The 71,234-nt window shown below is 48.2% G+C and overlaps 1 protein-coding gene and 1 long non-coding RNA gene across 4 annotated transcripts; one reads left to right on the forward strand and one right to left on the reverse strand.

Moving 5' to 3' along the window:
* Positions 1-19,866: 19,866 nt before the first annotated feature.
* On the reverse strand, positions 19,867-30,893 carry ISL1 (ISL LIM homeobox 1). Its single transcript, XM_045839918.1, has 6 exons — positions 30,610-30,893; positions 29,565-29,754; positions 26,611-26,870; positions 24,427-24,713; positions 23,016-23,183; positions 19,867-21,129 (listed from the first exon to the last, which is right to left on the reverse strand). The coding sequence occupies exons 1-6, from the start codon at positions 30,635-30,637 to the stop codon at positions 21,013-21,015; spliced, it is 1,050 nt and encodes a 349-aa protein (XP_045695874.1). The 5' UTR covers positions 30,638-30,893; the 3' UTR covers positions 19,867-21,012.
* A 375-nt stretch (positions 30,894-31,268) lies between these two features.
* Positions 31,269-51,565, forward strand: LOC123819536. 3 transcript variants are annotated; one of them, XR_006785822.1, is made up of 5 exons: positions 31,269-31,354; positions 47,483-47,669; positions 48,189-48,384; positions 50,472-50,759; positions 51,332-51,565. It is a non-coding gene; the product is annotated as an uncharacterized LOC123819536 (long non-coding RNA). The 3 variants fall into 3 exon arrangements; XR_006785821.1 differs by lacking the exon at positions 31,269-31,354 and adding an exon at positions 41,072-41,486 and having other exon boundaries at positions 48,177-48,384; XR_006785820.1 differs by lacking the exon at positions 31,269-31,354 and adding an exon at positions 41,074-41,486.
* Positions 51,566-71,234: the final 19,669 nt, after the last annotated feature.

Genomic DNA, 71,234 nt, shown 5'->3' on the forward strand with positions numbered 1-71,234 from the left:
CCCTGCTGTGGTTCAAGGTGAAGGTCTGCTCTGTGCTCCGCAGACCCGGACTTCTCCTCAGCCCCAGCAGGAAGCCCTGCCCCTGTCCCTCCCTTTGTCCGTTCAATTCCTTCCTCCTTTCACCTGGAATGTGTCCCCTTATCTTCATCCAGATCACACCTGTTCCATAACCAAGCTCAAAATCCCCCACCCGTGAAAGACTAATCCCCTGGACTGAAGAGATTCCACCTTCCCGTGAACTCAGTTTCCCCTCTTGCACGGGCTTACAGTTGTTTATACATAATGCTTCGGGTGTCTTACTCAACAATAAGCTGCTTTAGGTCAAAGGGCCTCTTTTTCACATCTTTGTAACCTCACACAATTTGGACATTGTTAAGAGGTCAGTCAACATACGCTAACTCAGCGAAGCAACAGACACACAGTCCCCCGCAAGCCCTTTCCTGAAAAACTAGGGAACACCCCTGTTCCACCTCCAGTGTGCAAAGAAGCACCGCTCCCAAAAAGGTGGCCGGGGGAGTGGCTCAAGATCAGTGATTACCAGAATTTCTCCATAATCAGCTAAATCAGCTACAAAAGCTTACCTACTTTCTAAATCAAAATGTCACGCTCACCGTTTTGACAAATGAAAGAAATTGGTTTGGACAAAAGAAATGTCCCCAAGTACCATCTGACACGGATGACTGTGTCCAAAAAGTGTTGACTACCCTAAGAGGCCAAGGTTTATAACAATGTAAATCAATACGCCTTCACGTAGAAACGGGCTTCAGTTTTCTGACGCTCCTGAACAAAAGGGCCATGTTTTTACAAAGACCTCCGCTCCAGGCTCCGGAAGGACAGACACCACCGCGCAAATTTCGACCGGGAGGTTCATCATTACAAATTAATGCAAGGCTTTCCTCGAGCGTCTGCTGCGACGGGCAGTTTATCTCATTCTCTCGCTCAGGCTTCGTGAGTTAGGACCATCCCCATGGTCCTCTGAGGGCAGTGACACCTGGAGAGGTTAGGCGGCCACCCAGGATCACTCACCTGGAGGAAACAGGGTTCCAGCCCCCTGTGCCTCATTCTTCTACAGACCTGTGCCTTCCTAGAGCTCTGCTGGCTGCGGAGAGGGAAACCACAAACGCCGGGGCCAGGGGCGGGAGACAGAAGGGACAGCGGGTTAGAGGACGAGAGACAAGACCAGCGCGCGGAGGGCTCCGCTGTCCGGCAGACCCGGGTTCGCATCGTAGTGCTTTCCCAGCACCGCACCTCTCCGTCTTCTGCTTCTTTTCTGGGACCCTCTGGACCACTGGAGCTGCTGGAACATGAGGCATCTGAGGACCCTGGCTCAACAAGTGAAATACAGTGGTAAAAGGCTGGTGCGGCTCAGTGGATTGAGCGCCGGCCTGTGAACGGAAAAAGGTTGCCAGTTCGATTCCTGGTCAGGGCACATGCCTGGGTTGCAGGCCCGGTTGGGTGCGTGTAAGAGGCAACTGATTGATGCATCTCTCACACATGGATGTTTTTCTCCCTCTCTTTCTCCCTCCCTTCCTCTCTCTCTAAAAATAAATACATAGAATATATTTTAAAAGAAAGGTATTGGTAAAAACAGCCAGCGAGGACAACTTTGGTCTTGTCAGGAACCAGGAGTCCTTGTAGATTTCTCGTGACTGAGCCATCAGCTAATTCCATGAAATGAGCTGACTAATTTTTTTTCCTTCACAGATTTTGCTGAATCACTGTCATCTTTTAGGGAATGTTCTTACCAAATATTTTAAGGCTTCATATATAGAAAAGAGAGTGTAATATTCAAAATGCTGCAGACTGCACTGGCCGGGTAGCTCAGTTGGATGCAGAAAGGTTGCAGATTTGATCCCCACTCAGGGCATACCCAAGATCGACCGATGAATGCATAAACAAGTAGAACAGCACATCGATGCTTCTCTCTCCCCCTCTCTTCCTTCCTGTCTCTCCCTCAAATCAATCCATGTATTTTTTTAAATGCTGCAGACCTTCAACCCCAAACCCCTGCACTGAGCCGCTCTCAGCAACCTCCCCTCCCACGATCTGTCCCATAGGGAGAAGGCTCCGCCCTGCTCACAAGTCCTGCCCGAGGGGAGGCAGCCGGGGAGGCTGGGTCCGCTCCACCTGCTGGGATTGGCCTCTCCGGCAGCCCTCCTGCAGCCACGCTGCTTCACGTGAGGATAATGGCCGTCATTATTTCTGCCGAGAGCAATCCTTCCTCCCAGCCCAGCCCTGGCAGACAGTGATGGCCCAAGAGGGCACTGGGACTGGCTGCTCCTCTGTCTCTCCCCCCTTGATTTGACTGGTTTTATCTGAAACCAACCAGTAAATGTCTACCTCTTAGGATGTCTAAGCTAGAAACCAGTTCTTTTCTAGAGTTCATCTATTTCATCCATTCAGAAGGCGCAGGAGGAATTTTTTGGAGTGGGCTGCATTCATGGCTAACTTCTGAGGACCCGTACTCTCCCGCCTTCAGACTAGTGTGGAGTTAAGTAATGGAGACGACAGTCGGAGGTGCGCAGTGACACTGAACTCAGGTGATAAATTGCCTGTTTGTTGACCAGTTACAGCCACAGATACTATTCATAGAAAAATGTTGATAAGGCCTACACTCTTTTGAGAAACAGAAATGATTCACCAACATAAACAATTTTTAATTTGCATGTTTCTGCACACACTATTTCGCCCTCAACAAAAATGTTTTGCTAGCACCTTCCTGGAAATGAATTGAAGAAGAAAGTAATAAAATGGTCTATAATTTACAAATAACTTGATAAATATTTGAATAGATTGATTCAGATACCTATCCTAATGAGCATACATATTTTTTCCCAGCGAACAGTGAGGTTCTCTATCTCCTCAACGGCTAAAAGTCTCTTGCTCTTTGGGGAAATCGTTCACATACTAAATTATGGAGGTGTTTTTATCCCCCCTTTATTCACAGAAAGCTAGGATTGAAGAGTCTAACTTTTTAATGGAGTACAACATTTTCGTAAAACTTAAGATCATTTATGGTTTTCTAAAAGACATGTTCAGATGTTTGCACTTATAATCATATAGCCACTTTTCACACAAATACAGAAAACACAAGACATAAATACAGTATTAAAAGTATAATCTTGCTATGAAGCCAGCACTAAAAAAAAGATTTTTATTGTTAAAATCTTCCTGAAAGCACTCTGCATTTATGAGCTTAAATGGCAGGGAAGTCTGTTTTATCTATCCCTGAAATGATTCTGTCAGTCTCTTTAACTATCTAAGAATTTTTTACAGCTAGAATTAAAAACCCAAACCTATCATTAGTGTTCTTATAAATCCTTGAAAGAAAAACCGTTCACCGGAGAAAAGAAACAGAAAATTTCTTCTGAAGCAGAGGATGTCCTACCACCGGAAGCAACGTGTAAATCACGCACCTTACACATTGTTCAAAACTCTTATTTCCTCTCTCAGAAGGACGCAGAGGGAAAATCATAACCCAGTATGCAAGGCAAGCGTGGCCACCTTCCCAACACGAGGACTTACACTTTCTTCCTGCCTCCTGCACCGCTCAGCAGCGGTTGCTGAGTAACATCCTCATAATCCCGAGTTATTAAGAAAATTAGGGGTCAGCTTTCCTTTACAGGAGAACTCAACCTATCGGAGTCAGGCCTGCGCGGGTCGTGGCATTCCAGATGTGAGCCTGGTGGTCGGTGTGCAGGGCACCCCACGGAGACAATGCGCGCAGGAAGGAAGAAGACAAATTACCCGGAGCTATTACTGTCATTAGTTCCATCAGCCCGCGGAGCCCTCCCACGGCATTTGCACCGCGGTGTCTGCAGCGGACCTGGGCCTTATCCCGTCGCGCAGGGGGTCGTCTTCTGCCGCCATAGTCACAAAGCTTGACATTTCAGGCTTAAAAAAAAAAAAAAAAGAAGCCTGGGCCCTCACCCTCCACGCAGGCGTCTGTTTCTCAGCTCTACGACCGCGGGCTGCAATGAAGGGGCCCGCCCCGGGAGGCTGGCGATTTGCTCGCACCCCCAGAGGGGCCGCTGTCCGTTCCCAGAGCCGTGTCAGCCCCGGCCCTGCGCCCGCGCTCTGCAGTGCACCCGGAGCTCCTTCGGGGGGCGCTCCCTTAACTCCTGGAACGTTGTGCCTGAGTGAACAGTGCAGAATCTATGCCACATGAATGTGATGAAATCATCAGACGTGCACCATAAGGTTAGATGGGATATGGCATTTGGACCGTACGATGACAACCAATAGGAAAGGCTTAAGGGGCCCATGGATGCAACAGAGCCACGTTCCTGAGATGTCTTTGATTTTGAAAGTGCACGTGGGTAATACGATGGGATATCAAGCACACACAAAAAGAATATGTTCTGTACACACTATAATCATAACTATGTAAGCGTCTGTGCTGTGGGAAGTAACATGCAAAAAAGCACAGGGTTTTGCTAGGGTGGTATGGTTCTTAAAAACGGCCCTTTAATTACCTGCTAAATGCCCTTTAATGTTGCATTTTTCTGCTCAGTTTAAGGAAACCAGGAAAGTGTGTATTAACCTGCATTCTTGTGGAGGGAACAGTAACGACCTAAAGGAAAACAAACTCAAAGACATGAAGCATCCCCCACCCCACCTAAAACCAAGAAACACATCAAGACTCAGCCTCCATCTCAGCAGGGAACAAAGAAAAAGATGCCAAGATCGAAGGAAATTCATTCAAAATAATAATCTTTCCATCACACTCTTCTTAATAACAACAGTCCTACACACAGGGTTTATTACACCGCAGGCATGCATCGGACTAGTCGGAGAAGACTTTCCTCAACACACGGAGACGGATGGGTTCAGGGAAGCTAGGTAGCGTGCCCAGGATCAAACAGCAAGTGTTCTTATCCGAGATGTCCTTAACCACTAAGTTACAGCACTCTCCCTTTCTCCCCTTCTCTCTCTCATCATCATTTTATAAGTGTGTTCCAGTAGTGGTTACTCTGAAACAGCCCTCTCTTCTGTTCCTCCCCTGACCCTTAGCCCGTTATAAAGCGGGCAGTTCCCACCTAAGGCCGGCAGGTCTGATACAGACTCATACTTTAATTTGCACACAGGAAGTAAGTAAATGAGTGCCTACTCTGCACTGTGCTGGTGCTGGGGTTGCAAAGCTGAGGGACACAGACACTGGGGGGGGCGCAGATGCGCAGGGGACATGCACGCACCCACACACACACTGCGGTGTGTGATGAGAGCACAGGGCCTCAGCACATGACCTCGGCTTCTGCACGAGCCGGCGTCTGAGCTGAAAAATGGAAGGATGAGCCGGGATTAGTCAGATGAATGGTGCACAGTTAGGGAATAATCTCTATAGAGCGACAAGGGGGTAACAAAATACAAGGGAGACAAAGACGAAACATCGTGCCTCTCAAGAACTGAGAGTGACCCGCAGAGCTGGAAGGCAACAACCAGCACAAACACATCGCTCTACCTGGAACGGTGTCACTTTGAGAGGACCTGGAAACCTTGTTTTCCAAGGAAAAATTATTCGCGGTGTCAAAAGGCAACCGTGGGTTTTCTCTGATCGCACGTAAACAATAAAAACTGCTTCGTGAAAAACGTCTATATTAAGTGTTGCTACGCAAATTGCCGATGCAGTTAATGTAAATACAATTGTGCCTGTATTCACAAATTCTGTGAGACATTAGGCAAGTTGTCTTGCCTCATGGAGTCCTCTCCCCTTCTGCAGAATGGGATGCTTGTAGGTGAGAATGAGGAACGGTATAAGACAGTCACCTGGGCTGGTGGCCGGCGCAGAGATGGCAGCCATGGTACACTAGCCACCGAAGAGTTTAGAAAGGCCCACACCCGTAACTCTCATTTCAGGGACAAGAAAAAGGAAGAACAGTTTTCTCCTCTGCCTCACACTTGGTTCCGAATACTGATTCGCTGTTCAAATATATGATTATTTTACTAATGACTAAGTTCAACTGTGTTGACGATTCAAAAGCCTTCTTGTCTCTCACCCACCTCCTACGCGTTCATTCATCCCCGCGGACAGGGATGTGTGCTGCGGGTCGGTGCCCACAGGTCAGGGCGGAAGGCCTGGCCCGCTCTGGGTCGGGCCTCTCTGGGCGGTTGGGACATTCCTAAACGTAAGAGAGGCTGGCACAGAAGTGCATTCACCGCCAGCCGCCCGTCTGGTTTATGAGTGACTCGGTATAGAGTTGATTAGCTCAAAACCAAAAGGTCAGGGGACACTTCAGAGTGCCTGACTGTCAAGAAGTTATCTGGGCAAGTTTTTTTCTAAGATAGTGAATCAAATTATGCCTTATAAAATCCAGACCTTTATTTAACTTTACAACTCTTCACAACATGTTGCTGGTGTACTCTTGTTAAGCACAAGTGAGTGATTCGGGCTACCATTCTCAGATAGCAGGTGGTAGAGAGAAAATGATTCTCATTAACTTTCAAGTGTAAAAATAAATTTATCATCATTCAATTTGAAGAAAAATGTTTTTCCCCTCTCTAGAAGAAAACTAATTTTCTAAAAACAAATATAGTTTGGATTGCTGTGGCATTTTTTTTTGCATAAAGAAAAACAATAGAGATTTTGTCTTTGAAAAAATACTGCTAATATCAAGTGATATCAAATCAACTTAGTTATGAGGCAAATTGTTTCCATTATTGATATGCATTATTGATACTTTGTCCATGATATGCATTTTAGAAAGTACATGGGGTGAACACAAGTGATATTTCATTTTAAAAAAGTATCAAAGATTAGATTCGAAAAGATTTTATATGCCAATTCTGGATTCCACAAGAATAGAATAACGAAAACTTCACGGTTACGGAACTGTCTTCTTTGTATCACTTTGCTTTGTACACTTCAACATAATCCCAGAATTAGAGCTGGGGGGAAAAGAAGGAATCCCTACCATTCTGGGGGGATAGCATCAACACATCGCCATGACTAAACGTTTTTACAGCTAGGTGTTTCAGCGACGCGCGCGGAACTCTACCACTCGGTGCGCACCCACTTTCCCGTACTAGACCCCGTGCCTTTGCCCGGCAGATGAGTGCTTCCTTTCCGCGTCCTTCGCTTCAGCCCTCAACATCCCATAAGCCCCCTCTTCTTCTATTCATCCCTACCTCCCTACCAAAGATTTTGTTTCTCCTCTCCTGTACACTCCAAAGTATCAGGCGAGGACAAGTAATCTTTTTGAACTGCAAATACCTAATACAGTGTATTTGCATGTGTTACTAGATTCAATCTTTTTTAAAATAATTTTTTTATTGATTGACTGGGGGGAGAAACATTGATGTGTTGTTCCACTTATTCATGCATTCATTGCTTGCTCCTTGTATGTGCCCTGGCTGGGGATCAAACCCACAACCTTGGCGTATGGGGATGACACTCTGACCAACTGAGCCACCTGGCCAAGGCCACTGGATTCAGTGTTTATTTCTCCCCCAAAGGGCTCTGTTTATAGGCATACCTATAGTTGTATGTGCCTTACCATTTTGCACAAGCAAAGTAAAATGAAGAGAAATCATGAATTCTTGGTAGGAATTCATTTCGGGAGGGACACTTGGGCAGCTGTCACCGCTGATCCGCTCTGGCCGTGGCCACCTCTGACACCCCAGTGCTCTCAGACAGCAAAGCATCAGCAGAGGATGCGCCATAACACAAAACACATGAGGACTTCGCCTCTGCTACCGGAATGTCTAAGGCTCACCTAATTTTATTTTCTTCATGTGGTTTGCAAACCTGTTGCTTTTTTCTCCCAAAGTCTTTTCAGCTGACTTTTTAATAGTACGGTAACATATAGCCCAAGAAATACTGCCTTCTGGTGAAACATCACTTATTTGAACCTAGTGTCAACAAAACTAAACAAATTGCTAACCTCTCAAACAGAGTTTTACAATATGCCAACAGGCTTTTTCCTTTGAGACTTTTGCCTGGATTCTTATAATTACTAGGTAATTACCTCTCCAATACTCACTTTCTTTTGACAACTTCGTTCTAGCCTCCGGGATTTTCACATCTAATTGGGCTGTCTGCTAGATCGCGGGTTCTTAAGTCTTTCTGAATTCAGCAAAGCCAGACAGCCAAAGGGAGTTTAGGCAGTTCTGACCTCCAGAGCCTATCTGAAAGGAATAACAGAGGTACAGGCCCTGCTCCTTCATCTGTCGACCCTCCACAAACCTGCTCCCTGGACCCGGGGAATACTTTGGTTATCAGAGTAAAGCTCAAGGGAATCACGGCACTCAATAAATGTCCAATAACAATGGTAAAGAGTTAGATGAACTATATTTAAAATATTTCCCCCTAATTCCCCTCCTAAATCTGGCTTCCATCTTTGCCTCTTTATGGTATCCAATGATCTCAGTTCAGCCAAGTTCAAAGGCATTTTCTCTGTCCTTATCTCCCTTGATCTTTCTGATGTATGGGGCGCAGCTTTTCATACCTGCCCCTTTGAAGACTTCTGGCTTCAGTGTCTGAGACACATCTATTGTCTTTTCGCTTTCTTCAGCACCACCTTGATCTCTTCCCCCGATTCCTCACATTTACATCTTTCTTCTTTCCTTACACCTTTCCCGTCACTTTCCTCCCAATGTATCTTTGGTAAATCATTGTATTCCTGTGTTTTCCTGCCTTTTTTATTCTACAGAGATTCTTTTGTTTCTACTAACTTATGTAAGTGCATATGGACACTTCTCTGCTACCATTGATCTATTCTTCCCACAGTTCTAGATACATCGAGGGCACATCAAAACGCAGCCCTACCGTTCCAGGACGGCACTGACGCAGTGCCCTGACATCTCATTGTCACTCCCCGGTGCTCCGCGTCCCTTCCAAAGTCACTTCCGCGGAGAAGCCATGCGTGATGGCTTTATCTCACATTCTCCGTCCCCTCCATCTGCTTGGCTTTTCCTCACAGCATCCGTCAGTACCTTCTTGCAGAGCGCGTTTATGTCTATGTCATTGGAAGGTACCCCAAAAGGGAAGCTTCGTGGGGGCAAGAAGGCTTTGTTCTGCTCACGGCTGTAGAGCCGGCACGCAGACGCGTGCATGGCACGGAGTGTGCACACCGGGTGAGTAGTTGGTGGCTTAACAATGAGCGAGTGAGTGAGTGAGCGAGCGGAGAAATGCACGAATCATTCAGAATCTGTTATCCAGAGTCCGAACCACCGAGTCATCCCAACTTCTTCCATTCTCAGTGCTCTAGGCCAGCGATTCTCACCCGCTGCGCCGCAAGAATTCTAAAACGTGCCCCACCTGACAGCTTAGTCAGGGGCCCCGGCATGGCTCCCCCAGACTGTCAGATAAACACTGGCCGTGCAGTGTGAACGCCCTGTCTTGAACCGTAAATAGGGAGACCGTAGAGTAGAGTTGCATCCTATTGGTCACATCACATGATAAAGCTGAGTCTGATTGGCTCATTCTTGGTACCAGAAATTCTTTTATACAAGAATATGCACCTGATTTTTTAAAAAGTCCCTTTGGAGCAAAAAGAGTAGTTAATTAGTATTATATATTTTTTGTAAATCAACCAGAATTATACTTATTTTTTGTCAGGTCACCAAAATATATACGTTTTGGTGTGCGACTGAAATTTTAGTGATTAGTGTGCTGCGTGTGCCATGAGATGGGAAAGGTTGAAAATCGCTGCTGTAGTCTTCATCCTCTTGTATGTATTAGGCTAAGGCTAGGCTGATATAATAAGCACAGTAATAATAAAAAATCATTTCTCACTCATAGTTTGAGCGGAATGTTTCCGGTCAGCCAGCAGGCAGCTCCACCCCCAGCTTCCCTTAGGACTCCGGTCCTTCCCCTTGGGTGGCCGTCCCTTGTCCACGGGACACCTGCCCAGTTGCAGCTGGCCCTCCCTGCATTCCAGCCAGCGGGAAGGGGAAAGAGAACACGGCAAAAGCACATGCCTAGCCCTGCGCTAACGCACGTTATTTCTGCGTCGATTCCACTGGTAAGCATGTGCTCGTGGGGCCACCCCACGGGTGAGGGAAACTGAGAAACGCAATCCATCCGTCCGCCCATGAGCAAGAAGAAAACAAATTTTCAGGGCCGAGTGCCCGTCCCCTCACACCAGTCAGTTTCTCGGACGTCTCTAGACCAGGTCCTTCCTTCCTCTGCTTCCCAATCATGAAAAGGGCCGGCCCGGCCCGAACCGCCGCGATCCCTGACTGGTTATTTTCTCCCAGTCTTCAGTCTTTCATCTCGCAAGCTGATCTCATTCCGAAAGCCAAGCAATTTTTCCAAATTATAACTGTCACTTTTAATTCCTTCTCTCAAAATGCTGTGGCTAGCAATTCTCACCTCTGTCAATTATGAATTATTTGTTTCGGATTTCAGTGCCCATCACCCTCCCCTGCTGCATAAGGACAAGGGATGGAGAGGTCTCTGAGAGACGAAGGAGCCCCCACCTCCCACCTGCACCAGCCGGCAGTCGTGTGTCTGTCCCGCCCAGAGGTTTTGGGAAGGGAGCCTTACATTTCTAGTCATGTAACGACACAGTTTGTTTGTCCTTCAAGGCCATGGATAAGAGTGATTTTCAGGTCAGTGTTTGATGATGAAAGGAGAAGTCACATCATAAAACTGTGGCCTGGACTTAACTCAGACGCAGACCTGTGTCTCTAGGGCAGCGGTTTTCAGCCAGTGAGCCGCAAGAATGTTTAAAACACGCATGACCTGGCCATCGAGTCAGGGGCACGGACCTCTTTTCCTTCAGACGGTCAGATCAGTGGCGACAACAGCCACCACAACAATAGCCACCCAGTGTGCATGGATCAAAATCATACCTCCTTTTTGGTCAAATTGGCAAAAAAAAAGTATTTTTGGTGTGCTGCAATATTTTAGTGATTAGTTTGTGTGTGCCATGAGATTTAAAAGGTTAGAAGTTGCTTCTCTAGAGCATTAATATAAGCAGTTGAATTCCCTGAAGGAACAGTTTCTCTATAATCCTTTTGGAAAAACCCACTTTTAAGCCATGTGCTCTGGGGACCCTTGAGGGAGTGCCCACGAAACCTTTCTGGGGGGCGTCTAGGAGGTCAAAGCTCTTTCCCCGATGATGCTAAGACATTATTTCTCTTTTTACTTTCATTCCCTCGCAAGTGGGTGAGGAGTTTTCCAGAATCTACATGCCGTGTGATACTGGCACAGATTGCATTAAGGAAGCACATGTGAGCATTAGGATCTTTTATTCTCAGTCATGTAACGACACAGTTTGTCTGTCCTTCAAGGCCATGGATAAGAGTGATTTTCAGGTCAGAAGACCGATATTTCAAATATTTGCAAAAAAACTATGCCACTTTTCTCACTACATACTTTTTTGTAGTCTACTGTTATTCTTCATTAAAAAGTCAGTTATGTTAACAGGTAGTTATGTTATTATACATGACCAAGACATATTTCAAAGTCCTCACTTGTAATTTATCCAACGGTGAACACTGATAGAGGTTAACACATAAACACAAGCTTGTTGAGATGCTCAATGTTTTCCCAAAGCATCAAGGGGTGCTGAGATGAAGCCTCAGAGTCCCTGCGTTGGGGAGCTGACGCGGGTTGTGGGGGTGCACTGCACGCGCCCCCTTCACCACTCAGCACCCCTCAGTTCCTGGAAGGGAGGAAGGGGAGCAGACATCAGTGAAAATGTCTGGCCTGGTTGGCGTAGCTCCGTGGATTGAGCGCGGGCTGCGAACCAAAACATAGCGGGTTCGATTCCCAGTCAGGGCACATGCCTGGGTTGCAGGCCATGACCCCCAGCAACCGCACATTGATGTTTCTCTCTCTCTTTCTATCTCCCTCCCTTCCCGCTCTAAAAGTAAATAAATAAATAAATAAAATCTAAAAAAAAAGGAAAGAAAATGCCTGTAGCATAGTTCCTTGCCCCCGATCCACCGGAGTCCTCCCTGAGAGCTTCAAGGACAAAGTTTTGCGTCTTTGACGTTCGCTGTCACACACATGAAGGGAAGACAAGGGCACTGAGAACGGCGCTGAGAAGCAGGTACAGAGGTCGTTAGGAAAACGGGCTTCGCGCTCTCATACATAACTGATGACTGCAAAGTGCTTTCGGGAGGCAGAAGGGAGATGTCGGGGCAGACACAACCGCCGCGCAGCTCTTCCTCCAGGAGAGGCCGCCTCGCCTCTTGATATTCCCAATAAAAGAGATTTAAAGAGGTCTTCGTCTGGATGTGATTCGAGAAGGTTTGAACTTCCATGGCCAAAATAGCATTCATGACGAGCGGCACCCGTCCCCTGTGCGCCGGGCCCATCCCTCCGTGCTGCACCAGAATGTGTGCATTTGTAATGTGTGTGTGGGGGGGGTGGCCGAGTCTGTTCCACCCCAGGGCTTCGCGCCCCAGAGAACTCGGGGTGGTGGCTGAAGGCGGCCACCCCACACACACACATTACAAATGCACACACACACACATTACAAATGCACACGTCCATCTACACGGCTGATTTCATAGAGCCCATCACCACCACACGGTGGAAACAAACAAACAAAGCCCCGCTCAAACACCAGTAAATAATTCAGTAGAAACAACCTCCTATGTGGCAAGCAGGGAGTTTATACCAGCTTTGGCCCTGCAGCTCACTGGTAGGTAAGCTATCCTATTTGCCTGTAGGAATAGTTCTGAGCTATCAGTTAACTAACAAAGGGTTACTCCCAAAATTCTAAAAGGTAGGGGGGAGTCATTTCAGGCTCTTTCTTTCTTTCTTTCTTTCTTTCTTTCTTTCTTTCTTTCCTTCTTTCCTTCTTTCTTTTTCTTTTTTCTTTTTTTCTTTTTTTTTGGTCTATAATGTATTTGCTTTTAAAGTCAATTCTAATCCCACCACTTCATACTCTCATTTTCACCCATGGGACGGATGAACATACTCTCCGGGCCTATACATGATTGAAATTATTTCTTAGGTCATTTTTGGCTCTGCAATACTTGCTATAAAGATATTGCTGGATGAAATACCTCCCAGCCCTGTTTCGCTCATGACACATGAGGACATTTTCCGTTAACATTAATGAGACTTATGAAACCATTGATGGGATAATAGAACTAAAAGGTGAGTTTTTATTGGTGATATATAATCCTTCATGCAAGGGTTCAACTTCTGGTGAATAGGTGGAAATCTGGCCACGCATGAAATGCAAGAGCGACTAATGTCTTTGAAGTTGTAAAGACTTCAAGGATACACCATAGCCTTCAAATATGAAATGCACTTTGATGCAAAAACACTTGTAAGCAGTAATCTCTAAAATATTTCTGTATATTACTAAAGAAAGTAAATGAATGATCCCAGAATTTACTAAGCATTTTCATCTCCAGAAACTGATACTCCATATTTTCCACATTTAATCTTTTTAAGACATCAGCATTCATTGTTAGTGAAAGCACATGACTGTATTTTATAAACAGAGTCACTCGTTTTATTTTATGAATTAAACCTTAAATCTTATTTAGGTTGCTGAGCTATTTTTATTTCAAATTTTTCTTCTTGAGAATGGATCTCCCTGTGACAAAAAGTCCTGGATTACGGATATAAAATTTTAATAATGATCACTTATATAGTCTCTAAGTTTAAAATGAGATTTTCACTATTTTCCCCTTTATTGCTTAAAATACACTGTTTCAAAGTATGCACGCTCTTTTCAGAAATCCCTTTTTCCTCTCCTTCTTCCTAGTTCCCCCCATAAGTCAGATGTACCTTTTCCTTTGCCAAACCTCTTCTTAAGGTAAACCTCCTGCATCTAGTTTTAAAAAATTAATAGTTGTCCTGATAAGCAATTAATGAAATTTTTAAGATGAGACATGTTTTTACCTAGGTATAGGCAATTTTTTTTTAATGAGGGAAAAGAAAACTTATTTAAAACTAATTGAGAATGTGATTTAAATAACCATAACTGCAGACTAGAACACACACAATTTACCAATCATTTCTTCACTGTCCATCAAATGACTGTTTGATATCTCAGAATTGTGAGAAAGTAGATGTAAGAGGCTGGAGAAATATTCACTTAGAAGCTATTGGGAAAAAATAAATCTCCACAGTCCTTAAAAGTTGATTCCCACCGTATTTTACTTTATCATATTCAGAGGTCGGCCTGGCACTATCTCCCTATACCTGCTGGCTTAGCAAGTTTCAAACAACACTTTGTATTTCTGACAGGTCAAAATAAACAGCAACTCTAACCCATGAGAAAGAAGAAAAGCCAGTGCCCCCATCACAGTGAAGGGTACTTTTCTGGAGAAAGAAATGGTGTGTTTTCTTTTTTCCATCTCCCTTGAGAAGCCCTCCCATCTCATGAATCTTGGGTTTGGGCTGGGTTTTGCCCCTTTCCATCCCACGGACGGCACCCAGTCCCGAGGCGGGGCCCTGGCAGGGGAAAGGCAGGACGGAGGGATGGTTGGACAGCGGCGGGTGTCTCCGAGGCTGGGAGACGGTGGTGTTGGTTTCGCCACCACGTGAAGCGCACAACCAATTGCCCTCACCTCCGCGTTCGGTTAGCTTCCAAGACGCAGTGTGACCCACTCCGCGCCCATGACACGCACACACGCACTCATCTGGCGTTTGCAAACCAGAAAACTGAAAAACAAGAAACTAGGAACTCGCCCTCTTTTTCCAAAGAACAAAACATTTCCATGGGGAAGGACCAAAATTACAATTAACTTCATTTCAGTCAGTTGATTTGAAAGGCGAGCCACGAAATCCTGGATGATAAATCCTCAAGCTGGGCTATTTGTCTTTGCAAAAGGGGCATTGCAAGTTCTCTTCCAACGGTCCATTTGCCCCCCCAGAGGGGTGACAGCGCCCGCCCCTGCGGTGGGAGCCCACAGGATAGCCTGGGGGCGGTGGAGGGGGGGCGGGGAGAGGGGTGTCCACCTTCAGGCCGGAGATGGGGCCAGGAAAACACTGGGTCCTGGGCTTGCGGGGAAAGGGCGCTGCGCCGCTCAGGGACACCCTGTCCAAGATGGTGACGCATCTTTCTCGGTACATTGTAGGGGGTGGGGAGGGGAGAAAAAAAAGCTTATTACTGCACTAAATGTTTTTATTGATCGCCCTTGAGTCAGAGCCCACTGACCCCGCAAACCATTAGTGGCCATCGTGAACAACTGTCATTTCCAGGCAGCAGGAGGAGATGCGGCATTAGTCCAGGACACCTCGCCCTGAGCTGTCCCCATAGGCCCTCCACCTCCTGCACCTCCGGGTTGGAGTAAAGAGTGGGGCAGCCGCAGGGTTTCGGCAGGGTCCCCGCAGGCCCTGACCGGCCGGATGGGGAGGGAGCAGAGTCGCCGTGCGCCCCCCCTCACAACCCCCTACTCCCGCTCTGGCGGGAGCCCAAACCGGCGCTGGCGCACCCGCCACCCCCACCCCGTGTCCGTGGCCGCAGCGGGGAGGGCCGGGAACACACAGGACTGTTTTGCAGCATTTCCCATTAAACAATAAAGCGAGCTGTAAAGCCTCAGGTGCTGTGTTTGTTGTGCCGTCTGGGCCGCGCCTGGGCCGGGGAGCGCCTCTTCGGCTGATTCCGGGGAAAGATAAGGAGCCGCCGAGCCACCGGCTCTGTCTAGACTCGCGACCTCACAAGTCAAGCGCCTTGTTTGGATTAGCCCTCCAGATCGGCCAGCCCGATCGGCTCCTGGAAGAGAAGGGCCCAGCAGCACCCTTTTTCCTCCCCCGGACCGCGGCCGCCCCTCCTCCAAGGAACCGAGGGCGGACCCCCGGGAGGGTCGCGGGGCTGGCGAGACCAGGGTCGGGTCCCCCATTCTGAGCACCCACTCCCCCAAACCTGAGCACATTCTGGCCCTCCACGCCCGCTGGACGCAGGCAACGCAGCAGGAGGGACCACTAGGCCGACCGGCGGAAAAGAAGGTGCGCACTTAACCAGATCCTCGAATCACATCTCCCTGCAGCAATGAACAGGCACTTTGGGTCGGTACACTGGCTGGAGCGTCCCAGGCGGGGCGAGGGCTTGGCCGGACCTCTCGGGGCTGTCTGATGGGGCAGGGCAAAGCGCCTTCTCTCCCCACCTGGCGAAAAGCAACCTGACCCCACACCTTCCCCTCAAATCTAGGCGTCCCCTTTGAGGGGGGGGAAGGCGGTTTCCTGTTGAGAACGCTTTGGGTATCATTGCCTAGCAGTTTTGCAGGGGGGCGAGCAAGTAGAAAAGATTTGCAACATAAATTTTCAAAAAAAACAAACAAACATAAAAAGAATCAAATAGTCTGAAGTGCCGCTCGGGGAGGGGGGAGAGAACACGGCTTGTCCAAGCCACAGACACCGGCTTCTCGGAGCCCGCAGCTCCCGCGCCCTAAAAATGAAGGGGTGTGATAGCAGTCCCAAGGCTCCCAGCGAACACGCAGCGGCCTTCCCTCCCGCCCCTCCCCCACCCCGCGCCCTGTGAACCGACTTCTCTGTCTACACTTCAGAGTCCCCGGGAGGTGTGGAGAGATCCTCCATCACGACTTGGGACATTGTAAGCTGTGAAGTTTATGTTTGTGGCGCCTGGGCTCAAACAGCCATTCAGTGGCTTGCTCCCTTATCAAGAAAACAACAATCGGAATAGATCAGTAAACAGAATTGGCTGCCAGCCCTGAAGCAACTACTTGCGTTTCAGTTTAAAAACACCGACTCACACTGTACAAGTTAATTGTTTTTATTTTAAATAGTGAATGAGAATTCAAGATTTGGGGTCATTTTTCAAAAGGAACACTTTTTAAATAAAGGCACAGAAATATCCCTTCCCCTCCCCCTCCCCTAGCACCCCCAAAGAAAATTTGACTTGCCTTGCTGAGATGTAATCTTTAACTGTTGATTAGCAAAGAGGAAGTAAATCGTCCTTAAGGAATAGAACTCAAGCATAATTCAGATTAGAATTATCCTTTAAAAAAGTTGGCTGCACTGAACTTGACAAATAGGAAAACAAGTATTTCTCCTTAGTTAACTTACATTAGGGGTGAGATTACAAACCCTAACTAGCTGGGTTCCATCCGAATGCGGCTCTAATGGTGGTTTGGACCCAGATTTAACTTTCTTTCCCTCTTTTTCCTCAAGAAAAAGGAAGAGCCTAAGTGAATCCACATGGGACTTATGAGATTGTTCAATGAGAAAGACCTTATGGCTTAAAAACCACGGTGCCAGGGAAACGCAAAGTACTTCTAGGTCCCTTAACATCACACTGCCTCTCTGGCTGGAAGTCAGAAGGCTGAGAGAGACCAGAGAAAAGGCCAATTCGATCGCTTCAACAATCCGGGTGTGGGGGGGGGGGCACAGCAGCAGCACCGTCCACTATGGAATTCCACACAAGTTGGGAGCTGGTAAGTGGGTACTCACACGAACTGACTGTCCCAGAAGCAGAAATATTATTTCAATAAAGGCAAAATATCGTCAAAGGTATGACTCCAACCAACGTAGAGAGGGCCATATTTAATGGTAAGAAAGGTGGGGCAGGTCCGTGCGAAGAAGAGGAACACGGTGGACTGAAACAGGAGGTCACCGCTCTGCAACAATAGGGGGAAACCCCGTCCTCGGTAGGAGGATAGATACCCCCGGTGCAGATTCTGATTTAGGGGAGCATCCTGGATGTTTCCCACTGCACTACATTTTCGCTTGCAGAAGCTGGAGGAAATGAGTCATCATGTCCAGAAGGAAGAATTCAGAGTAACAAGGGGAGGGAGGATCAAAGGTAATGGCAAACGGGAGGAGTTTCATCGGAAGACACAGCTCAGAACTCTTGTCTCCAGAGGTGTGCAGGGAGAAAGGGGTGTGCACAGGAGATGGTTTGCAAACAAGAAGACATTTCAGCGACACACTGGAGAGCACATGCTGAGGAGTCTAGAAGGGAACACACCTTTCCTATGAATAATACAAGCACTAGAACGCCATCGGCCCATCAATCCACTCTCAGCCATCAGGCAACAAATATCTTGAACCTGGCAAGGGAAACCAAATCATTCATCACTCCCCTCCCAAATTACTGTACTTAAATTCAAGCTGTGGACTTCGGAACAGGCTGACATCTATATATGGAAAATATCACCTCCTCCCCCCACCCCCAGCTCTAATCTTGGAAATAAATGTCAGGATGATAAAGCATCACCAAGATGTGTGCCTCACCTAAGTCCCCCCATTGCACTCAAGCCCTAATTATTTTCCCCCTTTTTTCCATCTCCAGGTCCTAAGTAGTCCAATGGGTCCCCCAAGCTCCATGGCTGGGGAAGGGGCTTCCAAGGCCAGGGCTCCACGATCAGCAGCCGTGCAACACTCGTGACCACCCCTCCTTACTACACCCCACAGCCCTCCCAGGTGTGATGGCGAGGAATCCTGGACGGAAGAGGCAGACCAGTAGAGATTGTGGACGGGACGCTGGAAGAGTCAAGTCCAGTGCACGCACGGAAGAGGAGGGAGAGAAAAGAAAAGGCAAAGACGGGGAAAGGGCGCCCGGAGAAGATCTGGGCGAGATAAGACACAACTCCTGTTTTTCTCCGCAGAACACAAACCATTATTACCGCGAGCCAAATTATTACCCCTCTGTCAAGAATTAGACACAACAATCAAAGTAATCAACGAGCATGTCTAATGCACGGCAACATTTTCAATGCAAAGTTTGTTTTCTCTCTGACACCACGTGAGAGCCTGTAATTAGCCCGTTCCGTAGACCTCCGCCGAACAAAAGCCTAATTGAGCCTGGTTCCCCCGATTTGCGCAGCTTGGGGAAGGGGGACAGCCCTGGGGAGCTGGGAGCCCGGGGCTGCCCTCGGCCCAGCTCCCTGGCAGGGGTCCGACAGGCCTTTGCCACAGACAAGGGATTAGGGTACCTTAGCTTTCGTATTTGTTACGAGTTCTCGGATACTTAAAACGGCATTACACGCGCCCTACATATGAATCCAGTTTCTAAAGAGTCAAAGCATTATGCGTGGGGGGAGGGGCGGACGGCGGACAAGGTGGAGGCCCAAACCCCAACTCCACACCCACAAACGGAGAAGCGCGGAGAAGCCTGACTTGGGGCTGGGCGATGTCCTTCCGCCCGGGTGCCGGCTGGCACACACGGGGACTATTGCAAAACGCCAGGGGAGAAACGTGCTAGAGGACCAGTCCACGTGGCCTGCAGACAGCGCCCCTGGGCCCCCATCCCTAAGAGGCGGGTCCCCCATGGAGCCCCCACTGCTCGCCCAGACGCAGCCAGTCACCCCTCCAAGGCTTTCGGAATTGTCACCGGGTGGGAGAAGACAGGGGTGGGGGTCCGAGGGCGCTAGGGAGGGGTAGGCAAGGAGACACAGGGGCTGACTGATCTGGGAACGGCTGAGAGAACCCTTTTTCCCTAGGCCTGTTCCTCCTGCACCAATAAAGCAGCATTTCTCCATCCGCCGGCAGCCGCCCCGGCAGATAGTGGTCATACCTCACTGGCTAGGCAGAACGCCTCTCTTTGAGCGCGAGCTTATACTTGAAATATGGGTCCTTTCCACAGTCCTAAGCGGGAGACTTGGGTATAAAGAAAGCACTTGCTCTAAGAAAATAAAATAGTGACTCCGAATCAAAACGCTTTTGAAGCAGGACCGTCTTCCTACTTGGGGTGGGGTGGGTGGGGGTAGGGTGAGAAGACAGACGGGAGGCGGGGAAGGCGGGGAACAGCCCGGTGCACAGCACCTTACTGTCCAAACCCAACAACAGTATTGCAGCCGAGAGCTGGTCCCGCCACTGCAGTGCAGACTTGCAGCTCAACCTTTACTATCTGCAGGGGAACATCACAGACTGGCACTTCCCCCGCCCGTGCGTGTGCAGCACTGCATTTCAGACACTTTCACGGCTTCCTTGTAAACATATAAAAGAGGGACCCTGGATCATTGCGTTTATTTATTTATCTATGCCAAACATTTATTAGTGAAATAGTCCTGAAGATATAATCCTACATATGGCGCTTTGATTTCACATATTTAAGAAAAAAAATGACAAAACACATAGAATTAGACATATAATTCAAAGACCACGGTACAACCTTTATCTTTTTTTTTTACTTCAGCAAACAAAAAAAAATAATGTCAAATGACATGAAAAGTGGCAAGTCTTCCGACAATAAATAATAAATTACTTTATAACTTTTGCAATGCAAGAGCAAACAAAAAAAAAAGTTTCCTTTTTTTTTTCCTCTTTATTTCCAGAGAGAGAAAACAGTCATTTGAACCGATAACTATACACATCTTTGGGGGGAAAGTTCTTGGACAGACACGAGTCAAACACAATCCCGAGACGCTTGTGGCAAAATAGAGGTAACCTCGTTGCAATGCTTTATGCGTTGGTTTTTAAATCTGAATTCAAAAACCTTTAAAGTCGCTTCAGACTTCTTGATAGAGGACGGATCTCAAAAAAAAAAAAAATGGGGGAGGGGCAAAAGGAAAAAAGAAACCAGCTACAGGACATGCTCAGAGACCCAGGCTTTCAATTAACCCCTTGTTCAAGTCAACGGAAAACATGGAGAACACCGACGTCGCGGCCCCACCTTCCTGAAAGGGCGCTTTCAGCCAGGGGGCCGGCTTCTCCTCCTGCTCCTCCGCTGCAGCTCCCGGTGGGCAAGCCAACGACCAGTACGGAAACAGCACCGTTCGGAATCGGGTGGTCTGCAAAATCCCTATTTCTGCTTTTCTCTAGGTGTGCAGTGAAATGAAAATGCTTTTTTTTTTGAGATCCTTGAATATAAAATCCTCTACGTTTCAAAAACGTCTTTTTTTTGTTTTTGTTTTTTCCTCCTTCAGTACTCCTAAGGTCATTGGATAGCGTTATGTTGGGTTCGGGTGTTTGTTGGTTGTTGTAATTCTAGTAAAATCCCATGATTGTCTTCACAGTGTTGCTACCATATTACCTTGTCATTCAAACAGACTTCGTGCACTTCCTGGAGCATTCACTTCTCAACTCAGCTCTCGCGGACTGGGTCGTTAAATACTTTTCTTTCCAGAGTTCAACATTATACGTTCCCACCGTCTCCAACGGGGAAAACAAGACAAACGCGTCTGCGTGAACGCCCCTCACGCCTCGATGGGGCTGGCCACCATGCTGTTCGGCGTGTCCGGGAGCTGCGAGGACATGGAGGCCACTTCGCTGCCCGTGGAGTTGGAGCCCGGCCCTCCTTCGGAGAAGTTGACCTGCGGGGAAGGTGGAGAAGTGAAAAAACGCGGCTTTGCTCGTGTTTGTGCAAGGATTACCAAGGCCTACGCGTGTGTGTGCATACAAGCATCTGAGTGTGTAGGTGGACAGACAGGCAGATGGAGACGTCCGGGTGTGTGATTCAATTTTCAGAAAGCCCACAACCGCAAGGAAGGGAGTTGGAGAAGAAATCCTCTCGCGTTCCCATCTTCCAAGAGCTCTGTTTTAACTGACACTGAATTCCCAATACTACGGCCGCCTTCAATGATTGAAGGACTAACGTGTCTCCCTCTGCAAAACGGCATGGCGACTGCACCACGCATGCTCGGAAGGAAATCGCCCCGCCGGCTGCGAGCTGCCCTGGAGGGAGCGGAGAGCTCTCGGTCTCCCGCCCCAAACCCTCCCTTCTCCGGTGGGAAAATTCGGGACCGTGTGGTGGGGGATTCGGAGGAGGCTCCGAAGAACAGGGACGAACTCCTCGGAGGGACCACAGCGTGGGTTGTCTTCCCTGTGGGTCCTGCTGCCCGTCGGCCGGCCTCTCTCTGTCCTTCTCTCTCTTTAAATCAGGCTCTTCCTTCCGAGAGGAGACCCGTATATTATAACATCATCGCATGATAAATTACCTGGCTGCTTTGGAGCCCAGAAAGCATTGTGTCGCTGTTGCAAAGCTCCTTCCCCGCCCAGCCCCTCACCCGCTGCCCGCCAGGGCTCCCACTTCTCCTGCAGGCGCCTGTCCCCAAAGTTTCAGGAGCTGCCCTGCACCCTCTCCTACCTGCCTTCTGGGATCCGGGTCTCCCTGAAACAGCTCTGAGATTCACCTGACTAAAGGAAGTTAGTTTTCCTAAGTCCAGAGTCTACCTTCCAATCTGCCCTACTGAACTTTCCCATGGGGAGGTCGAGGGACTTCTCCACTGCTCCTGGGCTGGGTCACTTGCAGACAGAAGCCGGGGCCAAGGCCTGTACCCGCTGCCTCGGGCCCCCTCGCCCCGCCCCGGCGTTGCCGCAGAGCAGAAAAGGCCCTCCAGGAAAATGTGGGGGTGAAAAAGCTAACCTCATATACTGAATCATCTTATTTCGCCGGACTCTTGAGCCTTTTGGAGGCGAAAGGGGAGCCCATGTGCTCTTTCCTGGGTGTGCAAAGCACATTAGTGCCACACGGGATTTCACACCGCATCTCTCCCATCGGCAGAACTCACGCTCCCCTTGCTGCGCACACACCCCACGGTACGTAACGGAGCATGCAATTGGGACTCCTACACTCGAGCACGGTGAAGCAGTCCCACATTTTCGACTCGAAAGGCCCCAGGAAGGGGGGTAGTAGCAACAAGCATCCACCTTATCTTTGAATCCCTGAACTCTCCCCTGATATGTCTGAACACTGCACCCGACACATGCCTGCTGCCGACTGGTAGTGACACGGATCATACATGTCCACATTATGACAATCACCTTGATTTAGGCCCTTAAATATACCCTTCTCCAGGGGCTGAGGAGGGAGGAAATTTACTAATTGCTGATTAAAATGTCAAGGTGATCTCTAAAGCCCCTTCTCGCTCCAAGAGGCAGGATTTTGCAAACCTGCCGCCTTCCCACGCATGTCTAGTTAGCTAGGCACCTCGAAACTAATCCATCAAAGCGGGGCTGACAAAAAATTCAGCCTACATGGTCAAATGATGAACTCTCATAAAAAAAAAAAAAGACTCAAGGAGGATTGTTTTTCTTGTGAGCTTTCCTCCTTCTCTTTACTTCATCTCTGCCCAACCCTGGGGCCTGGGAGGCACCTGCCCCGCCCCCACCCCCCATCTTTCATTGTGTAGCAGCTAAACCAGAATCTCCTTCCTTTCTGTGGGAGATTCAGCCCCTCACCCTGGGAACGGACACTTACCAGTTGCTGAAAAGCAGGCTGATCTATGTCACTCTGCAAGGCGAAGTCACTCAGTACTTTCCAAGGTGGCTGGTAACTCTGCACCTCCACCGGGTTTGCCTGCAAGCCGCCGTCGTGCCTCTCTGGGCTGGCAGCCACCATGGGAGTTCCTGTCATCCCCTGGATATTCTGTGAATAGGCACCCCCCCCCCATCCCAACATGTTAATGAGCAAACTCCCTCCCTCCATTGTCTGCACGGGTTAAACAAATATACCCAGGTATTATCTTATCTATATTGTGGCTTTTATTGACTCAGTAATCTGCTGCGCGTATGGATATGAGCAGGAGTTGGGTTTTGTTTTCCTGCGTTTTGTTTTTCTGCTTCTGTGGACTGGACTACTAGGTCTGCTTGGATCCCACGTTAACCCCAAATCTGCTCTAACTCCTTGCCGTTCTTCTCACGGTTTGCCCTAGCCCTCCGCCAGCGGCCCGGGCCACCAGGAAGGCTGAGGCCGGACAGGCCTCCTTCCGGCCTCCAGACGCGGTGGCCTCCTGGCCAGTTTCAGTTCGATTTTCTCCAGGCGGCTCTCCCTGCAGGGCCCACCCCCACCCTCGAGCCTTTGGGTCTGGCTGCTATTGTGCTTTTAAGCACTAACCAACCTAGAAAGTGCCCTGGCTCAGGCTTGGCCGGCCTGCCAAGTTTAATGACAGCAGGTTTTATGGCATTTAAAAATAGGGCCAAAGCAGTAAAAGAAAGAAAAAAAAAAAGGAACTCTTTAGGTTAATGTAACCAGAAGGCCTGTGGGGTGGGTGCTGGAGCAGACAAGGGATGACCGTGCATAGTAGTGCCAGGGGCCTGACATCTCCGGAGGCCTGGGCTTGACCTTGAGCAGAGGGTGCCCTGTTTTTGTGGGTCACCTTGGGGGGGGGGACACTCACAGGCCTCAAGGTGCTGCATAAGACCTAGCCAGGCACGGGGGTCAGGGATGGGAGGTGGGCAGGCAGGGGACCCCCCCAGGGTGACCCATACCCTGAAACTCTGGATTTCACAGGAAGCCAAGGAGTGGTCCGCCCTGTCTGAGTGTCCAAACCAGAGCCTGGCCTTGCGGCCGGCCGCCTGCCCGACAGTGGTTGCTGTGGAGGGTGGAAATGCATTTGAAGGGCATGGACCCTTCCATGCAAGCTGGGGGTGTGGGCACCCACTCCAGCTCTCAAGAGGGCAGTACCCCCTTTTACCAGCAGGCCGGCCCAGCACTGACTCTCCCTGAGATTTGGGTGGGGTTTGGGGGGCTGCCTGTCAGGGCTCCTGTTCCGAGTGGGAGGGAGACCTGGACGCCGTGCACCAGCCAGCCCACCTAGGCAGCCAGCATACACCTGGCGCGCCTCCTCGGCCTCCCTTGGTCCCCTGCCCGGCGGCGGCGGGGCACTCACGGTTTTGTCATTGGGCTGCTGCTGCTGGAGCTGCTTCATCATGATGCTCCGCTTCTTGTCCTTGCACCGCTTGTTCTGGAACCAGACCCGGATCACGCGGGGGCTGAGGCCCGTCATCTCCACCAGCTGCTCCTTCATGAGCGCGTCGGGCCGGGGGTTGGCGGCGTAGCAGGTCCGCAGCGTGTGCAGCTGCTTCTCGTTGAGCACCGTCCGCACGCGGGTGGTCTTCTCGGGCTGCTTGTGCACGTGGGGCCGCAGGGCCGGCTGCCGGGCGGAGATGGGCTCGGCTGCGGGGCAAGGGGCGCCGTGAGCGCAGGCCGGGGTGCTGGCCCACCCGCCGCTCCCGGACAATGGCCAATGGCTGGTACTTTGCAGCCTCGACAAAGCAGGGGCGGCAGTGGCAAAAATCTTGCTCTCTAATCTCAGAGGTCAAAGCTGAGTAATCCGCACCGGAACGCAGATTCCGTCCGCTCTGTCAACACAGCGGTAGCCGAGGGGCGCAGGTCTCAGGGCCTGTCCCCCTGTTTGCAACAGGGGTGGCATCCTTCGGAACTGTTTCTCCCCCCTCCTCGCCTTTCCTCACACCCAGGCTGGGCCCAGCTTATACCAAGGACCCCACCCCAGGTCCCTTGGGCGAAGGTCACGGAGGGTACCAGGGAAGGTAACACAGAACACCCCAGTGACACCCAGAGACACCACGCCAGCCCGGATGTCTGCAACGGGGAAGGCCAATGCCCAGGAGAATTTGGCCGGAACTCTCTAACTTCAGTCCGGAGGCGCCTCTCCTGTCAAGGGGCTGAAGAGATTCCTATTTCCATCACCCCTCCAGTCCTTGACCTTGCTTAGAACTAAATCTACCTGGATGTTCCTGAAATGGGCTGACCCCAAGCAAAGGAAAATGAGCTCCGTGGAGCTGCCTGGGCCCTAGCTAAGGAAGCCGGGAAGTGCTGTCTCCTGACTCGGGCCCCTCTTCCAGCCTCGTCTGTCTCCCTACGAGCAGAGCACAGGTTGCACCCAACCAACAGGAGCTGCCACCTCCGGTTTTGCCCCTGTGTGAGAAAGTCCCAAATCCTGGGGGGTGGGGGGTTGGGGGTGGGGGAGGGATCGAATTCTTGGAGCTGCCAGAAAACAGAGGGGGTGAAATGTACTTTTCTCAGCCGGAGTTTAGTGGGAAGTGATACTTTAAAAGTGCACTGGGGCAGCTCTGCTCGCCACTGGAAGGCAGGATTGAAAACACTGTCTGCCTTCTTACCCGGGGCCTCCTCCTGCAGGAGGTCGGTGCCGTTTCTACTCTCCTTGGGGGGGAGGGGCACCGTAAGGCCCTCTGATCTGTAGGGTACACATTCTGCACCTTCCAAGACCCCCCAGGGTCAGGTCAACACCTATGGGGTCAATTTAGTGTTATAGCCACAGGCCCCAAAGATGAAATTCTCACCAAATCACTTCGAATGAATGGTTTAAAGAGGCAGGCTCCCTTTAAAAGGCAATTACTGCAGATTAGCTTGTTGACAGTTTTAAATTACAGCTCTGTGCAGGCCTGCAGTTACCAAGACTGTATCTTTTCATGTTCATTTTCTCACAAAAGGATACAAATAAATTTTAAGCGTGTTTTGGAGTGTGGGGCAGTTGGCAGGGAAAGGGGATTGGAGAAGCTAAATGACTTAAGGCCACCTAAACTTCCTTCACGGGGTTGAGGAGGCAGCTCCGGGCCGGAACTCCACCCCTTTAATTAGGCAGCAGCAGGGCGAGCACCTGGAGGGAGCGATGCCCGTTTTCGGTAAGCCACAGCTTGGAGGCCAAGGTGAACTGAAGTACTGCTGGGGCTGTGCTGTTGAAGCACTCTGTGTACATGTGTGCACAAGCGGTGCACACTCATGTGTACCCGTATTTACACACACAGACCCGCAGGTGTGCTGGGCGAGGGACAGGGGACAATGAGTGCATTGAACCTGGCGGCGAGAGAGCCGGAGCGGAGCGGTGCAAACCGCACCCCCTGCCCTTCAGTTAACTGCCGGCCTCGCCGCCGCCGCCGCCGCCGCCACAGCCACCGGCGACCGCCCGGCGGCTACCGGGGCCTGGGCCACGGTGGCCGCCGTGCAGGGCTTGGGCGAGGGCGGGCCGGCCCAGCCTGAGGCGCCTCCCGCGCCAGCCAGCGAGCCGGCCTCCCTCCGGGCCGAGGAGTACCTGCCATTTGCAGCGGCCGGGCCGGGTGCAGGGGGCTGAGCGGGTCGCCGGCGCCCAGGCTGGCCCTCTCCACCACGTCGTGGTCCGCGCGGCAGAAGAGCCCGTCCTCCCGCAGCGCGAACTCGTCCCCGGGGATGAGCTGGCGGCTGCAGGCCACGCATCGGAAACACTCGATGTGGTACACTTTGGAGCGGGCGCGCATCACGAAGTCGTTCTTGCTGAAGCCGATGCTGCACTTGGCGCATTTGATCCCGTACAACCTGCGCGGGCCGGGCGGGGTAGAAGCACAGGGACAGGGGTCACTTCGGGCGACACCGTCCCGCCCGAAAGCGCCGACTACTACCGGGCCACAAGGCCCTGAGCCCCCACATCGAAATCGGCACTAGGCAGACAAGCGGGGAGGGGAAGAACGGTGTGATTCGGTCTCCCTCCTTCTCCCTTTCTTTCTTATCCTCTTCCTTTCTTGCGAATCCGTGTCTCGGCCGCGCTTCTGAGATTTCGCCCGGTCTGCACCGAGGACCAATGTCTGACGTGCTCTGAACCCTGGGCCGCGGTTCCAGTGAGCAGTCACGGGGAGGCCCTTGCAGGCCTGGAAGGGAAGGAGTCCGGGGGGACTCGGGTAGCCATGGGCCCTACACTTTCTAGAAAGGTCTCTAAACCTGCAGCCAAAAAGCCCTCCTTCCCAGAGGAAAAGAGACGGTCGCCCCACACGGTTTGCAAACACACACAAATGCACAGGCAGAACAACAAAATGAAACCAGAGGGATTCCAGACCCCCCTCCGCAGAGTCCGCTGCAGTTTTACCAGGATCTGAAGGCTTTTCCGCGGGCAACACTGTTAACAGAAAGTTTCCCCTGCAGTCTCCCTTTCATTATTATTTTTAAAATTTGCTTCTGCTCCCTCAATCTTTTCCCAAATGGCTTAAGCGTGGATGTAGCTCTATTGCAGTGTGCTTGAGAGCCAAACCAGCCAGAAAACTGCAAAGACCCACTGCTAACGTTCTCGCTGCTGACCTTTCCTCACCCAGGGACAAGCGTCCTAGCTTTCTCGTCAGCCGCACTGCCCTGGCCCCCTCACTGTGTATCGGCAATAACAGAAGCTGGGGGGCATTCCTACGAACGGAAGGGAAGGGAGGCAGAAGGGGCGAACAGACCCACACAAAGCGGGGAGGCAGCACCTCACTCCCCTAAGGGGAGAAAAGCACTGGGGAAGCTAAATGATCTCTCCCTCCTGCTTTCCTGCAGTTTCAAAAGGACACACACACACACACACACACACACACACACACACACGAGGTGAGATAGTGGAGAGGTAAAGGTAAAAGCAATTGGCTCCTTCTACAAACGAGTAAGGAGAATTGGGCACAGGCAGGTCCGTGTGCGATTGAGCAAAACAACGTCTCCATAGGAGGAGGGGATGCTGTTGGAGGTGCAGAGCGAGCTCCCCCTCCCCAGGACCTCCGGCTCACACACCAATCAAGTAAACAATGAAAAAGGCTCATTTGTCAGAGGTTAGAAGGTAGATTCAAAAGTTTCGCCTCCCTCCGCCTACTCTAACTGAGATCTTCCATTTCATAGGACGAGGGCCTCACCTTGCTTGTGACCAAACAATTTGGAAAACCCCTCCCCCTTCATCGGGGTCCCCTCCCCCGGTTTCCTCCCACTCGGCCCCCACCTCCAGCCAAGTATTCATAAACTTTTTTTGCACCGTTCAATTCTAGCCATCAAGACCCTACTTTCCACTTTCATGATTTTAAAATCAGAATTGGGAAATCTTGGGCACTAAGTGAGCAGAAAAAATTGTGAGTGTACAGTTAAATCTTGCCTAAACTTTATAAGCTCTCAGTTCCAGAAACTCCACAACTTACAAAAGCTACTTTCTTATTAATAGCCACTAGAGAAATTTTTTAAAATGTAATTTTGATATATTTTAACATACTAGCAAAAGTGTTACGTCTTCTGTTTGCTATTGAAACGTCTTCTGTTTGCTATTGAAACGATACAATTTTTTTAAAAAACTTCAACTGGCTTCCTAAGGCAGGTCAGAGAAAATCTGCGATTAGCAAAGCATGAAATAAAAACTCAGAATAAATGGAAAGAAAAAAAAACCTCAGAAAGTTTCTTATGTGGTTTTAGCTTTGTCAGTACGGGCAATTCGCTCATTTTATCAGTTACCAGATTTTAATGTGAGAAAGGAAGCTGTTCAATTATCTAAATATACCGATTGTTCGCAGACAGATGATGGGCAATTTGATCTGCTCTGTCTAATTCATCAGCTCAGATAAGATAAGAAAGAAAAGACAGATGTCACCAAAGGGTTAATATTTAAAAAGATTAAATTTCCGGTATTTTTGCAGAGAATATTTGGTTTGGTTTTTAATTGTTCTACGTAGGAACTCTTAGCCTAGAAGTAAAAGCCTATTTGCTCTTTCAAAATGTATCTTTACATACGTTTGGATCAAACTTTTATTCCGCCCCTTACACTGGTATCTCCAAAGAACTGTAACTTACTAAGAAAACACTGAGCTGAAATAAACATGTAGAAATGAAAAACACTGCAGGATGCAACCACCACCACCTTTTGGAAGAAGTTTAGAAACCCCAAATTACCCACCTTTACGTTTTTTGCTGTTTGTTTTGGAAAGGGGAGAGTAGAAGAGAAAACTAACCTGAGCCCCACAAATTCCAAGCCCCATTCCACAAGCTTCAATGACCACACAATTAGGAAAACCACTATCGAATTGTGTGTGTGTGTGGGGGGTTCCCTAAAAAGTGAGATGAACAGCATAGTTTCATTTATGTCATACAGGTTCAGGGTAACTTTGGCACGCTGGATCCCACTAAGGCCAACTTTGCAAAAAAGGCAAAGCCACGTCAAATAAAAAATAAGGAGCTGGGGGGGGGGGGTGCAGGGAAATCTCACACAATGAAGGACGCGGTACATAAAGGGCATACCTGATATAATCTCTTTTACAGTAGGTTTTCCCATCTCTAACAAAGCACGTACAGCTCTCGTCCAAATACTGATTACACTCCGCACATTTCAAACATGCCGCATGCCATTCCAAATCCGGAGAAACCCTCAGAATATACTGATCGTGAATTTGATTGCCGCAACCAACACATAGGGAAATCAGACGTTTTTCTGAAATGAAAATAAATACATGATTGACTAACCGTTTACTTCCTACAGAGATAAACACACTTTTAGTGTCGTTCTCTTATAGGGCGTACTCTGGGAGTTGTTTTTTTTCCCCCCTTTCTTTTTTTTTCTTTTTCTTTAAAGAGTATTGCACTTTGAGATGGTAATTGAAGTGTGCCATCAAAACCCTGACTCATTTTTAAAAGGAGGCGGAATAGATGTAAAATGCAGATTTGAATAGTCCACATTTGTAAGCCTAGCACGCAATCAAACCCGTTCATTTTGCATTTTTCCTCCCTCCTCCCTCTTTGCCATAACCGCTGGAAAAGATTATGGATAAGTCAAGTCAAAGAAAAGGTTTTGACTAGAAGCGTTAAGTGAACGCAGGGATGTCTATATTTTCCATGAAGCAGGCTCTGAAATAGCACCTAGGACTGGATATTGTTAGCAAGAGCACACATCAATACAGTTGTCACTCGTTCTCTTTTGCAAGTCTAATGCTACTTCACATCCCCGGTATTGTACGTGCAGGCAGACCTCTGCAACAGAATAACCTCCTCGGGGAGCTCAGGATTCCCGGGGAGGGAACCCCCACTCAGCACCAGAAGGCTGGGGCTCTGGAGGGCACACAGGCGAATTCAGACAGAAGGTACGATCAGTTTCCCAAAGATCAGAACCCACAGCAAAGCATGCAGGCGTGGCGGCACCGAGAAAAAGCCACCTCCTCTCTCTCTCTCTCTCTTTCTGTCTCTCCAGGCAATGACTGCAATTCCGAAGCCAGCCCTTGGCACCCGTGCCTGAGAGAGACCCCCGCACAGACCAGCACACCGATCCCCACAAGGTAAAAGAGCCTCTTACTTTTTGGTGGATCGCCCATGTCTCCCATATCTGTAAGAGGGAGTAATGTCCACAGTGAAATGGTGGTTGTACAGTTGGTGACCAGCCCACACAGAGGATGCCGGAGCTGTGGCTAAGTGGGAGACCGGGGCCCGGGGGCCGCCGAGGCCGAGCCAGCCGCCGCCGGGCCGCGCCGCGCCCTCGCGGATCGGAGAGTCCCACTGCAGCCGGCGGAGCGGGCGGAGCGGGCGGAGCTGGCGGAGCGGAGGCGCTGCGGCGGCGGAGGACTCGGCGCGGCTCGGCACCTCTCTTCCTTATCTCTTACTCAAACTTCTCTGCTCCAACTCAGCTCCCTCGCCATTGGTCTGACGCAGCGCGCGGAGACGTCAGGCGAGCGCCGCGCCCATTGGCTGCGGGCGCGCGGCGCAGCTGTTCTGATTATCATATTTCAGCCCCGCCGCCGCCGCCGTGCGCCACTGGCCGCGCGGCCAGCCCGCGGGAGCGGCGTGGGGCTCCCCGGCCCCTCGCTCCGGCCCGCCGCTCCCCCGCGGTTCCCGCTCGCCGCCCGGCCGCCCCGGCTCTCGGCCCGGCTCTCCCGCCGCTCCTCCTCCCGCCCCCTCCCTCGCTCCTTCCCGGCCGCGCCGCCTGCGCCCCCGCCGCCCGTCGCGCCGCTCCTCCGGCCTGCGCTCCTGGGGTCGCCGCCGTCCGGCTGGCGGTGTTGTGCGCGGGGCTCACTTTTCTGCCGCCGGTGGCCGGTGGCTGGTGGGTAGGTCTTCCCGATGATGAAGTCCCTCCCGGGTTCTAGCAAAGGGGTCACTGGGGACAGTCAGTCTGGCTCGATTTGGTCTTGCACTTGGGCGCACAGCTCCCAGCCTGGCCGCGCTTGGCTGCCGCGGAGGGTGAGTTCCCGAAGTGGCTGTGTTTGGAGCTTCGGGGGAAGAAGGACCGGGAATAGGACGAATGGACCTAGAGGACTTGTTTGCTACTGCTCCCCCGGGACCCTATTCCCTCCGATCCCAGAGATCCAAAAACGCTGGGCGGAAGGGAAGGGGCCTTCTGGCCTTAGCGGAAAATCAGGTTGGAGGCGCGCAGGTAAAACTAAATTGGCTCCGCGGACTCCTCTCTTCCCTTTTCGACCCGCGGTGTCTGCTTTGCAATTTAACTCTGGAATTAGGAAGCGTGCTAATTCGAGTCCAGAAAGACCTGGTCTTCCATTAGTTTTGAGTTTGTAAAAAGGTTGTCCTGCCCAGTTGCTCTCTTACTGGTCTCCTGCCCTTTGTTGTTAGCAAGCGTGTACAATTAGCTGGTGGCGTTTGAGTAATTGTAAGGACCGGCTCCGTGTGCCTCTATAGAGATTTTTAAAAATGCGTTAGTCTAAGGGCATGCAAGGGAGGGGTCTAAGAAGTGTGAAATACCTATTTCACTTCGCCCGGTGTGTTTATCTGATCATTTTCTCTCAGAAAACAACCTGGAGAAGGAAGGATGTTGGCGGCAACTCGCCGGTACCCCTTTTCAGCCATTTCTTACTTGTTCCGTCATCTTTCAGTCCCCCTAAAACAAAGTCCCAGCGAAGCCACGAAGAACCCCCCACACTTCTCTCAAAGCTTCTAAATAGCTTCTCCTTATCTAACGTGACTGCCAGTTTTATCTGAAAAGGCCCACAAATGCAAGCAGCAGTAGAAGGGGTAATTTCGGTGTCTGGTTGCTGCCAGTAAACCCGGTGTGTTAGGGAACTCCTTGCATTGTATCTTTCCTAGATCTCCCCAGATAAGAGCCCGGAGCCCCCAGCTGGCCGCCGCGGCTTGGTTTGCTCAGAGAGAAGCTAAAATGCCTGAGTTGCCGCCCGATCTAGCTGAGGTTTTTTCAAGAACATGCAATTTTTTATGTTTTGTTTTCTCTCAAAGAAGATCTGTAACTAGATCTCATCCCTGTTATTTTTATTATAAGTTACATCAGTATGTGTGTGAAATCGAAAAGTGGATGCACATAAATTGATAAATTTACCAGATTTTGGGGTTTTGGTCATAATTTCTAGTTTCTGGTATTTATGCATGGAGCCTTTCATCAGCTGCTTTTGCAAAACTGATGCTGAGAATCATAACACGAAGCAAGTCTTGCCAGTCAGTATACGGGCATATTTCCTTTGTAGATAACAAAGTTAACTCTACTTAAAAAAAAGAGACCACTATAATGCCAGAAATAAATCAAGGATTTTAACCAATCATATTCCATCATGCCACCTTTGTAACATGGAATTAAACAACGGAAGCTGCCAGAAACCCGATGACTTACATTTGAAATTCACAAAGCACCCTCACCATGCACCCTCCTTCAAACCAGCCCCACAGCCAGTGTGGCATGGGAATCCCCTCAACTAATAAGCCATTCCAAAGAATTATGGCTGATGTTGATAGCAATTCCAAAGAGAAAAGCTGGCATGTACCTTGGAGGGAAACCGTTAGTGATGGGCAATTTCATCAGAATGGTGAACAGAACCATGTGTTTTGCTTGCTTCAGCCCACTGTTACTGTAAACAAGTATTTCCTTAATAAGTTCCTAGGCCAATGGTTGCAAAGATCAAGCAGACGAGACCCCCTGTCCGAGGGGGAAATCTGAGGGTACCTAGTAATTGTTTTGTGATGGAGAGTGCCCTGGAATTGTGTCTGTTGCTGATACATTTTGTATTAAAATCAAAGTTTGGGTAGCAGGCATTATCGTTTCACTTAACCTTGAAGTTCAAATATGATCACAGATTATTCCGGTTTCCATTGTTGAGACGTGCACTTAATGCAGTAAATATATCTGTGAAAGATTTTTGTAATGTTTTTATAGAATATATCAAATCCTGATCAGCAATATTTCCCCCCGGTACTTGGTCATAGGAGCGACCTCTTGTGTTCAGAGGGGGGATTAGACCCTCTCTTGTCAAAAGTGGACTCATTTTGACCTTTGAATAGTCTGCCAGTTCAAAAATCTATCCTTCAGAACAGCAGTGGTGTGAATCCCCTGGCGTGAGCTCTTCTGCCGAGAGAAAAAGAAGTATGTGAGTAGTTATTAAGTATAGTTCCCGTTCCTCTCAGGCCACTCAAATATACTATACGGTGTCTTTGAATAGAAAAGAGATGCTTGGATTTAATTAAGTTCCTCTTGGGTCTGTGGCATCTGCCCACATGCACCTTCCACAATGCAGCTCTTACACCTACAACTCCTGGTGAGCTTGCAGGCCTGTATTTGCATGTGCTGTTACTTTCTCTCTGCTTTCATTAAAGTGGAAACATGCCACATCAAACCTAATGCCAGCTATAGGTTCCTGAACAAATATGGTCTCAAGATGCTTTTCCAAAAATCCAAAGAGGTTTTAATTGCAATTGAAAAGTGGCATTCCACATTTCCGATTTATTTATTCCCCAAACAACCTCTGGCAGAGGTAAGTGAATTTTAGGTTGGTTCTTTGGGAAATTATGTACAGTAAGGGAGAAAGCTTTTCCCTCCCCAACTAACCAAAACTGGGAAGGGAAGGGGGCTTCCGTCAGCTTTCCCTGCGCTGCGGGTTTGTTTGGGAAGCGAGTCCCAGGAATGTGGTGCTCTGTGCAGTCCACATGGGAGTCGGTCTGAAAGAGCAGGATCACAATGGGGATGCCAACGTCCATACGTGGGGTGTGCAGACGAAAATGTAACTGAAGGATTTACATTTTCTGATATCCAGAGCACGTAATTTGGGAAGAGGGGGGTCAAAATGAAACATTCACCTCAGGGAAGATATAGAATATATCCCATTCCCCCTTCTTACTTTTACTTCTCTGTGTAATCCAGTCATGTAGCTAAAATAAGACTAGATGAAGCATCAGTACCTTAAATCATGGCTGGGAGTCAGATAAAATTATATGTGTTTAAAGGGAGTCATGGTTAACCATTTATACTCCACCCAGAATGGAATTGTGGGTGTTTAAAGCTAATTTGTCTCTTCCAGTCTTATTGTTGGTGGCTTATTGAGGACGAATCAAGGAAATCAGCGCTCTAATTTCAGGGGAAAAAAGCAAAGGGATCTTCTTTATGTACCATTGGGTATGAAATGATCTCTTTTTCTCTCCTGTTACCTTTTTTTTAAAAAAAAAGAATACTAAGTAATGGTAATAATAAAGGCAGTTGTTAACAACGACAACAAACCTGTAGTTGCAATTCTCATTTTATTGCCAGAACTCCTGCTGCGATGGTGGTTTTGTTGAGTGTCAATTGCTTTATTAACCAGTTAAAACAATCTAGGTGAATTAGCAAGACTTTTCTTACGCACACAGGGCTTTCCAGCAGTGTCTGTGAGTTCGGGGGCCTGTCACCAGCCTACCTGGTGTTCTCTCCTGGGAGGCAGCGTTAGTGTGCGGTCTGCTGCTCCGTTTTCAGCCGAGATAGAATTCCAGGCTCCCGGCGGCAGCAGCAGCAAAGCCGCAGACCTCAGAGCAGGCGAGAGAAGGCGAGATTCGGCAGCTCCTTGCCGGGGTAGAACTGTGCTTTTGGAAGTAATTACCGTGACTTCACAAAAGCGGCTGTCTGGCGGTGTCAGGTGGAACCTGTTTTCCCTCCCTTTGGAAGCCCTAGGTGACTAGGAGCGGCACATTTTTAACTGGACCGGGCTTGTGCCTGCAGCCCCTGCAGGAGCTGCTGCGCGCAGTGTGGCTGACTAAGGAGTTCCGGCCCAAGGACGCACTGAACCCTGCATCTGGCAAAGCCTCGCTTAAATGTAGCCGATGCCCCTGGGGCCAGTTGGAGTCCGGGGAGGTGAAAATACTTTACAGGCCCAGCCCTGGGCGATTGGGCTGAACGCTACGGCATCTGCACAGGATCTAGCCAACATCCCCGGGCCCACCTGAGCTCTCGGCAAATCCAGAGCACGTTAACTCAGTGCCGTTGAACAAATGACATTCTTCCTGAAATAAGTGACACCCTTTCTCCCACTGCAACCAGTCCAATGGGCGGCTCTCATTTCAGCACCGAAGGAATCATTCCCAGAGCCCCGCGGAGGTTGACTGGGAGCCGGCGTGGGGGAAGGGAGGCAGAGGTACCTCGGAGGAAGGAGGTCCGGAGGAGGAGGAGGAGGAGCAGCAGCAGAAAATCTCCAGCCAAGCAGGGGAGGTACGTGGAAGCCCGGAAATTTACCAGGATGCCCCAAATAACCTTTCCCAAGTCTCCGAATTCAGCGCTCCACAAACAGCCTCATAATAGAGTCCAGGGCTGGCGCGCGCTCCGGTGGGCTGCGGAGGTGATGTCAAGAGTTATAGCTACATTCTGTGAATTAAACTGGTGGCTAAAGCGCAGAGGGGCGTTTAGCGTCACGGAGATGCGTGGGTAGGGGCTGTTTTTAGGGGGAGGGGCAGTCATTGGCTTTACCCTGCGGAATACAGGCAAAGTCTGAGAGTGGGGGAGAAGCTGCTTTCTGGGCTGGAGAAAAATCTGCAAAATCTCCCAGTAAATGGCTAGTCAGTTGGGGAGGTAGGACCTTCAGGACCGATTTCCCAGGTAGCCGTCTGCGGTGACCCCCCGTGGAGGGGGCTGGCGGACCGCGTGCATTTACAATGACCTTCTCCTCTGCCTCTGGACCCACGCTGTTGGGAAAACTCATCAATTCTGTGGAACTTGGCGTGAAGGAAAGAATTTGCCCTGCCCCTGTGCCTGCTAAACCCCAGCTGAGAAAAGGGGCCCAGGAGAGGACCGCTTCTGAACATTTGACACAGTGAATGTTGCTCCCAGGAGCGGTCAAGATCGCCTTCCCTTCCCACCCGCGCAGCTGCCTCTCGCCCCGACGTGGCCTCTGGCCGGGGCCCAGGCACTCTGGTCCTAGGGTACTTTTCGGGCCCAGAGCCCCTGGGGTTAACAGACTTGACAAGAAACCCCACCGCCCGTGTTCAAAACATCACGTCTCTAAAAATGTAGCCTCACTGAGTCCGGGGGGAAAAAGGGGAGCCCCAAACGAAGAGACCCCACCCACCTCCGTCCCTCCCAGGTTCCCAGCTTGTCCACTTGGCAGCCGGACCACCCACGACCCTCAGCGCTCTGCGCTCCAGGCCGAGCTCCTGTTCCGTCTCCTCACTGGCGGGAGAGGAGCCATCTGACACGGTCTACCCCTTCACCCTCCCACGCCGCTCAGCCCCCGCTGGACTTCGGGCGAAAATGAACGCCCAGAGGACCTCTCTCAGCCCCGGGGGGCGGGGGAGGGCCACGCAGGTCCTAGTGTGAGTCTCCTTGCCACCCACGTTTGGGACCAGGAGCCCCGTGCCTCCTTTGCGCAACTGCGGGGCGGGTGGAGATGCGAAAGGCGAATCCCTGGCGGCGCCGCCAGTCCCGAAAGGAGCAAGGGCCCGCGCCTGTTGCCTGTGTCTGGGTCCCGCGCCTGTCGCCCGTGGCTGGGGCCCGCCCGGTGGGAGGCCGCGCAGCCGCCAGGAGCGCAGAAGAAAGCGCACCTCTGCCGTGGGGCCCAGAGATGCCGCAGGCCCTTCCCGCAGGTTCAGCTTCCCGTCTGAGGTCGCCCCCTTTTCTGGCCGTGCCCCCACTCCTTCTGGGCCCCCCCACCTCATGAATGCAGTTGTAGAAAGAATGGGGTACCGGCTTAGTGGCTTCTTCAAACCCTGTCACACCGCCTCTTTAAACCATCTCTGCCAGGGGCTCAACTTTCTCCAGTGCCTGCGTTCCAGCGATGGGAAAGACAATATTCTCTCGGCATTTGTCTCGGTGGCAGCGCTGGGAAAGGACAGCGTAGTTATTGGGGCAGAACGTTGGAGAGCCAATCTGATTGATACTCTTACCCCCAAATATAGAAAACCCAAAGTACTAGTTGGCATTTATTTTTATTCACTTTGTGTTGGAGACATTTGACTCGGAAAACAAGAGAGAAACCCCGCAGCTCAGATGCCTTCTGTTGCTCTGCTCTCCCGTGGGACCCACCAGGGCAGATTAGCCAGAGTCTCTGCCTTTGTTGCTTTAAGAGTTCACAAGGCAGGGGGGCAGGGCGGAGCAACGACCTTGTTGCCTTTTTTCTATTGTCCATTGTTGACGTGTATCGAGAATATGTCCACTGTACAAAGTTCCATCCAAACACGAAAAAAAATAAAAGGATTAAGGTGTAAAGAGGCCATGGTAATAGAGTTCTACTTTAACTGGCTCTGTTTGGGGTTATGTATACCTCACACACAGGTGAAGACATTACAAGTATATACCCTAATTTTTATACACCATTTATGTTATATGCTAGTGATGACATCACTTTAATTTTGCAAGGTAATTCCATAAAGAAAAGTTTGCAATGCTATTTCTAATATGCATAACATTCTCCTTTCAAGAAAATAATTAGCAGGCTTAAAAATAGTATTCAGAGGTGCTTTTATAGAAATTAAAACCCTGAAACTTCATGAACCAAAATCCCATCAAACACGATGGTCCCTAACTAGGGGCTACAGGTTAATACTACAGGAATATACTCATCTGTCTGCACAATTTCATTTTATTTTCAGTTGTGCATTTAAAATGTGTATTTTATCATTAGTCTGAAATCTCTAATCCCATCCTATGAGCAAGAAAGTCTGAAAAAGTTCTACATAATGATTAAGAAATGACTAATTAACGTTTGTGCTTTGACAACGTGCCTCTCTCTGTTTACATGTAAATTTAGTACATTAAAATTAACAAGACTAGATATCGCCATTTCATAATCTACAAAAAACTAGTGGCAAGTGAAAGAGCAAGCACGACGAATACTTGCTTACTGTAATGCCCAGCTCGGGTCTGTTGCTGCACGTAGAAGAACCAGTGAGTCAGGCGCAGCAAACACGGTGCTTTGCACGGCCCTCGGGGCGTTCAGTCTAGTTACGAACACACTGCACCATCACACCATGTGTGCTCTCACTTGAATGTAGCTAAATTGAGACTCGGCCTCATTTTAAGAATATGTCCCCCCACCCCACTCCCAAGATACATGTAACAGCCTGGAGAGCTGACAGCATCTTGAGCTGGAATGCTAAACCAGAAATCATACTGTTCTCCGGAACTAGCACCCTGCAGACTTTCACGGAGAAACAGAACCCAAATCACGTTTCCCTTCTGAGTGCGGCGCAATGTGCCGGTCACGTGCTCGGCCGCGCTTCGGAATTTGTTACCCACTCTCCTCTTCGGGAGCTGCTCAGACCACTGCTGACTGTGATGGGAGGCACCGGATGTAGTTTCCCTGGTTTCGGATTTCCATACGGTGTATGAAAAACATCGAAACCACCGTACCTTTTCGGTCTTCATGGAGGGTCCCTTCCAATCTGGAGATGTTGATTTAGCTGTCCCAAACGTCCCATGATGCTCCTCTGCGTAATGCCATCCCCGAACCATCGCGGGTCTGCTGGCATGGCTTTGGAAATACGGTGCCAGGGCAAATCCCGCCGCGTGAGTTTTCCCAGCCGTGAGAAAGAAACGTGAGCACGGCTCTCAACGTGGAGCGAAAGGGACGTGGGTGGGAAATCGCCCTTCGGGATATGGGGGTGGAGGAGGATTTGCAACCCATGACTTCATCAGCCCTCAAAAGAGAGAGGGAAAGCAGGGATTAAACTAAGACGAGAAGAGTATTCAACTTTGTAAAGAGAAAGTGCAGCATATGCCAAGATGACAGATCTGTAGTTAGAAAATAGTCGTGGGGTTGCTTGCGCTTTGCTGCCCAGGGAAGAGAGTCACCAGTGTCGTTGTGACTGCATGGTGCTGGGTGGGGGCTGGGGGTGTTGGGGGGCCCACTTCGTGAAGAATGTGACTGCCTAGCTGCTGGGCTGTACACCTGAACCTAATGCAAAATGATATTGAATGCAAACTGTCATTGCAAAAGTTTAAAAATTATTAAACTGTGCCACAATGGCAAGGAATGGCTTTCTGACCCAGTTCATCCTGATAGGCCATACATTTAACAGTCAAACCCAGGTTTTTACTATTAGTCTGGGAAAAGTAAACATTATTAGTTATTTTAATAGGACATTTAAAATTGCAAAAACTGATTTAAGGGTTCTTTTTTTTTTTTCGTAGAGGAGCAGACTATTTGGTAATTATTTTTAAAAGTTGCATTACATCTTTAAACATACTATACTAAAATACTTAACCAAAAGCAAACTCACTATGGGTGAACTGCATGAGCACGGCAAACACAGCCTAAAAGTACTAGCAATACCATAAAGTGGATTCCTACCAGTGTTCACGTAACGGGGTGCCCTGAACAGCGGGGTTCAGCACTCCAACAGGAGAAAAGTCTAGACTTGAGAAGAGACTTTTGAAGAAATGGCTGCAGAGCTTTCCAGAGTTTCTGTTAGCCCGCGCCCCACACGGGAGCACGCCAGAAAGCGTAAGTCACGCACTCGGGACGGCTCCCTTGAACCACAGCGAAAACAGATGTGAAGACACGGCCCGCTGCTCAAATTCACGCCGGGCAACCCGATGGGCCACCAGCCACCCTGCTGACGTGTCTGTCAGCACTGCTGACCTGGCTGCACACGTCCCCCAGCCTAGTTCTCCCGATGTGAGAAGACCGTAAGCCGAACCCACAGGGGACCGTTCTTCGCACCCGGACGCCCGGGAAGAGTGTGGGTGCCCAGAATGTTGGCGAGGTCAGGGACAGTTGTTCGCATGCAGTCTTTTCTGGAAGTCACGGGGTCGGAATGTCTGCACGTGTGCGCAGGCCACCAGGCCCATAAAAGCCTGAGAGGAGGCAGCAGCGCCCCATAAAAGGTCACGCCCAGCCAGAACGCAGCCACGTCGGAAAGGCGTCTGCTGCAGGGGAGAAATACGAGACTGACAGCATTGGAGGAGCTGCGGCGGCCGTGCAGGGAGATGGATGGGGATTAATCACGGGGAAATGCCGAGCGGAGAAGACAGCGCATTCTGCCAAGCACGAATAGGTCTCTGCTCACATGTTTCACAAAGTGCACTCTTCAAAGTACAAGCCGATGGGCCAAGGTCAGGTTGATCTCTGCTGGGCTAACAGAAGCAGCTGCCAAGTGTATCCCATGGCCAACTGGAGACACCTAAGGATTTTTAACATAAAAACAACCACCAAAAAAAATAAAGAGGAAATTATTCATGGTTCAAAGGCAGAAAGACTCCTGATGACGCATGGTCATCGAAATTCCATTTTCTCTCACTGCGCCTTCCCTTCCTTTTGGGGCAGTTCTGACTCCTAGAGGTTAGCGGTTGCTGGTGGCTGGTGGCTCTCCGGGACTTTTTAATGTACGCCCCTTGTGTTTCTAGATTCAGTTTCTGGCCTTATTTTGTACTGTCCTCTCACTGAGACGCCCTCTGTGCAGGCAACAGCTGCCACCTCACAGCCTTCGGAGCATTGACTTGAGCTCCCCGCTGGTGCAGCGGGGAGGGCTGGCGGGGGGGGGGGGGGAGGCCACTGGGCCTGCAATCCGCCCCCCCCACACACACATCATCATCTTATCAGGAGACACCACGGGACTCCAGCAAAGGGGAACTTCTTCCACTCTCCAGGCCCTTTAGTCTTCAGAGATTTTTGTTCGGTGTTGTCGTTTGGTTTTTAATTCAAACACCAAAACTTTCTGTAGGTGATTTTTTTTTTTTTTTGCTGTTCTTTGTTCTTTTTTTAACCTATCTGTGCTGTTATGGGAATTTCTAGAATAAGCATGTCGACAGGAAGAAAAAAAGGAAAAAGGGAGAAAGGAAGTCAAAGAAGAAAACAAAGACGACAGGCCTAAAAGGAAATGATAGGCAATGAATACCAGGCAACAGTGGAAAGGAATACACTGTTGGCACGTACACGAGGTAATGTGGATGGAGCTCAAAATAAACACACTCAGCGGAAGGAAGACCAGCAGATGAACACACGGCGGGCTCCCAGGTCGGGCAGTGCAAACTAATGTGTGGCGGCAGAGGTAAGACAACTGGGGTTCGGGGGTGCGGGGTGACAGGGAGCGGCAGCAGGGAGGGCTTGCCCGGGGCGTCAGTAGACTCCCAGCGGTAATCCGTTATTGGGAAGTTCATCGCTCCCTGGTAACGCTGGTGTCATGGGTGTAGACACAGGGCAAATCCCACCAAATCATATGCTTCACATGCGTGCGGTTTACTGCATGTCCATTACACTTCCGGAAAGCTATTGCAAACAGACCTCGAGAAAGAAGCTGCTACTTGCTGGCCCTACTCTTTATTGTTATTGTTGTCGTTATCATTGGCACCGCACACTTGGCGCCGCGGGGAGCTGGGGAAGTGGCCGGTGTAGAGCATCGCCTGGGGCAGAAGGGGAGCTCGAAGGCAGAGAAGGGCCTTCCGCCATCCCTGGGCCCGACGGGCGTGTGGCGGTCGTTGCCCATGGACTCCAGTCTGAGTTTTCTGTCGCGTAATCCTTTCATTGTAGGCACTTTTCCTTCCTCTTGCGGGGTTGCCATCAGGGACCGCAAGGTACACGCCCAAGAAGGCATCTCAGACTTCCTCCTTTCCCCAAAGTCAGACTAATTCTATGATCTCTAGTGCTTAGTGGGTCATTCTAAATTGGTCTCACGTTGTATAGGAATAGGCCTTTTCGGTGTCTTTAGAGCTCTTACATTGTTTGAAGGAGAGAGTCCACACCTTATCCATCGTCGTAAACTCTCGGCTCTCTCAATGGTCCCCGGGCCGGGTTGCTGGGTCCTGCTGCCTTGGCTGACCTTCCTCAGGCGTCCACGGCCAGTCGAGCAGAACAGACACCCCCCTTCCTGGGCACCGCGTTCCTTCACCATGGGTCTAGGGGTCAGCCTCATTCATGTCTGAGGTCTTCGCGTCCTTGGGCACTGCCCCAACACATGCCACAGCCCGGGGCTTTCCACGCAGGTAGACCGCCTCCCTCTTTCTGTCTCCTACAGGTGGGTCTCCGGCATGTCCCCAGCCCACTCTTTCTGGGAAACCTCCATATCCGATTTTCCAGTGGCCTTCGTTGTTCTACCCTTAATAGTCTGTGAGGCAGAGCAAGGGGGGGAAGAGACATTATTTCAACATGATGGTGCGTGAATGTAAGATTTGTTTCTCTTCGGGTTTTGGATTTGGGGTTTAACACGGCTGTCCGAGGGAAGGGTCAGGATGCTCTTCCTGTGGCTCCCATCTGTGTGCCTTTCTGTGGGCAGGACACGCCCCCTGCCCTCCCGCCCCCCATGAACACACGGAACCCTGAAAGATGGGGCAGGGCGTGTGGCATTTGGGGGCAGAACAGATGGAACACGATTCAGAGCATTAGTGTGGCCTGGAAGCTTTTCTTCTATTCTGGTCAGAAGCTTATCTTGTAATATGCTTCTGTGTTTCTGTCCGTATTCTGCTTTGAAAATTGCCTTCTACCACAAAATGTTTAAAGCAGTAAAAAAAAAGGGACATTGGAAGAATGAGGTCAGGACATCTTTTTATTCTCTTGGTGGAAGAGACTACCACCCATATTTGCTCAGCCAATGCCATGCCCTCACACCCCTCTCTGTTCTTGCCAGCAGAATCCTGTTTTCTCTTGGTTTGCCGATCGGGTATTTTCTCAGGTAAAATGCTTGATTTTCCTAGTTGCTTTTGTACATAGAGTGGCCAGTAAGATATAGGTAGAGGTTACTATGTAGGTCTTTTGAAAACACTACTGAAAAGGCGAGCAGACAGCAAGCACATACCTCTCTTGTCCTTGTTTTCCTTCTGCTTCTTGATAGGAACGTGGGCATTGTGGCTGGAGCTCCAGCAGCCATGTTGTGTCTGTGGAATGACCTTCAGGTTGGCAGTTAGCTACAGCTAGCACATGGAAGGTTTGCCTGGATCCCTGATGGTCTCCCAGAGCCATCGTATCATCTTTGAACTGTTGTATCAGCTCTCTGTTGCCGTGTAACAAATTGTCACAAATTTATCATCTTACCCCAACACCCACTTATTGTCCCGTGATTCCCTTGGGTCTTGTGTCTGGGCTCCTCTGGGTCCTCGGTGCAGGACGTACGAGGGTGCAGGCAAGGCGGCAGCCAGGCCGCATCCTCATCAGGAACCTCGGCGGGGGGAGTCTGCTCCCACGCTCACGGAGGTCGTCGGCAGAATTCATTTCCTCGCCGCTGTCGGCCTGAGGTCCTACTTTTATGCTGGCTGTTGGCCAGGGACCATTCTCAGCGTCTGTTTCAGGTCTCCGTCTCGTGGCTGCTAACTTGGGGCCTTCCTCAGGCTGCAGAGTCCTTCCTTTTCTACCACGCATGATAATCCAGTCGCAGGAGCGACTGGGAGCCCACAGTAGTCAGAGGTCCTGCCCCCATGCAGAAGGCGCCGGTAGCCGGGGACGAGAGTCTTGGAGGCCGTCCCAGAACTCTGTTGGCCACCCTCTCTACCCGTGGGCTGCCCGTACCTTTAGAGGATAAACCCCTTCTTTCTCCAAACCAAATAGACAGGCGTGCCTCTCGTACTTGCAACCAGACACAATTTCTCACTGTTACAGTCTCTGGAAAGGTAAGGGAGAACGTGTAAAGGAATAAACGAGTAAGTAAATAAAATAACTTCGAAAATAATGCAAAAACATGTGGTTGTAACATTTTTTAAAAAGCATCATCAGAAGAGAAAGTCCTCCTTCGAATACCCCAACATCTCTCTTCTCTCCCTGAGGGTAAACGCTCATGGCCCTAGTCCTATTTCTGTGCATCTGCACACACACACCCACATGCACATATGTTATATGATAACACATGTGATTACATACTGACATGCATATACACATCTATATTGAAGTTGCATCATGCCATACATAATATTAGTGTAAACGTCTCACAGAGGCTCACGCCCCCCACGCAGAGACCGACAGCTGAGCCAGGCGGGCTGATTGTCCCTGGCTGCAGGTGGACCCGTGGCATCCCCACAGCTTGGAGGTCTGCGCCAAGGACACCTGTGGCCGCCTGAACCCCGTGAACACCGTTGGTGGCCTCTGCGCCCTGGGGACCTGGGGAGGGGCCTTAGTCAAGTGCGGTCGGACAGGATTTAGAGGATTGGTGCTCTGGCTGGGGTATTTGGGGGCAGGTTGAAAGAACTGGGGCATTTGCTCACTCTGGATTGGAAGCTATCAGGATAGGGGGGATATTCTATGACTGGGTGACCTAATCTTCTCCAGGAGAAGGGAAGACTGGGAGGAAAACAAAGCTATCGTTGGCAAAGAAGCAGCAGTGACTTAAAGTGGCCAGGAGATAGGCGTGGGGCATTTCTGGGGTTTGCACAGTGACCAGCCTTCTGTCCTGTGCTCAGAAGCGGCGGTGTTCTCTGCTATCACGGAGAAACCTCGCCTTGTGGAGGTTTCGTGAGGTGGTTTGCGTGAGCCCGACAGGAGAACCACAGGCCCCAGCGGAGGGGCCAGGCCGACTCCCGACCTGCAGCGCTGGGGCCCGGCTGTGGGTGTGAGAGCAGTTCCTGCCACCAGGGCCGCGGCTCCTCCCCAGGAACCGCCCCGCTGGGAGCCAGAGAGAGACACAGCGGGGGTGCCCCACTGCGCTGAGCTGGGCAGAGACCGCCCACACAGTGCCCATCGCAGATGTCACTACCTGTGTAGGGACAGAGCGTGGCCGGCAATTCCAGAGTTTGTTAGACACAGTTCCCTGTTACTGAAAAGGCCTTACCTTGGTGGGCTACACACACATATATGTACACAAAATAAGTTGTGTATATATATGTACATATATGTATATATGCTTTTCTAGAGAAAGGATCACTCTAAAGAGGCATATAAACAAGTTTGCAATGCAGATACTTTTTAAAGAGAAAGCATTATTAACTACCATGTCCTGAATCAGTATAATAGTTACAGCTCAGGATTTATCTTGATTGGCCTTTGTTTCAAAATTGTATAAAATAAGCAACTAGCTGCTGCTGCTAATATCAACATTTTCTAAAAAATATGTTGAGTATGTTGCATCCTTCTAAATATTTATCTTTTTACAATAATCTCAAAAAGCTATATTTCGGGAAACTTTTTGGGCGGGCAAATAAACGCTTCCAGCCAAGCCAGACTGCACCCCCTCCAGCCTCTGCAGAGCCCCCCTCCTGACCTGGTTACCGAGGTGTCCTCGGCGCGGCGCAGCACAGGTTCTGTGTGCAAGGACTTTCTCTCTGAAGCTGGAGGAAGTGAGATTCTTCGAGCAACCAGCCCGTGTTCCCTCCTTTCTACCAGAGAAGGAGGCCCTTTCAGATTCCTCCCGAAGCTCCAGCTGGAGCAGTGTACAGGCCTCACAGCTCCAGTCTTGGAAGTAGGCGTTCCCAGCCTTGCCCGTGCAGCACTTACAGAGTGATCTGGAAGGGGATGTCGGTCGCTTGTCCCAGTCAGTGAGGGTGGCTTGTGCTTTCTTGCGGGGGAGGGGGAGTCAGGAATGGAAGGTCATCTCTGGGTGTTTGGATTAAATTTCACGAATCAAAGGACCACATCTTCCCCAAGTCTTTGCATTCCGTGTTGGTGAGAAGGGTGTAGTCAAATCACCGCACCTCCGTGCTGGAGATGAGCGAGCAGCCGTCATGGATCAGCTCAGCAGCCACAAGGGGACCGGGTTCGCTCTTGAGTCTCCGGGTCCCTGGCCCTGCCGGGTATCCCACCCACTTGCCTCCCACAGCCTGTAAGCCCAGAATGCTGCTTTGTATCCAGGGATACCTGATGAGTCCAAGGAGGAGGCAGAATAACATGACGAAGCAGGCTGTTTTCTGGCACCTCCCACTTCCTATGGTACTGGTGCGGGGCATGCTGGCGGGGGTGCTGCTGAGGCATCCCGTCAAACCCTCACCTTGGGGGGGGGGTCTCCCAGCCTGGCTCGTGCACTCCAGGGTTGCTCCCCACGCCCCCGTGACCGCTGGGGTCCCCTCATTGCTCTCAGCTGGTGCCGCTGGAGGGCTGCGTCAGCCCCGAATCTGCTGAGCTTGGGAACGTTGGTTGGTTGGTTTTCTGGGACCAAGCTAGAAAAAGCATTTTCACGGGGCCCGCCTCACCTTGCATACAGGCACGACCCGCACACCTGCTCATAGAGAAGGTGAAGTCTGAGTCTTAGTTATGAGAGATACATGAGATGAAATCAAAATGAATTTTCCTTTCCTATTACCTGCAGTGCATACCTCTACTATGAAAGATAATATTGTCATATTAAAGTTTGATGTCAAACTATAAAATAACTGGTGTGAAACTGATGTGTCAATACAAAACAGATTGGTTCTATAGGCATTGGAGTTACAGCAGTATAACTGATTATTGTCATTATCGCTCTAGTGATCATTGGTGGCAATGACAATAGTAGCATCAGGAAGGATTCAGAGGACATGCTCTTGTTCAGGTGGGAAAAGACTCGAGAATAGGAGATACACCGAGGATTTATTTTCTAGTTAATTTGCTGAGGATTATATTTTTTCTAGCTGTGTAGAAGTACATAGCTACATTATTATTAGAGATGCCAGTGAAATGGTTTTTATACATAGACACACTTATATACACACATGTATAACTTATATACACATATGCACATGCCATGAAAATAAATACTAACATATTCATTAATATTGTACGTAGATTTTATAATTACTATCCATGATACAATGTTTTACAAGGGTGGAACCCCCAAAACCTGACATTATCCTCTTCTGGAGGGTGGCCCCTTGTGGTACAGGCTTCCCCTGCTAGGTGAGTGTTCCTGGAACCCATCTGTATCAGTGCACCAGCTGGTGGTGTTGTGAGAGGCTGTGTTCAGTTCCAGTGAATTTTTTTTTGAAGATTCTTTCAACGTGCTTGCCCATTTCATGCTGCGTGATTTGGGAGCACACCTGCCCACACTCCACTGAGTGTTCAGCAGTTTTTGACCCAAACCAGCATGACCCCCATGTCCCTCCCTCCCTATTCACCTGATCTTGCCCTGAGTGACTGCTTTTCTGTTTGTTTCCCCAGATGAAAAAAAGTCTTCAAAAGGAAACATTTTGCCAGCGTGGAACAGGTGAGACAAAAAACTGCAGAAGCACTAAAAGGCATCCAAATGGACTAGTTCAAAAACTGTTTTGAGCAACAGGGAAAAAAGTCTCGATGGGCGTATTGCAGCAGATGAAGAGTCCTTTGAAGGGGACTGAAGCTGAAACATGTAAGAATAAAAACCCAATATCTTTATAAATAAATGCTGGGTTGTGGGGTCACCTCTCGTATATAGCTTTATAATTTTGACTGCATGCATGTACTAATATAGTACCCATCAGGGTGAAGAGGGGCTAAGATCTTATCCCAAAGACAGACAAATTATCCTGTGTATTAGTTAAGAGTCCCATCTCTAGTTCTCTTGTAAAGTGTCAATGATTTATTACGATATTGGTAATAAAATGTTAAATTGGCCTTGGAAATGCAAGTACTCACACATACTTGGGACTGCAAGCACATCATTTCTCACTGACAAGCACCGGCATTACGAGGCAGCAGGCAGCGCTGGGTAGTTCAAACAGCGATGAGTGCGGACTCCACACGCGTAAATGTTTTCTGCTCTTAGTGAGCCCGTGGAGAGAGGAGCCTGTTTTGTAGCTGAATGCCAAGTGCTAGAATCGCAATCTTAATATGCGTATTTAATGAGTTTTATATTGTGACCCTCTTTTGATCTGAGGCTTTTTTGAAGGCATGCACTGTTTTGAGAATGCAGCCTGCCCTCGTGTCTGTTTTGATGAGAAAGTAGGACTGACGTCATGGCGTCTCCGTGCGTGGGGCTCTCCGTGGTATTTCCAGGGGCAGTACTCACTGAGTTGGGCCGTCCACAGCCCCCTGCGCTCCCCCCCGACCTGCTTCCCTGGATGAGGACGTCATTAAGAGTTGAGGTAAGAAGCCCTGGCTGGCGTAGCTCAGTGGATTGAGCACAGGCTGCAAACCAAAGCATCACAGGTTCAATTCCCAGCCAGGGTACATGCCTGGGTTGCAGGCCATGACCCCCAGCAACCGCACATTGATGTTTCTCTCTCTCTCCCTTCCCTCTCTAGAAATAAATAAATAAAATCTTAAGAGTTGAGGTAAGAATCGGAAGCAAAATAACAACCCAAACCAGTTCTAATTAGTGTCAGAAACCTCAACCCACTGGGTGTGGGCCTCGGACTTCACTTCTCAGAGTCTTTCATCTTCCGCCTGCATAGCGTCAAGTAATGGGCAGAGTCTGATGTTGGTGAGATGGAGAGAGAATTTCATGGTTTGCATGAAATACAGTTACTTAACCCATTGGAGGGGACGGGAGGAGGTTTTTTTATATTGTCTATGTTATTGCTTTACCTCATTTGATCTAATTCTGTGAAGTGTGGATGTTTCTGACTTAAGCACATACAGAGGAACATTCTTTTTTTTAAAGAACTTTTTTTAAGATTTTATTTATCTTTAGAGAGGGAAGGGAGGGAGGAAGAGGGAAGGGAGGGAGAAAGAGAGAGAGAGAAACATCAATGTGTGGTTGGCCATGGCCTGCAACTCAGGCATGTACCCTGACTGGGAATCAAACCTGCGACACTTTGGTTCGCAGCCCACGCTCAATGCACTGAGCTATGCCAGCCAGGCAGAGGACCATTCTTGTACTGGCAACTTTGATGCCACTCTGACAGGGGCATCTATGCACACAGCATGAAAGAACAAGTTGTTAAGTGACATGCGTTTTGGGGACCATTTTGCGTATTTATTTTCTGCAGGATAGCACATCTGCAGGAGACCGAGCCCATAGTTTTGACCCGTCCAGGTATGGGCACTGCCTGGACACAGTTCCTGGGGGCAGCTGTGGCTGTTGTGTCGACAGACTACAAACGAAATAGTTGTGCTTCTGATGGGCACGTGCGTTCTTAAAACTAAATGCTGTCTACCATGCACTCATTCTCCCGACGGTCTGTTACAGCTCCCTGGTCATCAGTGGGGCAGTGAATTCTGTGCCTTCACGAAGAGCGCCCATCACTGCGCTTCTTTCTGCCTTTGCTGCTTCGTTCAAAAAGAGCCCGACACACACGTTTGCTCTTTGAATGGATTTTTAAAAAAATATTTTATTTATTTATTTTTGGATAGAGGGGAAGGGAAGGAGAAAGAGAGGGAGAGAAACATCGATGAGTGGTTGCCTCCCATGCACCCCTACTGGGAGCACACCTTGGCTTGCAAGCCAAGCATATGCCCTGCCTGGGAACCGAACTGGTGACCCTTTGGTTTGCAGGCCAGTGGCTCCACTGAGCCACAGCAGCCAGGGCTGAATGAATTTTTTTATGAATATTATTTTGCATGTAAGTCTGAATAACTACCACCCAGGTGCTTTTTTTTCTTTCATGGTTTGTTCGCGTCGGGGAAGGTTCCGTTGCGTTTCTTTCTGGGGGGGCGGGGTTGCAGGGGCAGCTGTTGGAACTCAAGCTGACGGAGGAAACCGGGAGTGTTTTGGCAGACTGCTGTGCTGCGTCAACCCACCCGATGCTTGGGGCGCCCCGAGAGCACCCAAAGGGCAGCGCGGTCACAGTCACAATAGAGATACTCAGTGTCGAACCAGTCAGTTCACTGGCAGCGAAGAGGGGGCGAACTCAACGGGCTTACCCGGACGGTGCCTGAGAGCAGGAACAGTGCAGGGAGGTGTGGGCAGGGCCAATGGAGCCCACAGGGCCGGTGCAGAAGTCCAGCCGCTGAGCCTGGGAGCCTGGGAGCTGGGGGAGGGAGGAGCCTGTTTGGAGTGGAAACTCCAGGAAAACGCCGGCAGTCAGAGCTGTGGGAGTGCAGGGGTAGATACTCTAGCCCCCTCCCAGCCCCCTCATTGCCTCCCGGGGCATAGACCCGGCCTCAGGGTGGGAAATGAATGCATCTGGAGACTCAGAAACATGAACGCAGACGCTATAGTTTCTTATTGCTGATCTAGCAAATTCCCCGGATTTAGCAGCTAAAGTAACACAGACTTATCACCCTACAGCTCGGAAGGTCCAAAGCTCTCAATTCAGGTGTCTGCAGGGAGGGCTGCGTCCCTTCTGGAGGCTGTGGGCGAGTCCCTGTCTTGGCCCTTTCCAGCTGCTGGGGGCGGCGGGCATCCTCCGACTCACCACCCCTCCCTGTAATCACTGCGGCAGCAGTGGCATCTTCTCTGCCCCGGCCTTCTCCGGAGGAGTCTGGTGGGGACGGTGGGCCCACCTCGAGCATCCAGGGTGCTGCCTTTATTTCAAAGTCCTGAAGCCCACCAGCGAAGTGTCTTCTGCAGTGTAAGGTAAGAGAGTCACGGGCTCTGAGGTCAGGATGTGGATGCTGGGGCAGTCATTTGCGGGGCTGCAGACTGGCAGACCCTCGCTAGCTAGCTGTGAACGGGAAGGGCGTGGGCGTCCCCGCCGCCGGCGGGCTACCCTCGAGACTGATGGCTCACCGCACAACTAAGAACGGATTCCTGTTTGCAATGTGAAAAAGTATTTTCTCTTTTGAAGAATGCAAAAGTATCAAGCTAATGTTCTAGTTAATACTCATTCTTGTCGTATATGGTTAGGCCTACATGTTCCAAGTCGCTGCTCCATTGTCACCTTCTCAAGTTGCCCTTTGCACGGTGGCTACTCCGACAGTGTTTATAAGAATACCAACTTGGAAAAATCATAGTCGGTAGGGTGTATTGAGTTGTTAATGATGTTCTCGCCCTTTTCAACCATGATTTCCACACTGCCCCTGTGAGGAAGATGTGATTATTGACAGCATTTTAGAGATGAGGAGGCAGGGGCAGGTTGAGTAACCCGTCACCGAGAAGCTCACTAATAAATGGACGCGATGGGTATCATTTCCCCTTTGCCTCCCTAGGTCAGTGGTCAACTCCGCCCCGCTGTCGGGGGGCCCAAGGACGTGGTAAACTGCTTCATGGGGCTCCCTTCCCCCGGCCCCTGCTTGGCTCCCGCTGAAGAAAGCATAGCAGGAGTTTCCAGGGTACAAGAAGAGAGACGTCGTGTTCTTCTCCCACCTTCCCGTCCCTCGCTGTCCCTCCCTGCCACGCTGCCCGGGGGCGGTCCGCGGCCCTCTCCAGCTGCGCCCTCTCTTCCCCGCAGGGGCTCTCCGGAGCACCGAGGTCTCGCGGCAGTGCCGGTTCCCCGTGCTCGCAGTCCCGGGGTTCTCCACCGCCCCTGTTGTTCCTTTCGACTCTTCTAACGCTGCAAGTAACCCCTTCACTCGGTGTGCTTTACTTTCATTGCTCTTCACGGAGACTCCTCTGAATGGGCCATCTTTCTCCTCCCTTTGGGAGTTAGCCGCAAGTTGATTACAAGGTTCTCCAACTTGGAAGCTGAACCCTTAATCACGACAATCTGTTGGCTTTGACAGAAACACACCCCCCGCCCCAAGCAAATGGATTGAGAACTTGAAATAAATTCGTTACATTCAGTCAACTGCTTATGTACTTGTTTTCCTAAGTTGAAAAACATGACTGACTAACTTTAAGACACATTATTAATTTCCAGGCGTGAACACGGCATACCTTTTGTTGGGTGTAATGCGTCTATTATGTAACAAACCTCTCCGTACACGTAAGGCCCATTTGTTCTTGTTATGATTCTGCCATCAGCAGGCATCGTTTACGACATCTGATGTCACACTCAGGTTTCATGCTTCGCAGTGAGTGTGGGTTTGATTCATTCACGTTGGAGACCCAGCTAGTTCTGCCTCACGGGAGGGAACTCTTGCTCCCACAGCACACTATACACGCCTGTTCCTCTACAGATTTCTCTCACCACCTCCTCAGTGACGCTGACGCCCGTTTCCTTGACAACAGGGAAGTAGGGTGAGCACTAAACCAATCGGGAGTCTGTGTCAGATTTATTCCGCAGAGTGGTAGTTGCTCAGAGGAAATACACAATATCACAGTGACCTTGTTTTCCTTTGTGAGCAAGGACGCTAACGAAGGTGCTCCACATGGCCAGTGATTTCCGAGAGCCAAGGGGACAGGCACCCAGGATGCTCCGGGCTGGCCTGTTGCATTTTTGCATTCATTCACTAGTACTGTTCACGTTTTTTCCCAGGTATTCTTGAGTCACAGGAACTGATCGACATGTTTATAATTTGGAAACTAACCAAATACTTAATCATTTCCGTTTTTAATTGTGTGATGCAGCTAAGGGGTGGCCCAATGGTCTCTGGGGGTCTTTGTGTCTGGAATATGTAGTCAGGACGTGTTATGACATCCTAATTCTGGGATCCCACAGCAGACCAATCAGAAGTCTTCCTTAGCATGTGTCCCTGCAAGCATCAAGGCCAAGGTATATATTGATAAACTTATGATGTATCAAGATCTTAAAATGACTGTTGAACCATCAGAAAAACGATTGGATTGTTTTCATAGTCACCTAGATAGTAAGTGATGTTAGGAGGTTCTTTCCACCAAACCTAACCTTCTCACGCAAACCCCAAATCAAGCTGGATCATGCACCCCAGTCATTTTTAGGTACATGAGCATGGAGCCCCCAACACCAAGGATGGGGACCTAATTACACAAGCCTGAGACCTGTGTTGCCAGGTACACTACCTGTGGGAATCAGGTGCATCTGGAAAGTTCTGACTGACTGCAGGGGAAGAAGAGACACCCTTCCACTCCTGCACGTAGAGAGGAAAACGCAGGGAGCTTTTCTGGGAAATGGTGCTGCTTGAAAACTTGACCGGAGACGACCTCCTCTGTTCAATCTTCCTGCAGATGCTGCTCCTCTGGTCTGTGTCTCGTCTATCTCATTTAAAAGGTGACCCACTTGCTTCTTCCCAATTCCGCCGAATCTCTTGAGAAACCCTGTTGCGGATGTGCCTCATCTGATTTTAACATAGACCGGATTTTAATCATGGCCCGGACCTACCCCCCAGGGGTCTCTTCTATCATCCACTCACCCTCTATGATTTTATCCAGTACAAAGAGACCATTGATTGGAAACTAAACTCATATGCATTGTTCTTTAGAAACACATAAAATTCATTTAATTAAAATACAAGGTTAGGCCCTGGCTGGTGTAGCTCAGTGGATTGAGCACAGGCTGCGAACTAAAGTGTCGCAGTTTCGATTCCCAGTCAGGGCACATGCCTGGGTTGCAGGCCACGGCCCCCAGCAACCACACATTGATGTTTCTCTCTCTCTCTCTCTCTCTCTCCTCCCTTCCCTCTCTAAAAATAAATAAATAAAACCTTAAAAAAATACAAAGTTACTCAGTATGGAGATTCAGGCTATCAAACAAAACTAAAGATCAAAATGCCCTGTGAGTTAAGTAATTGTTCCACATTTTACACAGAAGGAACAAAAGCCATATAGCAAACCAAGTGGATCAAAGTTGGACATGTCAGGAGGCCCTCTTTCTTCATGTGCCAACTTTTTTCAGTGCTATTCATTACCAACGTGGATTTAGCTACCTAGTGTGTCATTACTCCTTCTGTATCCCTTTAAGGTCCAGATTGGCATACCTTCTCACATGGGGGAGAACTGTTGCTCTGTCAAAGGTTTCAGATTCCCTGCAAAATGTTCCAATACTCACAAGGGTTTCGACACCATCCAGGTGTGGTGTGAGGGTGCCAGAGATGGGGATCGTGAGCAGGGCAGTAGGTGAGGGAAGGCAGGAGACCACACTCGGGGCATAGTGAGTAGAGAGCATGGTTGGAACAGCAGGTACTCAGCTCGCTGGGGAGACAGAACGCAGGAAACATGTAGACGATGATAAGAGTACCGGAGGCCATAATGCCTGAGACGATTGGACAGCAAGTAAACTGAGTAACAAGGGGAGAGACGCAATATTAGCTATGCAGTGGGGGAAGAGGAGACACTAGAAGCCAAGATCTGGTAATGAGATGGTTAGAATGGCCTAGGTATGGAATTGTGAAGGCATAATCTAGGATTTTGTCAGTGGAGATGGGAAGATAACTGGGTAAGACATGTAGCAATTAGATCTTTAGGAGTTAGATCTAACAGAACTTGGAGACTAATTCTTAGATGGAGTGTATTTTCATGGGAAAATAAGTCAAAGAAGGCCAAAATTTGCCGCCTGGATGACTGAACACTAGATGAGTGTCCACTAATGAAAACAGGATTATTATGAAGAATTTGGTTTGGAGGTTTTGGTGTTTCAAGGAGTAGCAAAGCACCAGGTGGCACAGTGAACCGAGCAGTTGGAAAGACAGGTCACGTGTGGGGGAGAGAGCCTGGGCTAGTGGGTGCGAGTTGGACATAACAGTCAGTCCCAGTTAAACGACAATGAAGCAGATCGATCCCCTACTCCATTCTTTGGATCCATCTGGATCTTGGGACCATGCATGTTTCCGTCTGCATGTTTCCTGTGTCTGTAGCTTAAAGGAATTCCCACAAGGTGGTGATGCATTCTTATTAGGTACATAGACTTGAAATTTCAAAATAAATATCAATAAGGATCCAGAGACAACTATTTTTTTGGCTCCATCTGGGGCAGTTTTCTGAAGCTACCATTTGACATGTTATATGAAAGTGTTCTTTAGTAATGAAGTAGAACTACATCATTTATCTTACTATTTTCTAAAATATACCAGAAGTGTGAAGGTTATTTGGAGTACTAATTAAACCAGTCATAAAAATCTGGGATCATTTAGGGCTGTCCAAACTTTCTGTGTGAAAATAAAATATTTTCTCAAACGTTGAGCATAATTCGTTATGTAATGTCTCTCCAGTCTGCTTTTCTGACAGAATACTCATTTAGTTTTCTTATTTTTTAAGTCAGTTGTTTTTCCTCCCACTGATCGCGTATTGTAAACTAGCATTTGTCTTTCTGGGTTTGAAAGCACTGTCCGCCCACACTCGCACCCTCACACCCTCCAGGCAGCCACGTCCTGCTCACGCCTGCGTGTAGGTTCAAACCACGGCATGTTCTCCTCTCATGAATGAGTCATCCATGAAACATGTAGTATTGCAAATATTCACATATCACTCGTTATCTGAACCCGTAACCACGTAATCACTGTGTATACTCATGAAATCCCCCCCAAATTCATTACTGAAAATAGTCCAGTAAAGACATCTACGATATATAGACTTTGTATCACAGAATTATGCACTTGAAACCGATACAATTTCATTAGCCAATGTCACTCCAATAAATTTAATAGAATTTTTAAAAAACACCTAAATTGTTCTCCGAGTTTGAATGAAAGAATCTGGATTTTGTTTCAGTCATATCTTAACTCTTCTTTTAATAAGATCTTTGTTTCAAAGTATTTGTGCATTATCTATTATGTTCTACACATTATTAAGTGAAAAAGTCTTATAAGAAATGAGGTGAGCCTAGGATTTCTGGCCAAGATGGAGGTCCAAAACAAGGACAACAACAAATTTAAAGACAAAAAACAACTAGAACTGACAGAAAATCGAACTGTATGGAAGTCCAACAACCAAGGAGTTAAAGAAGAAACACTCACCCAGACCGGTGGGAGAGGTGGGGTTGGGCAGCCAGGTGGAGAGGACTCATGGGAAGGCAGCAGCTGGTGGACTGGGCAGAGCAGATAAACTGGGAGGAGCAACTGGGGAGTGAGACAGACCCACAACCCAGGGCCCCAGCAGGGAAATAAAGCCGCAAACCTCTGACTGAAAACACCTGTGGGGGTTGAGGTGCCAGGAGAGACTCCCAGTCTCACAGAAGAGTTTGTTGGAGAGACCCACAGGGTCCTAGAACATACACCCACCCGGGAATCAGCACCAGAAGGGCCCGCTTTGCTTGTGAGTAGTGGGGGAAGTGACTGAAATCTGGCAGAGAGCGGAGCAAGGGACTGTGTTCCCTCTCAGACCCCTCCCCCATGTGGGTTGCCCCGCCCTGGTGAACACCTAAGGCTCCACCTCTCACTACATAACAGGAGCATCCAGACCAAAAAAGCCCAAATGAAAGAACACATCAAAGCTCCAGAAAAAATATAACTAAGTGACAAAGAGAGAGCCAACCTATCAGATGCACAGTTCAAAACACTGGTAATCAGGATGCTCACAGAAGTGGTTGAATTTGGTCACAAATTAGAGGGGAAAATGAAGGCTACACTAAGTGAAATAAAGGAAAATGCACAGGGAAACGACAGTGACGGGAAGGAACCGAAGACTCAAATTAATGGTGTGGGCCAGAAGAAAGAAAGAAACATTCAACCAGAACAGAATGAAGAAACAAGAATTTTTAAAAAATGAGGAGAGGCTTAGGAATCTCTGGGACAGCTTGAAACATTCCAACATCTGAATCATAGGGGTACCAGAAGGAGAAGAGGAAGACCAAGAAATGGAAAACTGATATGAAAACATAATAAAGGAGAATTTCCCCAATCTGGCAAAAGAAATAGACTTTCAGGAAGTCCAGGAAGCTCAGAGAGTCCCAAAGAAGTTGGACCCAAGGAAGCACACACCAAGGCACATCATAAGTAAGTTACCCAAGATTAAAGATAAAGAGAGAACCTTAAAAGTAGCAAAAGAAAAGGAGACAGTTACCTACAAAGGAGTTCCCATAAGACTATCAGCTGATTTCTTAAAAAAACCCAAAAAACAAAAACAAACAAACTTTGCAGGCAAGAAAGGACTGGAAAGAAGTATCTGAAGTCATGAAAAGCAAGGACCCGCATCCAAGATGACTCCATCCAGCAAAGCTACCATTTAGAATGGAAGGGCAGATAAAGTGCTTCCCAGATAAGGTCAAGTTAAAGGAGTTTATCATCACCAAGCCCTCATTACAAGAAATGTTAAAGGGACTTATCTAAGGAAAAGAAGATGATCAAAAATATGAACAGGAAAATGATAATAAACTCACAGTTACTAACAACTGAACATAAAACAAAAACAAACCAAGCAAACAACTAAAACAGGAGCAGAATCACAGAAATGGAGATCACATGGAGGGTTATCAGTTGTGGAATGGGAGCGGGAGAAAGGGGCAAAAGGTACAAAGAATAAGGAGCATAAATGGTGGGTAGAAAATAGATGGGGGGAGGTTAAGAATGGTATAAGAAATGGAGAAGTCGAAGAACTTATACATATGACCCATGGGCATGTACTAAAGCAGGGGAATGCAGGTTGGAGAGGGTATACAGGACAGAGGGGAATGAAGAGAGAAAAATGAGACAACCGTAACAGCATAATCAATAAAATATATTTTTTAAAAATTAAATGAGGGCCCTGGCTGGTGTAGCTCAGTGGATTGAGCGCAGGCCTGTGAACCAAAGGGTCCTGGTTCAATTCCCAGTCAGGGCACAACCCATGCAGGCCGGGTCCCCGTAGGGGGCGTGCAAGAGGCAACTACACATTGGTGTGTCCCTCCCTTTCTCCCTCCCTTCCCCATTCTCTAAAAATAAATAAATAAAATCTTTTAAAAAACAATGAGGCAAGCCTAGCATTCAGGAAAACCGATAAGCTTACAAGCTTTCAAGCTTTCTTCTTTCATTGGAAGGAGACAACAGCGTCCCCCCTCCCCCAGAAGCATCCACAGATAGGCCGGCATTTCTTCTTTCATTGGAAGAAAGCTTGTAAGTATTAAATTGACTCGACAGAGGAAAACTCATAAAAGACACAAGCCTGGCAATGCATATATGCGCTTGTCTTAATTTACCAGATATACAATGATTTTTTGTATGTGAGAAGGGTGGGGAGAAGAAAAAAGGAAAGGGTTGCTTGTATGGAGAAACTAGAGAAATAACCATGCCCCCGTCTGGAAAGTCTCGGCCATCGTGGGATGCCATCAAGCACTGCGGGGACATAGCGGGGAGCACCGAACACGGTCAAAGACCTGAAGGAGAAACAACGGAGGAGAGAGAGAGTCACCCAAAGACCTTAGCCTGTGGGGGTCCAGGAAGCCTCGGAAGCTCTGCCTGGCCGTGTCATCTGAAGGTCGTAGCTGAAGCAGCTGCGGCTGGTCCTGACCCCGGTGATTCCCCCCAGCACGTGACAGAAACCTAGCGATGAACGCGATTGTTCTGCAGAGCACATTTCAACACCAACGGAACTGGGTGTCCTCAGAGGTGAAGGTCATCATGCAGACTGACTTCAGATAACTGGGAGACAACAGCGCCCCCCGCCCCAGAAGCATCCACAGATAGGCCGGCACTGCTTTTAGGTGGAAATCAGGAGGTGCTAAGGATGGTGATCTAAAAATGCGTTGGTTTATCACTCTCCGCACTACACGGCCTTGACAGGACCGTTGAAGCAGGCTTTGCTCAGCAAGTGTTTAGGGCTCATTCATCATGGACTATAGGGAGGAGGAAAATCTGTGAACAAGCCTCTTTTGATAACAAGATAATGTTCCCAGACGTTCCTCTATTGTTGCTGGTTAGGAACATCCTGTCTCAGCCGGTGGTGTTTGTTTGTTGTTTCTGGCCTGCGGTGTTATTGATGAGGACGGTCCCATCTAACGGGTCATTTTTGTCTCTCAAATAGTACGAATAGTATCTGGTGTGACACCATTAAAAGATTTATGGAGTAGCTTTAATGTTAAAAGAAAGTCTTTGAAACTTATTAGTCAGGCTTTTCCCAAACAGATCACAACATCTAAAGGACGAAGTATGGGAGACACTTGTTTCACAATGTTTTACTCTTTTCCAAAGTTTAAGGAAATGATCGATGAAAAGCAAAATACCTTAGAGCTAGCAAAGGAGATGAGATTTATTGAAGTAAACAGTGAAAATGTCAAAGAAGTATTAGCTTCATCTAGCAAAGAACCTTCTCACCGAAGAATTCATTTAACTTCATGTTCCATATCACGCAACAAAGAAGACCCACACGCACTTGACACCACATTTTAAAAATAAATTTAACATCATGAGGACAAAATGATTACTGTGGCAGGTGAACCTGACAAGGAGTAATTTGTGTGGAAACCAGGTCATCACTTTGGTACCTTGAGATACTATCTTCTTTGGTTATAATGGTGCGTGGACATGTTTAGCAAGCTTTGGCTGGGAAAGATATGATTGCCAAGAGCTCAGCCCCATCAGGAAAGAAAAGGTGGGTAGGATTGAGGGTGGGAGGTTGGGGTGGGTGGGGTGGGGGAGAGGGGTGGGGGGAAGTGGAGATGACTGTGCTCAAACAAAGGAAGGAAGGATGGAAGGATGGAAGGAAGGAAGGAAGGAAAAGAAAGAAGAAAGAAGAAAAGAAAGGAAGAAAGGAAGGAAGGAAGGAAGGAAGGAAGAGAGAAAGAGAGAAAGAGAGAAAGAGAGAAAGAAAGAAAGAAAGAAAGAAAGAAAGAAAGGAAGAAAGAAAGAAAGAAAGAAAGAAAGAAAGAAAGAAAGAAAGAAAGAAAGAAAGAAAGAAAGAAAGAAAGAGAAAGAAAGAAAGAAAGAAAGAAAGAAAGAAAGAAAGAAAGAAAGAAAGAAAGAAAAGAAAAGAAAAGAAAAGTTTGAGTTGCACCCCCAGGTCAGTCACGGCGGTGGTTAATTTTGTGTGCCAACTTGGCTGCACACAGGTACCTAGATACTTGCTGAAACCTTATTCTGGGCATGTCTGCGGAGGTGTTTGTGGGGACGAGGAACAGCTGAATCAGCAGGCTGAGTAAGCAGGTTGCCCGCCCTCATGGGGGAGGGCGCGACCCGATCAGCCGAAGGTCCGGATTTATCAACAAGGCTGCCCTGCCTGGAGTAGGAAGAAACTTCTCCCTGACTACTTGACCTGCAACATCGGTCTTTTCCAGCCCTTGGACTCAGACGGGAACATCAGCTCGCCTTGGGGCTGAGCCTGCTGGATCGCGGACAGGTTCTTAGACCTTTGAACTCGGGCTGGAATGACACATTGCGTCTCCCGGGCCTTCCACTTGCCAACTGCAAACCTTGGGATTTCTCATCCTGTATAATCACACGAGTCAACTCCTTGTAACAGATTCCCCTCCCCTGCCCGTCTCTTGCTTTCTTCACACACACACACACATGCACACACAGAATCCTCAAGACCTACAGAGGCGACAGCTGAATAGAAACGATGGCTAGTGGGGGAGGGACATAATGAACACCAGTGTGACCCTGGCAACAACCGCATTGATGGGAGTGGCTGTTTGTCTTACTGGTGTCCATCTTTTAAGAGGAGGACCGGTGGCCAGCTTCTGGGGAGTACCCTTATTTAGAAGTTACGCGGAGAAAGATGAGTCATCGAAGGAGACTCGGGAGTGACCAGAGAAACTGAGGTCTGTGCAGCACCAGCGGAACCAGTAAGAGAACATGTTAGGAAGAAGGGCCTCCAGCAGGTGACGTCCATGGGGGCTGCTTCTGGAGATGCACGGAGGAGAGGTGGACCTGTGCGCTGAAGGGGACTGTTGTGGGCCCAACGAGGGCCCTTGGTGTGGAACACAGCCCTCAGGCGCCACCCCATTGAGTCTACGTGTGCTGTGCCGGGCCAAGGTCCCTCTCCCAGGGTCCCTCACCGCCAGGGGCTGAGCAGGGTGAGGGAACAGAGCCAGGTCAGGTTGGCCTGGTGTGGGATGCCTCTACAGGGAGCCTCTGCTTAGGGGCGTTCCCCCAGCTTAGCTAGGGCTTCCCCCACCCCCGAAATGCAGTGTAGTCTGAAGTTCTTCCTACCCAATTCCCCTCCCTTCTCTCTTTGCAGAAGCAACATACCTCATCTCAGTCTGAAGGACCCCCCTTTTTCTGGTCTCTCCTCCTTTGTCCTTTGCCGGCATCTTCCACAGCTGACCTCTTCTCAGCACGTACCTGCCTGACGCCCTCGGATCAGGGATATATGGGGATCGGCAGCTCCTCCCATGTGGCCCCAGCTGGAGCTACTTAAAGACCAGGGACGAGAATTATCTGAAGATGACTCACATTCTGACACGTGTGGGTGGCTCCTGGCTGAGACCCTGGCTGGGGACAGTCGCCGGAATGTATGCAGGTGGCCTCTCCCCCCCACAACCCCTGGGCTCTGAGGCCCAAGAGAGCAAGAGCCTGGCTGAAGCTGTAGTGCTTTTTTTGCCCTGGTCTCAGACACCACACAACAGCCTCTCTATCGCATCCTGGTTGGTCACACATTTAACCAGCCCTGATTTAACACGGGAGACCATCACACGTGACCATTATTAGCAAGAAGTGTGAGTCGCTGGGGGTCAGCCCAGGAGCTGGCCACGTCAGTCTAAATGTAACAAAAACATTTCTAGATCTTGAGAGTGTAATGTTAAATTAAAACAAAGTAAGAAGCAGAAAGAACCTTAGAGCAAAATATTTTTATAAATTTAAAATTCATAAACGCAAAACCACCATAGGCATCTTATAAGAATGCACACAAGTGAAAGGTTATGCGTCAAACGTTTTAGAATGGCTGGTTATGGAAAGGGAAGCAGAAAGAAGATGGGGAACGGTAATGAAACATTTCAAAGCAAAATGTAGTTTATCATTCTTAACAAATGTTTAATTTGAATAGAGCTTTCCATTTACACAAAAAAATCCATATTTCAAAGCTATGTCTACATGCTAATATGCGAAATACTATTGGAAGGTGGAGGTAGATTATTTAACATTATTACTTTCCTGGAAGCAAGCATTTCAAGCCACATGAAATTCTCCCAATGGATGCTGGACTTTCATTTCTATTCAAACAGCTCATTGGTGGTCTAGAGCTTTTGCAAATGGCCCTTGATTAAAGTTTTGTATTTGTTGAAAGCGGCCAACGTCTAGGTTCATAATCAGCACCAAACCCTTGGTAACAACAAGTTTCTGTGTTTTGAGTTCAATTGCTTGGATTGTGTACATGTAAACTTTGAAGATGATAAGTGTAAATGACATTTTGCATTGGAGAAATTCCTGCATTTAGCTTATAAATTCAGTTAGATACCATTATTTATCATTTATGTATTTAATTTATAGATTCCTCATTTATTTACATGGACAAACAAATAGATATTGAAGAATTACAAAAGATTTGTGGATTGGAAGGACATGAATCTCTAAAGTTGAGTATTTCTTAATTGAAGCTACTTCCCTTAAAACAGAAAAACATGTGATAATTTATTAAAAAGAATAGTATTTTTCTCATCTTTAACAGATTTAAATGCATACTTCCCCATTTGCAATGTGCTTCTCTTTCATTATAAAGGTATAGTTTCACAAAGAACTATAATAAGTTATACTAATTATTTATACATATGTATTATCTTAATACCTCTACCTTTTTCAACCCTTGCACACAAGTCCCCTTAAAACCTCCTCAGTGGAACAGTTGGCAACCGGTCAACGCTGAGCCAACTTCCTGCAAAAGGACATTACTTTGCATGTCCTCGGGGACTGGATAATTAATGTGTAATGTTTTACTTAAAACTCTAATTAAGTTTAAATTAAAATTCTTTGGGGTTTTAATAGAGGAGGAAGCATTTTAGTGCCTTTTTCACTTAAATGTTATATTTGCCAGCCTGCCTGGGCCAAACCGCCTCCATTTATATACACTTAATATTGTTTTAATGTTGGCATTTGCTCTGCAAACTTAACCAAGCTTTGGTAAGGTTTTTTTTTACCCTCCCTTACAGTTGTTTCACTTTAGTTTGTGTCCGAGATATTATAAAACAAATAAGACACTCCTTGTCACGTACTATTTACGCTTTTCTAGAAACTTGAAAAGCACTATTTATTCTTTCCTCGTAACTTCACTTGTAAACACTATAAATTAAGACTCGTCTTCAAGAGCCTCTTTCTCTTCTCCAAGGAGTTCCTAGTTAGCCACATCCATCAACCTGACTTTCTCCTTTCTGTTGCCCAGGCACTCATTCGAGTCTGAGGACCATCAGGACGCAAAAGTCCAGAAAAATCTGTGTCGGTGACACGCGAACTGGAGGACGGGAGTTCCCCGCTCGCCTTCTCTCTAGCTCATCTCTGCGCCGTTCCTTGAGGGGGACCACGTATTCTGAACTTGAAGTGTTTTCAAATCAGTCTTTTCTTTAAGATTTTATTTATTTATTTATTTTCAGAGGGGGGAAGGAAGGGTGAAAGAGAGAGAGAGAAACATCACTGTGTGGTTGCCTCTCACGTGGCCCCTACTGGGGACCTGGCCCACAACCCAGGCATGTGCCCTGACTGGGAATCGAACCTGCGATGCTTTGCTTCACAGCCCGCGCTCAATCCACTGAGTTATGCCAGCCAGGGCTCAAATCAGTCTTTACACTCAATAATTTTCTTCCTTTTTTACCTACAGTGCTCAAAATAGGGAGTTTTAACTTAAAATTCATCACTTCCCATTATTTCCTATTACTCCCACTCAGAATTCTTTTTACTTAAAAACATATCTGAAGCAGCTGGTAATTGGTGATCCCTAGAAGGCAGACCAAGTCCACATAGAGTCATAAACATGAACGCTTGTGGAATATGAACTGGTATGTTCGATCGATCTTCAAGGTGGACACATACAGGAACCTTGTCATGAGAACAATGTGATTACCAAGAGCTCAGCCGCTCAGGAAAGAAGATTTGGATTGCACCACTGGGCTGGAGAGATAGAAAGGGAGGTATGGAGAAAAAGATGAGAGATAGATGGATAGATGAGAGAGAGAGAGAGAGAGAGAGAGAGAGAGAGAGAGAGAGACAGGTGGGGGGAGGTTCCCATTCCTCTGAAATTTGAGTTTTCAGATTCCAAGACTACAACGATTCTGGTGCCGGCCGTAAATGAGCACTTTGTTGGAAGGTATTCTCTGGGAGGACAGTTGTGTTATTTTCCTTCTACCGAGAGCCCAAGTCAGCCGAGCATTCCCTCCAGGTCCCCTTGAGGTAGCTGTTTTATGGGGTTTCCCACCGAAGCCTTCCTCCTGGGAGCCGTGCCTGGGAGCGTTTTAACCTCTCTCCCTGGTTGGACTTCCCACCACGGTGGTGTCCGTTAAAAGTGGGAGTGCAGGGACACTGTGGATCCTCACACGTCTCCTCCCAGATGGTCTGGCGCCAGAACTGCCTTGGCCCCTTGCATCAGAGCACCGGCCGCATTGCTCTGACCTGGGAACACATTCCATGTTCTCCTATCACCTCGGCAATACTTCCCAAATGACTTAAAACCTTGTAGCGTCTACCTTTTGCTAAAAACAAGAAGACCAAGACAAACAGGTCACAATAAATAAATCATTGACTGTTTCCACTAACTCAGACACAAATCTCTTTTGGCACAAACAATCATTATGAAGAAGCCACTCACATTCGGCACGGACTTCCTTGTTATGTCAGAATTAATTTTCCAGGGTGGCGACTGTTACGATTACATCTTTTGTAAAGAACATGTAGCTACGCCAATGATACTAGATGAAAAAAAATCTGCAAGTTCTAAATATTTTACTTTTCAAAGCGTTCTCTTGTATAGCATCTGAACATAAATCTTGCTTGTCCTCATTTTTACCTTGCCTTCCAGAGTAAAAGAAGAAAACGACTTCTTTACGAAGGTTCTTACGAGAGCCCTCCAAGTTCGACCTCTCTTACTCGGCATGCTTCGTTACCTCGCTCCCATACATCCGTCTCCAGATTCTGCCGGGTGAAACAAACCCATGGCCATTTAGTATGCTGTGAAAAGCAACAAAATTGAGCTTTAATGTAACTATGAGACTGTAGCATTCCATAAATTGCAAGTTATCAATGTGTATTACAACACTAAATATCCAATAATCCCTTGGCAGCTTTTTCGGAACAGAAAATCTGTTTTGCAAGTTAATGTTATATTCAGGCCTTTGCTTTAGAGATGGGATAAGAAGAGTTTTGAAGACATTTTTCAGGATCCTAGATTTATTACCCCTTCTTTTTGCCGGATTTGCCATGTAATCCTTAATCTCTGGAAAACTTTGATTTAACATGTCATCTAAAAGATATTACTTTGTGATTTCAATGCTATAGCCAGAATGCCATGCATTTTGCGGTGCCTAAAAAATTACTAGTATCTTTGTGCATTTAGATGAGACATTCCTTTCATTTCCGTTTGCCATTTTTTTTAAAACTCTACACATTAAAACACTAGAAAACGTGATGGCATGTTTTAGCAACCTAAAATTATATGTGAACACTAAACATAAAATGTCTGCTTTACTTTTTATAATTAGGTCTCCTTTTAAGTGTATTTCTTACTATTGTATAAGGATTCTTGAAAACAAGAATTCTGATTCACATTCACAGATGATTGCATTTTGGCTTTTCTCCAACCACTTAAATTTGGTCGTCTTTGCCTTTTATGACACTTATCAGAGAGTTTACGTGCCACGCATGTTGGGTGACATTATAATCAATTTCACAATATTTGCTCATTTTCTTCTAAGGACTGGGCTTGAAATTCCATACCTCCAAGATGTGAAACTGCCTATGGTATGAAATAAAATCCCCGGGGCTGGGGAATTTCAGAGTGTTATAAGATTATATTTCATTTCATGATGTCCAAAGAGCCATAGGAAAAAATGTTCATAGCAGTTCAGAAGTATGACCTTGAAATTAGTCACATGAAATTCTAGGCATAAACATGAAAATTAGCTCACGGACAAGCTTTTCCTGCACAAAGTCAATGCCGTTGTCAAATTTCCAAAGCTGCTCGATTAGGGAGCTTTGGAAAGAACTCGTACTAGTTTTCCGCATACTCACATGGAAAGTGATTCTCGAAATGAATTGTGACGTTTCGAATTAAGGGTTGCGAATCGAATGTTCTGGCTCTTCATTCTCAAATGTGGACACTATTAGGATGTCCTGTAGGACGTTTTCCCAATAGCGGTCGTGGCTGTGAACAGCAACCTTCTGTCGTTTCTTGCTTGGTTTTCCTTGTTACCCAGAGGAACTTTAAAGTTGGTAGGTGAAACTGAAATATTCAACATCTGGCTAAAGCCAAGATAATAGATATGTGAGAGAGTTCACCTTGGCAGAAAGCACAGGTGTGACCACATTACAGCCTTTCCTAAAAACACTTCAAATTGCCCCATGGCCCCCTGAGATCTGAGGCAGGCGGTGTGCAGCCAAGGTGTGGGGCGTGACTATGACGTTAATAAAAAATAGTTTGCATTTATTCAGGGCTCACTATGCACCAAGCACTCTACAGCAATTTACCCTTGTAATGCTCGCAAGAATTATTACGTCTGTGTTTACAGATTAGGACACTGAGACGAAAAGAGGCTGAGTAACAGGTCCAAGGTTAGCTACACGGTTAGCAGCTGACCCAAAATTTTGGCAGAAGATGCGAAATTACAGTGCCTATTGGTCAAGGTCAGAGCCAGTTCTCCTGAAGGCACCTCTACCCCCCAAGTCAGTCCAGAACACGCGGATCCCACGACACAGCCTGTTTCTCCCCAGTGGGTTTGCGCTACGAGCGCTGCTTTTCAGGGCGCTTGGGCTTGCAGTGTCCTAACACCATAACTTTGAAGCTCTATTAGAGATAAAAATACATAGCAAGGTTACATGCATTTCAAAATATTGTACAATTTCTCACAAATAGACATTGGGGAGAGCCAAAATTCTTAGCAACTGAATTTTTTCTTCAATATCTTTACATTAATACAGGAGTTCAAATGAGATCTTTTGCCATCTACCCATGCTTCTGATAAAAATTACTTTATAGTTCCTGTCTGTGACATTTCCTTATAATAATTAACTAATAAACATGATGAACTAAACGTGCATTGCATGTATTTTTGGCAAGATTCAAATTTGAGACAATCAAGTACAGTTATTTCCAGTTGTGTAGTCCTAGAACACAGTGACATTTAAGTAACATTAGGAATCGCTAGAGTAAGTGTTAGAGTTTGAATAACACTGTCCTTTAGGATTGTGAACAATGCTGTAGACTCATTATTTTGTGTGATTCTACTGTCCTATATGGCTCTGCTATATTCCATTTACACTGCAAGTGGTATAAGATATGTATAAACTATTAAAAATAAAGTTTATCTCTGTGAGGTAGTTATAACTTAGATACATGCATTTCCTAAGTTAGGATTCCTATCCATGATAAATTTTCTTCTTTCTTGCTTTCAAAAATAGAGCTATCGATAGCTAATAATAATAATAATAATAATAATAATAATAAAAACTTAGAGGAAAAAAGTTATTCAGTGACCTAGTTTAGAAAAATACTTTTATCAAACATCACCTTTTTGATAAATAATTACTTCCTTATTCGTGATTCATCATTCATTATTAATACTTCCAGTTTAATTATTTTTGCTTTCTAACAAAAGAATTTTGCCTATTCCAGGGATAATTATTGCAAGACTTCAATGTATTTTTTTCCAAAGAATTTTGAATATGTTGGAAAAATATGAAAAACTCAAAGAAGTGAAATAGATTCTCTTGACACAAAACCATGGCACTCGTATACCAATTGTTCATGTGAATCACAAAACTCGTGGGCTGGGTAACACACTTGCACACCAACCAAAACATAACCAAAAATCACATTATCATACCTTAATTACTTCATTTAGAAGTCGCCTTTTGATTAGCTGTAAAATATCACACACAATTTTCTGTATGTAGTAAAATGTATGTGTTCGTAGTCCTAAGATTATATTACTTGGTAAAGTGAACAAGGAAAACTCACTATTTATTTTAATATTGAAAGAAGAGAAAATTCTGGCAAAGGAGTCAGCGGTCGAGTACGTAAGCCATTGTGAATTAGTACCGGTCCCCCCTTGTATATGTGACAATGGCACTCCTTCCGTGGTGACACAGGACAATTTTCCCATTTTCAGAATTCTTATTTGAGACTTCAGCTCCAAAATTACCGTGCACCCTGAAGCTCATTAAATCTACACCTTCCAGTTCACGAAGAAAGGGAGTGAAATGTGCTATTAAGATCTGTACTCTCAAAGCAAATTCTTTTAGGAAAGTTTTCCGGTGTTTGTTCTCTAGTGCTCAGGCTGTGCTTCATATTTATGTGTCAAGGGCAGATTATTTTACTTACACACAAGCAAGCACGTTTACGGAGTTAGCAAAGCAATGCGGTGCATGCGCCACTCCCTGTTTGGATTTGCTAAATGATGAAACCTTATCAGTGTGTCCAGTATTCAGCTGATCTAGGAATATAAGGAAGCCAGGTTTCAGAGATATGCTTTTAATAAATTATTTTCAATCCAGAAAATTGCCTTATTTGGTGCCAAAGAGAAGAGACTTTTATTTTGGGAAAACCTAATTTCTAGCTTAGAAATTGCTAGAGAAGGTCTCTCACAGTTTATAAGGGGACATTAACAGGAGTCTCAATATAAGCAAACAGATCAATTGATCAGTCCCCTGTCTGTAATATAAAGTAGGTAATCTCAAACTAACTTAGCAGGAGTTGGTATCCTCTTAGAAATTTATGCACATCTTTCAGTGAATACTGCCTTATTTTGTATGTTCTGCCGCGGTCCCTGGTGTGGTTCCCCAGGAATGTAACACGAGTAGGTTTGCCTCTCTCTCTCATCCACCTTCCACCGAATGAATTCATTTCTTCACCTCAAGGTGTCTCATTCTATCCTCCAAACGTGGCAGGGAATGAAGTCTTGTTAACTAAGGTAAGTCTGTATGTTAACTTCTGACAATGTTAACATTCTGAATTTATGCAGAGTTCAAGCATGTTCAAGAAATCCGTTCCATTCAGTGTTTGGAGAAATCTGACATTTAGGGTTTCAATGACTGTAGATATGATTATTTGAACCTGATCTTCACGTGGATTATAAGGTGACAATGCTTGTTTAACACGTTTTGAAAGGTAAGTTATAAATGATGCTAATTCCAGCAAGATCGGAGCGCGCACTGTGAAGGGCAGCGCTGGAATGTGGGAGTCGCTTGTAGTGTAATGGGGGGAACGCCGTTCCAAAATCAAATTATGCCAACGTAATATGGTGTCTCAGCTGAGATTTCTCCAAAAACTACAGCCTTGGGGGAGGGCATGAGTATTAGTGGTCTGTGCAGGAGTGTGGCCCCAGGGAGCAGGAGCACGGAATGGGGGGAGTGATCGTGCCGGGGTTATCCTAGGGGTCTCAGGAAATGCAGCTTCCGAACTGCCAGCCCCACCGGCCCAAAGGACCGAGGGAGCCTCATCCGTCCCCTCCAGCCACATGTAGGTCAGTGGCGACTCCATTCACTTCGGGAAAATTCAGGCTGCAGTACGGAAGAGTCGGCAGGTTACCATAGCAATCCCGAGCTTCATTAGCACCAGAGAAGCCCTGGGCGGTTGCTGGGCGGTCAGAAGCACAGGCCTCGGGCAAATCCCTGCCCAGGTGCCACAGATCCCTTGGGTTCTGTCATTCCTGCTGAGCACTGGCTGAAGGTCAAGGTGGAGCAGAGAGACTATTGAAATGCCCAATGTTCTCTAAGTGCTAAAATCAAGGGTGATTTAAAAGCAAGGAGAAGGAACCTTTTAAATCCAACTGGGGCTTTAAGGGAAACATCTGAGACAATATTGTGCCCAGGGAGAGAAAAATAAAAATGTGAGAAGATGATATTAGGTGCTCAAAATGAATGTGGACCTCAAGGACTGCGATTAAGAGTCTCAGGCTTCAGTGACCCTGAGGCACGAGTTCCGAAGAACCACCACCTCTCACAGGACTCACTGAGTTGGAGCCATTTCACAAGACCAGATTCACACCAGCCACAGCAACCACCGTCCAAGGAGGGACGACAGGCTTGTGTCTTGATGGATTACCGCGTCGCTGAAGAGGGGCCCTCTCCTCCCCCCTCTCCCTGTAAAGGGCGGTGCCCCCTCTTCCCAGACACGGCCTTCCCGCCAAGAGTCCCAAAACATAGGCAGTTGCACGGGGCCCATTGTTAGCTTTCAGTAAGACCAGACACGTCAGCTGGTCTTGAGTGCCTAGCTGGGGACCCACTTCCTGGAGGGCTGGAGGGAAGACTGCATGACCTCAGCCAAGGATCTCCTTCTGCTCCCAGCTGGGGGATGTATTCCCCGTCTCCCTGCGGGGCCGCAGCGTGCGCCCTCCGCTGTGAGGAATGCTGATGTGACCAGAAATCCAACAGAGGACGTTATCCTTGCCATTGTGGAGCGTAGGGTGCAGGTGGTAACACCTGTAGGTGGCAAACGGCTCGAAACTAAAATGACAGTGTGTAGTCATGCAACAGACTGTGTGGGAATGTGCCACGTGGACAGTGGAATATAAAGAAAAGATGCCTGAGCCTTGGGTTCCTTATGCATCAGAGGTGGATATTAATGCTCACCCCACAGGGCTGTTCTAAAGGTCAAAGGCTGTAACTACGTGTTACAGCTAAGGGGCACATTATATGTCCTTTCTGCGTGTTGTTTAAAATACCATCCAGGCTTGGAGTAATTTAAAAGTATTTTTCCACTCACTTATATGGAGATCCTATAATGTACCAGGTATTAGGGATACATTGGTGAGTAAAACCAAAGAAAGCTTAAGTTCCACCTTCATAGAGCTTAAATTCTAGCTGAGAAAGAAAGAACATAACTACATAAACATGCAAGAAAATATCAAACAATGATATGCTAATGGACAATAAAAAATAAAAGTAATGTATTATTAAAGAGAAGGAGTTATTTTAGAGTGGACAATCAAGGAAGGCCTCCCAAAGGACTCGAATTAAAGTCAGAAGCTGAATGAGAAGAAGAAGAGAAGAAGGAACCAGCTATGTTCCTATCATGTGATCCTCAAAAGACAAACTTAAGATTTCTGGAAGTTCTTAGTGCGCTTAAGTTAATTATCCCAATGCAACTTCCAGACCACTGATGCAACTTCCTCAAAATAAACATGCATCCCATGATGCCAAAACACCCAAACACAAGCCCAGTGCTTCCTTGGGGAGTTTCGTTTCGCTTGGGTGTGCACGGATACACTGGGTG

This window comes from Phyllostomus hastatus, unplaced genomic scaffold, assembly GCF_019186645.2.
Source record: "Phyllostomus hastatus isolate PE091 unplaced genomic scaffold, TTU_PhHast_1.1 phas_contig_329, whole genome shotgun sequence".
Lineage (NCBI taxonomy): Eukaryota > Metazoa > Chordata > Mammalia > Chiroptera > Phyllostomidae > Phyllostomus > Phyllostomus hastatus.

Excerpts from the sequence above, each read along its gene's own strand:
- ISL1 (XM_045839918.1), bottom strand. The coding sequence starts at position 30,637 with ATGGGAGACATGGGCGATCCACCAAAAA. Across the intron at positions 26,871-29,564 it reads TGTAAAAGAGATTATATCAG|GTTGTACGGGATCAAATGCG; the intron begins GTATGCCCTTTA and ends CGGCCCGCGCAG. Across the intron at positions 23,184-24,426 it reads AGCAGCCCAATGACAAAACC|AATATCCAGGGGATGACAGG; the intron begins GTGAGTGCCCCG and ends GCCTATTCACAG.